Raw genomic sequence first — 64,230 nt, 5'->3', positions numbered from 1 at the left:
GAGGCTATATTCTTTATACTAATACGTTATGTAATTAAGCATTGTCTATTGATATTACCCTTATTTGTAGCTATATGTGAGATTTGACTTCCTGGACTCATATATGGTGTGTATCTGGTTTTGTTCTTAAAACCGGATGCTTCAGAAGACGAGAGGCTCGACGGTGAGCAGCTCATGCGACGGAGGAAGTCCTGGAAAGGGATCGACGCGTACTACAGGTGACGGAGAGGGCGCTGACGTTCTTTTCTTGGGTCGCGAAGGGGTGGAGCGATAGGACGCAGCGGTGGCAGAGCTTCTGCTTGCAATCATGGCGGACGGCTACGGCGGCAACCGGCGTTCTGGCACGACCTAATGATGAAAAGGACAAACGGAGAGCCGATTAGCATGGAGGCATCAAAGAGGAGCTAAAACAACCAACGGTGAGGCGAGAGGAGTTCTGGAGGAGGCTGGCCACGGTGGAGCTGTCCACGACGGCTATGGCGAGCCGCCGCTGCGGGAACAGCGTGCACGGGCTAATTCCGGTAGCGAGGGCGGCGCGAGCGGGTCGGATGGGTGCGCAAGGAGCAGGCGATTCGACTAGCAAGAGGAATTAGACGATGATGGTTTGGTGGCGACGAATTGGCCGGCGAACTGAGGAGCTCGGCGGTGAGCAGAGGAAGGAGAAAGAGGGAGACGGTCGGTGGCTTCGCGCTTTAACGGCGGGGACGCGGCTTCCAGGTACTCCAGCTCCTACTTGCGAACGCCACTGAAGCAGCTGCGCGTCAGCACGCGCGAGGGCGGCGAAAATGGTCGGCGGTGAGCAAGCTGACTGCGTACTGCCGGCAAGCGAGCGTGGCAGGCCCGTTGAAACATGCGGCTCACGTGCTTCGTCCGCCACGCTGGCACTACCACGTCGCCTGGAGGCCGCGCCGGATGGGAAATGGACCTACGGTGAATAACTTGACAAGTCCATGGGTCTATTTTCCACGTTTGTAAATTTGTGGACCGGATTGGCACAGGCCAATAAGTTAAAGGGCCGTCATTGTATTTCACTCTGTATGTAAACTACTGATGAAGAGTTTATGTTGTTTGTATGTGAGGGACCGAAAACGGCGAGGGGGGGGGGGGGGGGTTAATGAGAACCTCAAATTTCTTTCGAAATATTTAGCCGGTGTTCCAAAATCACCACCTAACACGCAAAGCAAAATACCGTAATGTCCTCGACTCAGATGAGTGGGTGGATGTTCCCTAAGAACACAGCAGGACACCACAAAACAAATGGACCGCGTAACACTCACACCGAATCGAGAAACAGAAAATAAGATACTCAACTTCTATTGAGAAAAATTAAGTTCCCGAATCCAAAATACCCAAGCCAACTGGTATCAGAGTATCTAGACAGGTTCCTTGATCGGTAGAAAGCCAACACAAAAGATGGAACACAAATCGGAGATCAAACGACCAAACTGCAGACCAAACAGCCGGGCTAAAAAAGGGGCCGGAAATTCAAGAAGCTTGGACCAGAAATTCAACCAGAAAAACTAACAAAGAGAGGGACAGAGAGAAAAGACCGAGCGAGCGGGCGGTGCACCGCCTGGAGGCCCGTCCGGTGTACACTTGTGCCTCCAGTGCCCACGGGGCCGAGCCGGCCAGGGAGCGCAGCGACGGACGGGGCGCCAGGGGCCCAAAGGCGTCGCGAAGCGCTGCTCCGGTGGGCACGACCCGAACCGGAGTCGCACAGAAGCGAAACAGACGGAGAGGAGACAGGAGCGACTCCACCGGTCTTGCACGGTAGAGAGCGGCAGAAGAAAATCGTCGAACCAGCTCTGGAGCCCGACACCGTAGGCGGAGGGGCAGCTCTCCGACCCACGCAGGACGCCCAGAAGCCACGAGCGAGGAAGAAGGGAAACGTATGGCACTGCACGGACTCGAGCGCTGGGAGCACGAGTGCGAGGGCAGGGCACCGGACACCGTGACGGTGCACCGCTCGGCACCGAGGCGGTGAACACCGGAAGGTGCGTTGACCGCAGCCTACGAACAGAGAGCCCGACGGGATTCGAGCAGAAAAGTAGCGAACCAAGAATCAACCAAAACCGATCCAAATCTCCATGAATCGTTCCCAAAACATAGAGGATCACAACGGAGTTGGAAAGCTACTCCTTGGAGATCATCGCTCAATTTGAATACAAACTCCAGGAAGACCTGATTTTGCCCAAGAACACAGTTTTTCCCCAAAAAATGAAATCGTCTTGAAACTTGATGCACGAGTGGAATTAATGAAATTCACTTGGACAGATTGTTCATCACTCGTCCAAGCATCGATTGAGTCAAACGAACTTCACAGAAAAACTCGAATTGAGCAAAGACTAAGAAAGGGGAAAACAAGAACGAAAAGCACAACGCACTGAAGAACAAAATCATGAGCACAAATTTAGAACCCCGGAGGACACAAGGAGTATTCGGGCCTCCATTCCCAACTTAAGATCTCAGTTTACACGGATTAAAGATTTTTTTTTGTGGATCTAATGAGCAAACCCTAGAGGGAGGGGGAAAACTAGAGAGTGAAAAACAAAAAGCTCAAGAGGTGAGGCTGAGTGGAGGCAGCCCCATCTTATTTATAGACCTATTACACAATTTCACTAGTGCCCCTGGATATTTTTGGGCGAAACCCACCTAGCCTAAGGGCATTATGGTCCAACCCAATTTCTGTCGATCGGACGGTCACGCTTTCTGCATAGATTTGCTTCGTCTTGACACAACCTATGTGATTCCACCACTTACCCCCATCCTGATTCCCGCCGGAACCGCAACCGGTTTTTGAGAACAAACACGCGAAACCATCCACCCGGTGGTTTTGAGGCTCAACCCACCAAACTGCCCGCGAGTAGCGTACTCCATATACGTCCCCCGCTCATCGACACGTGTCATTGCCGTCCTCGACCGCCTTCTTGACTCGGTCAACACGGTCCACCTCCATCTACATTTTGCGCTTGTCGATGTCCCTAGATGTCAGCCACTGCGACTGGTCACCCGGCCTCCTGGTCCCTCAGTCTAAGCCTCACGTCCGACCTTCACCGCTCTCAGTCCATCAGCACGGCACATCCCTACTTGACCTTTACCTCGCCGTCGACCACCGTCTCCGAGCTCTACACCTTGCACACCACAAGCCAAGAGACATGTTGCACAACCCAACTCACGCCACGGTTAGTTCACAAACTCAACCCGAAGCGCCAGTCACATTGACAATCACTTATCACAAATCCGAACCACAAGGGCACATATCAATCTTGTGTTCGTAGTATGTAATTTGGATGAATTTATATAGACTGATAGAGAGTTTTTGCTGAGCACAGCATTGTAGGTGGAATCCTGCTAGTTGGAGGCCTTTTACAGCGTGCTGTGGCCTGAAAACAAGGAGTGAAAGTGAAGCGACTGCGTCTGGCAGAGAGACGAATATGACGGCCAGTTGCATGCTAGATGACGAGGAGCACAATAGACCAAACAAGTATGAGCTAGAGGAAGCAACATCGTCCGCTTCGGCAGGTGAACAAGTCTGATAGATGGATCATTCAGGCAAATCGTGCTATATATATGTTCGTGTCATGGATCACCGGCAAAGCACGTCGCCGGTGAACTTGGGATAGATTGCGCACGCAAGAAGAAGATGAGCCCGATTGTTGTTTTGGTGCTGCTAAAAAACTTGGCAGCGCTTTCTGTTACATTTGATGCTTCTTTCAAGTTCAAGGAAAGCAAAGCAATGGCACTAGCTTGCCCACAATGCACGGCACGAAAGCATGGCGACTGACGATCTTGCCGAGCATAACCTCGGGTACTCCCCGCATGAACAGGCAGGCATTCAGACCATGCGTCGAGTTGTCATACAGACCCAGACTGTAGCTAAACAGGCCATGCACCACTACTAGCTGAAATGGAAAGAACGTCGGCAATAACAACCTGAAAAGAAACAAGAGAATTGCTCCGGTGGTCCTTTCAAAACATTCTGCACAACATCAACATGTATGTGGTTAACTGGTTATATCACGTTGGGGGTGGTGAGTTTCATCTTAGTTCAACTACAGTTAACTCTTCCTCGGACCCTTACTCAGATTGATCAAACAGCAGCAGTTTTGGCTCAGGGCGAAATATGGACTCATGTCGCAGCATTTCGGTCACATCATGCATGGTCGGCCGGTCTTCTAGATCAATCTGGATGCACAAGAGTGCAACATGAATGAATCTCCTTATTTCCGTGTCTTCATATGTGTGATAGATAGTAGGATCAATAATCTCATGCCAATTTCCATCCATCCAAAGCCTACAAGCCTAACAGGGCCACAGCAAACGTTACCTTTTAATCAAAATTTGCATTTTCTGGATTGCTTATACAAGTAGAACGTACAGGTGTTGTGCATTTATTTGGAATGACAATACTTACTCGTGAGGGTAAATGTCGTGGGGGTAAATGTTCTCCCTGACCGATGGCACGGACGCACTTTTCCCCACTTATAGTTTCTAGCATTGTAACACCAAAGCTGTACACATCAGACTTCACGGAGCAAATGCCTGTGGTGTAAAACAGTGGATCGAGGTAACCACTGAAAATGAGATAAAGGGTGCAATTAGTGTACTAAGTATATTGCATTGAAATGGAAAAGTATGGAAAACTGCTCTTATATCCTTACAATGTTCCACATATGATTCCTTCATCTTCAGTCACACCTGATGGCAATATTCTAGATATATCAAAATTGCGGATTTTAGGGTTCATGTCATAATCCAGGAGGATGTTATATGGTTTTATGTCCAAATGTATCACTGTAAATTCAGAGTATTCATGAAGGTAAATAAGCCCTTGAGCTATCCCATAGATTATACGTCGGCGTTCAGGCCAATCTAGCACTCTCATTCTCCCTACGGTATCTGCAAAATATATAGTCAGTGACTAATGTAAATCATTTTTGGAGAATAATTCATGGAAACTCGATAATCTCAATATTGATGAATGATAGAGATATGTACCGAAGATAAAGTAATCTAAACTTTTGTTTGGCATGTAGTCGTAGATGAGAATAATTTCTTCTTCGTTGTTGCCTTTGATACAGCAGCTCATTTCTGGTTTGCGTTTGAAACAGCATCCCCGCGGACGAAGTATATTTCGATGCAGAAGGCTTGTAGTAACTTCAATTTCATTTTTAGCTTCCGTCAAACCATCTCTAGAATACCTTTTCACTTGAATCTCGACTCCATCGGATAACTGGCCCTAAAATAGCAGCAATCCAATTACATTATGTATCATCTGTTATTGGATTCAGTGGAATATATATACATATGTAAGTTTATTGTAATAATTGATTACCTTGTAGTAAGATGCAAAGCCATCTAAACCAATACGGTCTGAAAAATTAAGTGTCGAAACTTTGATACGGGAGAAGGTATACAACTGTAAGCTTTTTTCTTTCTTCACCAAATGATACATCTGCTGAGAGTCTGAGCGATATTCTTGCTTCTTCCATGTTATCGCATTTTGTAGTGCCAGCAATGTCTTTCGCCATGGCTTTCCCTTGTCTGTACACAGAGAAGGGATGGAGTAAGGGAGACTTTTTTTTAGATAAAGGATATAAAATCCAGCCTCTATATCCACTTGGGATACATGCAGCCAAAAGTCATATGAGCTCTTAGACTCAAAGCCTCAAAACAGAGGAGCATAAAACAACAAGAAAGAGAGATTAATAACTAATAAAAGCTACAAAGGCTAAGTTTCAGAACTTCTTTGTCCTTGCTATCAACTTGTCTTGACCTTGCGTAGGAGCAACTCTCCACCTTATATGTCTTGGCTACATTCATCTAGTGAAGATAGCACACATCTTGCTCCAACATAGACGGTCAACAAGGAAAAGCTACATCAAACACCTTAATTTTTTTTCATCTGAGATGTCCCCTCCATCTAGCGTCCAAAACTCTTGGACCTCATGCCAGTCTAGCGGGTAGGGATATCGGAGAAGACACCACGCCGAGTCCCGTCGGCGGATGCCGGTCACCCGCAACGGGCTGATGTACAAGGTGCAGAATGCAGCGGGCTGAGGGAGGTGCAAAACGGCAGGAACATAACGACGCCTCCAGCGAGGGAGTGACGCCATCCGCCGCCAATGGCCTGCATCCCACCGCGGCCTTCTCAGCGCCGATACTGCGCATCCCGCTACTTCTTCCTCGCCGTCGCCAACACAGCCCTCTCGTAGTCGCCATCCGCCGCCGCCGCCGCCGCCGCAGCACGGCTGTGGTCGCCCAACGTCTCGACTCCGTAAGGCCCTGGGTCCGGCGACCCTGGGTGCCCGCCCAGGCTCCGACGCTGGCGTAAGCTGATGCATTTGTCGTGTCGCACTTTGCCGAAGCTCAAAAAAATACGTAGTCTCATGAGCGGCTTTGTTTCGCCCAGGCTTCCTTCGGACGCTGGGTCCGGTACTGATCCGTGGCTGCACCGGAATAGAGCTCGCCACCCGGTTTGCCGAAGGCCAGCGGCCATGCGTGCGCGAACCATACCGCCACCCATGTCCATCGGGCACAACTACCACCACCACGCATAGATCTGGCCGGAGTAGAGATGGATCATCACACCAGTGCACCGGAGACGGAAACATAACAACAACTGACTAACTGAGTCCGCCTGCAGAGCCCAGCCGCTGCTGTCGCCATGAGCATGCTCGGTGGCCCGAAGCCCAGTAGTACCACACGGATCCGGCCGCCACCAACGAGGAGAAGCCAGATCCGGGCGCCGAACCAATGGATCCGGACACCCCGCAGCCAATGGGGCAGCAATCACCGGAAACCTAGATCACTGGAGTAATGCAAGAGTCCAGAATCTCTAAAACTCTAATTGTGACGTTTCCAAGGTCCTTCCGTACCATCGAAGGAGTAAATCACATGTATAAAGATACAATAAATGGTAATGTCCTACAGTATATATGTTGGAACCAAAGAACAGGTTTGGGGCTAGATTTCTGATTTCATTAGACTTACCACAAACATGGCAGGTTGGGATACATATAGAGTAGCAAACTTGGTCCTTTAGAAAGGATTACAGCATATTCTAAGTAGATGCTAAAGCAAGATGATAAGATAAGATGCTGACATAAGCACCAACTACCCCTAAGATAGATAAACATAAGACATGCTTTCATTCTCCCCCTAAGTCTTGCGTGGCACCTTCTGTGGAATTTGAACCATCCCAATTCGAGCGCGCAACTCCTGGAACTTGACCTGCCCAAGGGACTTGGTGAGAAAGTCAGCGAGCTGGTCCTGGGTGTTGATGTAGCCGGCCTTGATGCTCCCCTCATCCAAGCAGCTCTTGATGAAGTGGTACTTGATGCGAATATGCTTGCTACGCTCACGGAAGATGGAGTTCTTCGCCAAGGCCAAGGCGGACTTGCTGTCCACCCTGAGCTCCACTACTTCTGTGTCTCTGCCTAGGAGATCGTCCAGCAGATGAGCCAACCAGAGAGCCTAAGTCGAAGCGGTAGTGGTAGCGATGTACTCCGCCTCGCAACTGGACAGAGCCACCACCTGCTGCTTGACCGACTGCCAGCTGATCAGACACTTGCCAAGGAAGAACAGCGTCCCGCTGGTGCTCTTGCTCGTGTCGATGTCGCCGTACCCGATGAACTGCACCGCGCCGAGACACCTCGGGTAATGCAAGCCGTAGTCGGAGGTGCCCGCGACGTAGCGGAGGATCCTCTTGACGGCCTACTGATGCTCCGTCATCGGTCGTGCATCGCCAGTCCAGAGGCGGGCTGATCACCGAAGATGTTGTCCACGGTGCGGTAGCGCAGAGGCTCGTCGTCGTGGTAGGCATCGACGCGGTCCTCGTCGTTGGACAACGGAGTGGCAAACTCCACCGTGCGCTGCTCGTCACGGACCAAAGCTGCTGGTGCCGATCTCGGAGGTGTGGGCGCCGATGCAGGAGATTGGGGAGCCGGTGTAGGAGAGCGGGGCGTAGACGGTGGTGCAGATGGTGGACTCGCTGGTGGTGTAGGCGGTGGAGGACTCGCCGGAGCTGATGGCGAGCCGGGTGCTGAGGTAGACGAGCTCGGTGAAGATGAGCTGCTAGCTCCCACAGCTCCCTCGAAGTGGACGTAGTCGACGACGAAGTCTAAGAGTCAAAGTCGAGCCGTCCTCCACCGCCTTGTCCCAGGTTCAGCCTCACCCTTCGTCGAACACGACGTCACGGGAGATGCGGACGCGCTGTGTCATAGGGTCGAGGATGCGGTAGGCCTTGACGCCCTCCGCGTAGCCGATGAAGACACCTGATGTGCTCCGGTCGTCGAGCTTGCCGACGTGGTTGAGCTACTTGATGAACGCGAGGCAGCCGAAGACACGGAGGTGGCCGACCGTCTGTTTGCGCCCGTGCCAGGCCTCATACAACGTCTTGCCGTCAAGGGCCTTGGTCGGCGAGCGGTTGAGGAGATGGACAACGGTCATCACCGGCTCCCCTAGTAGATTGCTGGCATCCCTCTCTGCTTGAGGAGGGCGCAGGCAGTGGCCACCACCGTCTGGTTGTGGCGCTTGACGACGCCGTTCTGCTGCGGGGTGTACGGGGCGGAGAAGTGGCGTAGGATCCTCTCGTCGGCGCAGTACGCCGCGAACTCAGCCGCTGTGAACTCGCCACCGTTGTCCGTGCGCAGCACCCGAAGCTTGCAGCCGCACTCCTTCTCCGCAGCAGCTTGATGGCTCTTCATGGCGTCCGCCGTGGCTGCCTTGGTGTCGAGCAGGATTGCCCACATGTAGCGGGACACGTCGACGAGGAGGAAGAAGCGCCGGCCTCCAGGTGTAGCCGGTGTCACAGGGCTGCAGAGGTCGCCATGCACGAGCTCCAGCTTCTCCTTGGCGTGGAAGCTCGCCTGGCGGGGGAAAGGGAGGCACCGCTGCTTAGTGAGGATGCAGGTGTCGCAGAACTGCTCCACGTGCTTGACTCGCGGCATGCCCTGCACCATCTCCTTGTTGCCGAGCTGCTTCAGGGCCTCGAAGTTGAGGTGCCCAAAGCGTTCGTGCCACCGCCAGGCGTCGTCGTTGCAGCGAGTTGCAAGACAGAGGGGCTGCGCCATCTGCACATGAAGGACGTAGAGGCGGTTGCTCCCCCTGTTCACCTTGGCGAGAAGGCGGCGAGGACGATCCCAGATGCGCAGGACCCGTGCTCAATCTCCACGTGCGAGCCGTTCTCGTCTAGTTGTCCCAAGCTGATGATGGAGTTCCTAGCACAGGGATGTAGTAGACGCCGGTGAGCAGCCGATGCTCGCCGGTCTTGGCGGTGAAGACGACAGAACCGACGCCCTTGATCTCCACAGCGGAGGCGTCCCCGAACTTGACGGAGCCTCGCACGCCGGGGTCCAAGTCGGAGTACTCCCACCGCCTGGTCATGTGGTGGGTGGCGCCGGTGTCGAGGTACCAACCGTCGATCTTGTCGCCGCCGGACCTGTTGCCGAGGAAGACGTGGGCCCATAGCTCGTCAAGGTGGAGAGGCGCGGCGGCGGCCAGCGCGGGAGAGGAGTGCAACTCGATGCTCCCATGTACGAGGAACAGAGCCGGCTCGTCACCCTCCTGCGCTTGCGCGACGTGTGCCTGACCGCCGCGCTACCGCCACGCTTCGCCTGCCGGCAATCCTTGGCCCAGTGGCCGGTCCTGCCGCAGTTCTTGCAGGCGTCATTGCGGGTAGCCTTGCGCTCGCCGTCGGCGCCATCAGGAGCGTCACCACGTGCCTTGTCCTGCTTGCGCAGCTAGCACTTGCAGCTGCTCGACGAACCCGATGCCTCCCCCTTCTTCCGCTCCCGCTGGCGGGCGAGCCACTGCTCCTCGGTGAAGAGAAGCTTACCACCGACGGTGACCGGCTCTGAGGGAGGTAGTTGCTCACAGTTGTCGATGGCCTTGAGGCGACCCGTCACCGCCTCGATCGATGGCTCGGAGAAGTCCAGTAGCATCTCGATCGCTATGGCGACCTGGGACTACATCTTGGGGACGATGCGGAGGAACTTCTCGACGGCTCTCTCCTCGTCGATGTCGTCGTCGCCATACCGCACCAACTACTGCATCAGGGTGGTGAGGTGGAGAGCGAAGTCATCGACGTCCTCGCCCGGCTTGAAAGCCAGGTTCTCCCAGTCCTGACGCAGCTTCTACAGCGTGGATCTGCGGGCGCGGTCGCTGCCGATGCGTGCCGCGGCGATGGAGTCCCAGGCGTCCTTGGCGCTCTTCCTTGTCCGCGAGGGAGGACTACATCTCCAGCGCAATAGCAGCAAGAAGCACCTCCAGCGCCCGCCGATCCTCGGAGAAGTTGGCGTCGCCATACCGTACCTTGTCCCACATGTGCCGCGCCTGCATCTTCACCTTCATCACCATGGACCACTCGGCGTAGTTGGTCTTGGTAAGCATGGGCCATCCGCCGCCGGCGCCGGCGTCCTTGAAGATGGCCTGGACGACGGGAGGTGAGCCGGGCCGGCCATGCCGACCACGGCGCCGGTCTGGAGAAGGGAAGGTGCGCCGCCTATGAGGGCTCCGTGCGCCAGCGTCCCGACCGCCCTGCTCACGTCCGTCGCGACCACGTCCGCCGGTGTTGCGCGCATCGAAGTCCCGCAGAGCCTGCTCCAGCTCCGCGCGCTCACGCTGGCGCTGCACCTCCAGGTCGCGGTCGATAAGTGCGTCACGCGCGCCCGTGTCCCGGTCGAGGTCGAGGACGTCGTGACCGCGTCCACGTGGGGCGCCGTCAAGGCCGCGTCCGCCTGGGGCGCCGAAGTCGCGCCCGCGTCCGCCCCGGTTGTTGAAGACGCGTTCGGGTCCGCCCCGCGGTCATGCGTCTCGCGCAGCCTCGCGGTCGAGCACCAAGCCTCTGCGTCGCGCCTGCCAGGTCCGCCCAGGTCACGTCCGCTTCGGTCGTCCGCTCGTGCGGCCCGTGCGCCAGCGTACGGGTCGATCCTTACACCTGCGGCTCGCACGTCCGCATCTCTTCCGTCGAAGCCGCGCTGGTCCACGCCCTGTAGCTCCCGCCTATCCTCGCCGCCCAAGCCCCATGCGTCCTCGCCGCGCATGGCAGCAGCAGCTGCTGACGCTGCCTCCGCGGCCGCCTCAGCAGCGCGCATCGCTGTGAGCTCCGCCACCTGAGCAGCCACCTGGGCTCGCACCGCTGCCTCCTCTTGCTGATCTGCCGCGACCTGGGCTGTTGCGTGCTCGCCCGCCGCCCATGAATGCTCAGCAACCTCGCCTACGCCAGCCGACCGGCCACGCCCGGTGTAGACTGCAGTGGATTGGGAGCGAGGGGGTAAGACATGGCGACGGATTGGCATGGGTAGGGGTAGGGGTAGAACCCAGATGAACTTAGGCTCTAGATACCATTTGTTGGAACCAAAGCACAGGTTTGGGGCTAAATTTCTGATTTCATTAGCCTTACCATAAACAAGGCAGGTTGGGGATACATATGGAGTAGCATACTTGATCCTTTTTAGAAAGGATTACAACATATCTTTAAAAACTAAAACTGCGTCGCGGTCTTTGCAAAAGAGCCCTCCATGTCATCTATCGCTTGATATCCGTCGGATCTCCCGATAGAGAACCGCAAACCGTCGGATCTGCTCATGAGACGTTTCTGTTTAGATCCTTCGAGAAAATTTCAATCGCAAATCTTTCCAACACAGCCCTTTTCCAATTTCTTTCCAGTCCTCCTCTTCCCCGTGCCCCCGAGGCCCCTGCCGCCGGCCGTCGCCCTCCGAACGCACACCACCACCCAGTCCACGCCAGCGGCGTCGCCCCGCGCCGAGGAGGCTATCAGCTCCTCCTCTTCCTCGAGGCCATGCCTATGCGCCTAGCAGGGCGCCTTCCTCTTCCTCGACGCGGACGCGCCAGACGGCATCTCGGACCTGTCCCTCGGCCAGTTGGCCTCCACCTCCACATCTCCGCTGGCGCCTCCCACTTCCGCTACAGCCACCTGCGCTTGCTCTCCTCGGCCCTCTGCGTCCCGTGCATCGCTAAGGAGCTCCCCTGATCTCCAACCAATCCCCACCGCCGCCGACGCGAGTGCCGCCAGCGCAGACCACACCGGGCCATTCCCAGGCCGTCGCCAAAGACCTCGCATTCTCTCCTACCCACCAGTGCGCACTCCAAATCCTGCACCAGCCTGCCACCACTGGATGCAGACCATCTGTTCGTCATCAGGCATCAAATTTAACAACAGGACCAAGCTGTCAGAGAATGACAATGTAAGGCTCCACACCTCAACTCGCGTGTAATTAAGAATGCAATAGGTACTCCGTATTATTAACATTGCTCATATAAGTATTGCTTCTAAAAATCAGTTCAATCTTATCCGCTGTATATATAAATGATAAAATCATAGTAGTGCTCAGTTTGTGCTAATTCTATAGGATATATGCTTGATTACAAATTTATAACATGATTGCAGGCAAAGCTACTGATCGCTCAATTGGAGTTCCTCAACAAGGAAGGAAAGCTACCTGAGCTATGAGCATTGTCAAAGATTTTCCTCAGTACATTTGTGCAACAGAAAAGGTAGGTCTGGATACAAGGTTGTTTCAGAAATAGATATGGCTTTTCATTTTTTTAGCAGTTGGAAAAATGTAGGTCTGGATACTTGCATATTGGTCATGATTTTCCAGTTCTAAGATTACTAATTTACTGAAGATTGGCCTGTCCCATGATGATATGAAATAGTTGTGAGATAGCTGTAGGCTTAATTTCAGAACGAGTATTTGATTGTCATACACCTAAAGCAATACCTATTATGGTCACATATGAGCAATTTAGTATACAGTACAACTGCTTTCTTGCTTACATACAGCACAACCAATCTTTGAGATAATGCACAACTAACCCAAATTGCCCGATAGTAAGATACAAAAATGTAATGACAATTGGAAAAATGTGTCTGGCAAAATTAGCTCTATAAGATACTTTTAGTTTTAGCTTCCTATTCATCGTTTTAAGGGTAAAATTTCGTATTAACACAGGTGCACTGTCTGTTTCAGCTACGAGATACCCGCTGGCTTAATTTGAAAACAGCAAACATTTTATTATAGTGTAGCTGAAGCAATATCATGGTGACATATAGGCATTTGAAACACAAAGTTATATTTATCTGCCAGAGACAATCCTTACTTGACAGTAGAATTACATTCTTTCTTATACATCCTAACCAAACTTATAGTTTGTAAAAGTTGTTATTTGAATTTACAATACAAATTTCTGTGTTTCTTCTATTTTGATACCCAGCCTTCATACATATTTTTTGTTTCACCTTCAGGTCAAATGGCTTGACAAACAAAAGGTAATATAACTCCTTTTGCTACTTCAGAAGACTTTATGGAGCAATAAAGAATTTAGAATGAAGTCACTTCCATGTTAAGAAACAGATAGATCTGCTGACCGATTATCGACCACCAGGGATATTCTCACTTAAGTTTTGCAGTCTCTCCCTTTGGACTCTACCACCGAAAATAAAAGGTTGCTGATATACAGACAAATTGGTGTTAATTTCACAGTTACATGTTCTCCTAAAATCTTGACATAATAACGTATGGTATTCTGTGTCCAGGTATTCGAATTCAGAGTTTTAGGAAATAGCAGATTGCAATGAACATTTTGCCTCCTTATTAAATGGCAAACTGAGGCCACCATCCCATTTGAGGAAGCCAGTAGCAATCCAACAATTTCTGGAAGCAGCGACTGCGATGCTCACTTTCTTTTGCCATTCCTATAGGTTAATCAATTAATGCTAAACATGGGTATACACCACATTTACCCATAACTGCATATTTTTCTGTCAATGTTTCTTCATTATGCAAACAATACACACCACGCTAAAGTATTTCTGGCAATGTACCCAATAGGTTTCACTGCTACCATTATTACATATTAACTGACAAATGTACTAATGGATCATCTCTTGACTGTTAAGTAGTGCTTCCCCTCACTGCCATCCTTTGATGTCACACAGACAATTTTTTTGTCTTTAGCTATGTAATAATGGCTCGTGAGTTCATAAAGTTGTTGACCTTTAAAAATTGATAAGAATTTAATTTCCTTCCGTATTTATACTTTCGTATTCAATAAACTGATGGTATTTGATAATTAATGTATGCAGGGTACTCTAAAGTCACATCTACGTAAGAAAATTCCGTACACAAGGAAGATTAGTATTGACAGAGCCAAGCTTGGATACACTCTCATTAAACAAAGCGTGGCAACACCTTCACTACCTGCAACGTCTTAAAAAATATCCAGCACCTAAACACGGTAAGCTCTAATGCTCCACAAAAAACATTCTCATATAGCAAGCTTCCTGAATAGCGCGGTCACAAAGCTTTTCATTCGCAGGTAAATAGGCGCCAAATTGCTGTTAATCAAGCTCTGATGATACCTGCTGAAAGTTAATTTTTTTTCCACATTATGCAATGACATCAGCTGTACAAATAGAAGAGATTCGGAAGACTTCAACGATGATCAAGAGGTGATTCAGATAAACTCCTTTTTTCCTTTATGCCACAAGCAACGAATTTCAAAATATAATAACCATAATTAAAACACATGACAGATTTGAAGAGAACTAAGGCATCCCACGCACAGATGAAAGGCAAATAACAAAAGTACTCAAAATTACTGTTTTATGAGTACCCTCAAGTCTTCAAGGCGCTATGGCAGCCATCTCTTTTTCTATTTTTTTCTCCTTTACAGTTGCTAGGAGTATTAGTGTATTACAACATCAACAATCATTTCGCAAATACCCCTACATAGATAGCATGACGTAAGCTATTACAACAATTTATGATTGCTCTACAAATTCTCAATTTTTGTACCATTCAGCTTTAGTGTAATTTCTGTTAAGTGTATGGTTAAGGCTCTATCTATAGGCCCATCTATAGGCCCACTCTATATTTAGCCATGAGGCTCTCTATATATTGTCCCCTTTACCTCTGGAGAGATTGTACTCGGTTATCCCAAAGGTACGTAACAATTTCGACTATGACAGAACTTTATATATGCGTGCGACCATATACCTTATGTGACAAAAGGGTGGATGAAGTGGCGGCAAGCATCTGGTGTCCTATGTGACAAAAGGGTACCACAGAAGCTAAAAGGCAAGTTTTATAGGACGGCGATTAGACCTGCTATATTGTATGGTGCAGAATGTTGGCCTACGAAAAGACGACATGTTCAACAAATAAGTGTCGCGGAAATGCGTATGTTGCGTTGGATTTGTGGTCATACAAGAAGAGATCGAGTTCGGAACGATGATATACGTAATAGATTAGGGGTAGCACCAATTGAAGAAAAGCTTGTCCAACACCGGTTGAGATGGTTTGGACATGTCCAACGGAGACCTCCAGAGGCACCGGTGCATAGTGGAATCATAAACCAGGATAGTAACGTGAAGAGAGGCAGAGGAAAACCGAAGTTGACTTGGATAGAGGCAATAAAAGGAGACTTGAAAGGATGGAATATACCCAAAGACTTAGCCTTAGACAGGAGTGCTTGAAAGACAGCTATTCACGTGCCTGAACCTTGATTGCTTCTGCTGGGTTTCAACTCTAGCCTACCCCAACTTGTTTGGGACTTAAAGGCTTTGTTGTTGTTGTTGTTGTTGTTGACCATATACCTTATGTACAATAACATCGAGAATTATGACTATTCATATCTAGCTGGAGGGCCATTTGGCGCGGCAACGCCGTGCAGTGTTCTAGTGTAAATATAGATACACTGTCTTACATTTGAGTTAGAACCTACATTTGCACTGCACTCCCTGTCAGGTATTCAGAGATACCGGGTGCATTCCAGAAATAAGCAACGGCTTAACAAGGCAAGTCCGCATCCGTCGCATAAGAATAAACAAAAGAGCACAAACATCTGAACTAGAAACTTCACTCCCTCTGTGAGGAACTGAAACTGCACACTCGGCACAAACTAAAACCAGATGACAAGTAAATTTGGAGAAAACACAGAGCTAAAGGGAGAAGCAAGAATTTACAAAAGAATGGCTCGTTGAGCACTCTATTACCTCAAAAATAAAGAGCAAATGCATCACAACCAGAAAAAATTGTAGGCCGCTACTGCTGACTGAAGCAGGTGGGTGCCGGTTCTTTTGTTAACTCACTTGCGCGCAAAAAATAACAAGCAACCACTGTAATCATAATAAGTATCCTTGCCAACTTGAGTTGATGGATAACTCTACATAATTGCACAGTTGCACTTTGATTCGACCTTTGGGGGCTCCATGCTGCCTGATGTCCTTGAAAATTCAGGAACTGGCCGAACAAGTACAGGATCTTTAGCAACCACTTCCATCTTGTCAGTTTCTGTGACTGTTTCACCTTCTGATCTTTTCCTATGTCTTGGCGTTCGTCTGTGGGGTGGTTTCAGTGAAAAGGCAACCAAAACAGATGAGGGCTAGTCCCCTGATACCCACAAATCCGATCCTTCCTCCCAGGACCCACAGCTCAAATCCTATCCACTCCAACCCCCCCCCCCCCCCCCCCCCCCCCCCCCCCCCCCCCCAGGGCCCACAGCTTAAATCCGATGCAAAAATAGATTGCCCATTGCACGTGTAGTCCTCTACTGTGCTCTCAATTTCATCAGACATGGACTAATTTTGCATCCCAAATCCCAGCTTGTGTGCAGCGGAGGGGGGAATAAGGAGGAAGGAGCTGAGGGAGGAACCAAGAAGGGAGCACTCACCGTGGAGCCAACAGCCAAAAGGAGGGGTGTAGGGGTGAGGTAGTGCATCGCTGGGAACCGACAGACACCTAGTTACCGTTTATACCTCAAGACGATGCACTCCTCTGCTCAGCACTTTAGTGTGCCCAAGCGAGCACCTAATACTGTCTTTTGTAACCTTGATCAACCAAGTTCAAGCACATGTGCAGTGTATTGTGTGTATGCAATCTCGGCCCATTCGTCTTATCTTTCCCTTGTATGTTATCTAAACCGAATATGGATACACATGCAGTTGTAGATTATATTCCTCTCTCCTAAATCTATATTCCTCTCTCCTAAATCTAGTACTAAGTATGCATTGAAATTATATTCCTCTCTCCTAAATCTAGTACTAAGTATGCATTGAAGATTCATGTGTTGTGAACTTGTGATACACCCATTTGAACGAAACCTCAAGAGCATATTAGATTGTATTATGCTACTCCACTCTTAATAACATAAAGAAACTACTTTCTTGGTATTACGACCTTCAACAAATGAGGGGGGTATTTGGTTTGACCTAGATTTACACAAGCTTAGACAGCCATACTTTTCTAGTTCTAAGTAGATGCTAAAGCAAGATGATAAGATAAGATGCTGACATACGCAAACTACTCCTAAGATAGATAAACACAAGACTTATGCTTTCAATATACATATCCATTGTCGCAGTATTGCTAATATTGTTCTGTCTCAGAAACAAGACATTTTATTCTAAAGTATACTAATATTAAATCATGGAGAAGTACGTGTTTTTTTCCATATATCTCATTCCTTGTTTTTCTTTTTTCCCATGTTTTTTTTTTCCATCTCTACTCCGTTGCGTTCTGTTTTTCTGTTACCCAATGTTTGTTTCATTTCAGTTTTCTCTTTTGTTTTTCTGTTTTGGTTGTCTTTTTTTCCGTGTCTTTTCCCTTTTCAGTTTTTTTTTTTCTTTTGTGTTTTTTCTTCTTTCAGTTTTATTTACCCCTTTCGTGTTCCGTGTTTGGCTTCGTTCGTTATTTCTAAAGGAGCAAATGGAATTAGCCTATTTTTGGGTAGCAAATTTCACTACTAAGCTAATGTTGTGTTTTTTATGCATTTTTATGCATAAGTTATCTAATTTAAGCGTTAGCTCACTTAGCTGACGGTTCAACCTACCTGACTAATAACCAAACAAATCAAACCGCTAAGCAATAAATAAAACGGTTTTTTACCTATACATGTGTCTATGCCATTTCCACCCAGAATTGCAATGTGGAGAATAGGGAGAGTTAATTGCCTCGTACAAGGTGAGTGGAAGACAGGCACATGTGAACTAAAGGAGCGTGTTCAAGTTCTATTTGTCTAGTCATGCCCTCAGGCCCCTCGTGTCCCGTATATGACCCGGACTCACAATCTATCCTCGTATGAGTTGCAACAATATGTGTCTAAAGACTAGTACGGAGTCCGACTCTAAGATGCGTCAAACGATGGTACGAAGTTCGATTCTAAGATGTATTCGAACAGATGACATGATCATTGAATAAATCTTCGAGACAGAGATCGTCCAGGTGATTATGCAACAAGCAGTACATCCCGTTGCAGCGCATGGACACATTTGCTAGTAAATAGTAATGTCCTATATACATATCCTTCGTCACAGAATTGCTAATATTGTCCTGTCTCAGAAACAAGATGAATTTTGCTGGAATCTCCACCAAGATATGGTAGATTTTTCGGTGAAATTTCATTATCCGGCAACGATGTGGATGGATGCACCTAATATTAATAAAAGGTTATGGAAATTAGGGGAGTAATTTTGACTAAAGTTAAGTTAGCCAAACGGAACTGGAAGAGAAGCAAAAATTGTTGCTTTTGTCGTGAACATGAGACAAGCATTTGTTTTCTTTTAATGCTCCTTTTCCTTGTGCTATTTGGGCTATAATTCAGGCGCCTTTATCCCTTTCCCAGCCCCATAGTGTATCGTACCTATTTGTTACGTACATGGCTACGGGATATTAGCAGAAATTTGAATCCGTTAGTTCTGCTGGGTGGCAGCTATTCAGGTCGGTTTGGCTTTGTACGAATGATTTAGAGAAATGCTTTTCTTCTCTTTTGCATGCCATAGATTCGAACTCGGTCTATACTCTACCTACAGAAACCTACGTCATAGGATCTGTGAACCTGTTTTCATATCGTGGAGGATTGTTACCTACTAAGTTGTCCAATGTAGTGGAATCATTGAGATTACCATCTTGGCGTCCAGAAATATTCCGAGAGTGTTGCTCATCATCACTAGAGTACTCTGATATCTCTTGCCCTTGTTCCTTTCTTTGTTTCTCTGTCATAATGTTTTGGGAATGCACTGAACTCAGTAAGGGTAAATCATTATCAAAAACTGTATTTCACATCTAATAGTGTCATCACGCATGAAACTGAAGGGTGCATAGATATTTTTTGGTCCACTAAAAACACAAGGAATCAAAATATAGGCAACAAAAGTAGCATTAGCTACAACAGCAAACAAAAGTAGGAATTTCAGCAGTACTAGTGCAACAATATACAGGCATAGGGAACAGATATGGTAGTGAAGCTCATGCAACATTATACACAAACAATGATATGAGAGCCGGAACATCAGGGAACAGATGGACAACCAGATTAAGTATTCAAAAATTTCCCCTTTATCTTCCGTCTTCCCCCATTGCTTGTGTCTATGCATTTCAGCTTTCTACCATAATGTTACATTTAATGCAATTATACATGAATAGAAGTCTAATTACCAGTTACAAACAATTTAGATTCCGGATCCAAAAGGAGATCAATTTAGATTCAAGTGTGTGATGTAAGATGAAACAAACTTACACACGGCGGTAAGTTACTAAATATCCACAGTTTTTGCCGAGAGTCTTGTTTAAGTTGCAAACCTCCATTGCAATCTTTAGTATCCTTAAGGCGCCGTTCGGTTTGGCATTCCCGGCCATTCAAGGCCAGGATTAGTTCCTCTTCAGTACAAATTATCGAACTGTTCCGGGTCCGGAATAGTTCCGGCCCATTCCTGGCTTCTAACGAACGAAGCCTAATGGGGAAGCGATATTGAATAAAAAAACTACCAATCATTGGTTTGTTGTTTTACATGATCACCAACCACCACCAAGTTACATCATAATGGTCAGCTATTACAAACTCTAGGCAATAACTCGCAGTGAGATTATATTGTGATACAGTATCCTCTAAACAGGAATATAGAATCTGACCCGGTAATCTGTTAACAGTGCAAGAGGCACATGGACTGAAATCTTCAAGGTCTTGTTTTGCTGGGTTCTCTTTTTTCCTTTGTCTGTGTGTCTGCTTCTCAACTGTTGTATTCAATGAGTCTGCTAAATTAGGAAAAATGAGTGGTCATGGTGCCTGTACATGGGACAAGTAGCCTGCTCTTTAGGGGTAAAAGCACTACCAAATGGAGATGACAGAAAGCATACAAGAGGGGCCAATGCTGACTCTTGCATGTGAGGAGGTACCTACGACTATTCACGGAGTTACCAGACTATTCCCTGTTCCAAATAATAGTTCACTTTGGCTTTATGCTAAGTCAACCTTCTCCAAGTTTGACCAAGCTTTTATAGAAAAATATATCAACATCTACAAGAATAAATAAGTGCACTATCAAAATATGTAACTACCACTACTACATAAACATAATATTGGGCGCCTCACTCTCAAGGATCCTTCAGAACCATCCTAGATTGTGTTATCTCTAACAACTCAAGTTAAATGTCATGGGAGACGAACCTTATGGTTTTGAATCATGAGAGATAAGGATCTATCCCCAATGGTTCTAAATAAAACCCTTGAGAGATGGAACCTTCCATACTTCAAAATAAGAACAAGAAATAGGTGCATTATCTCTCACAACCAAATACGAACCACAGAGACAATATATTATCTTATTAAAAATACAAATTATGCAGTTTTTAATTTCTTTTGGCTCTAAAATTCCAAACCTGCTTTAGATAAGGTTGGGAACCGATAACAAGCATCCATGCTAGCGGTTTATAACAAGCATCCATGCCTCATAACAATAGTGTGATCAGGTTTAGAATAGTCGTACTATTAAGAGGGGAACTATAAAGTCTAATCGGTTATATAAGTGCCACTAGGTGTCAAATTGCTTTGCATATGCATTAGACCTAGTGACGTGGTGAGATGCAAGTGAAAACCCCTTGAAAATGTTTGGAAAATGCTAACTCACATGCACATGTGGTGTACACTTGAAGGAGTTAGCACATTTGAAAATGGGGTTGAAATGGAGCTAAGTGATGTTATGGTGGGAAAAGTGTACCAGCGCCGTAACAAGAAGAGTGGCTGAGCAAGTCATGCGGAGGCATGCACCAGAGTGCGGTCACCAGGGTCCAGGTGTGGGAGCCAGTTTGACTTCAGCCGATTCAGTAGGAGTCAATTATCAGGATTGCTATTTTGGTGGGAGTTTGTTAAGTCGAGTTTGTTAGCCCTTAGATTTAGGAGAGATTTGTTATTGAGTTGGTATAAGTGTCAAACATTCTGAAGTAAAAGATTTTTAGCCTGGGATTGAGTTTATCTCCCCTTGGGCCCCCGGGCGTTACTGTTCACGTCTTCCTGTTGTCGCCGAGTTCTCAGCCAGGCGCCGCCAGTTCGTCGCCGGGGTTTCAAGCCCAGGCCTCCCCTCTCGCACTCCTACGCCCTCAGATCCTTAAGCTCCAACAAGTGAGGTGTCTCTGCACTCACCGGATTCATCCGGTGATGGCAGTAGAGGCACCGGACTATAATGGTGCGCAGAGGAGACTTAACAGTGGCTAGGGTTAGCCACCGGATTGATCCAATGGTTAGCCCCTGGGGTCAACGGATCATGCGCTAGTACTGTTCTAGAGGGGCATTTTCAGTATACTCACCGGATTGATCCAGTGCTCGGTACAGGATCAATCCATTGGCCAAAAATCGTCTCTGGAACCTTACTGGTGGCGACCGGATTGATCCAGTGGTTCACAGTTGGGCGGTCATCGGACTATAAGCTACACTAGTCGTTAGGGGGTTCTCGGCTGGTTTGACTGTGACCTGAGCGTGCGAAGTCACTGGATTGATCCGATGGTACTGACTCGTTGGCTCCAGATTATAAGCTGCGTACAGAACGGTTGTGGACTCTGTCAGGCACCGGACCAATCCGGTGCCTACGCAAGGGCCCACTCAGCCAGCCCAACCGACTAGTTCTTAGAGGGGGCTTATAGAAGTTGGCCGGCTCTTTGAGATCTCTCTTGGCATTCTGAGCAATCCAACACACTTTTGAGCTTCCAAGAACACCTCCTACTCATCTCTTGACTTGTGCTTGATCTAAAGTGAGATTGGGAGAGATCTAGTGCATTTGCTTTTGTGATTTGCATCTAGTGGCACTAGTTCTTCGATTGGGCTGCGGTTACTTGTTACTCTTAGTGGTTGCCGCTACCTAGACGGCTTGGAGCAGCTATGGTTGTTAAGTGGAGTGTTGGTGCTAGTGATTTGTGAAAGGTTCTTGATCCCACCTTGCAGGGTGCGAAGAAATACTCTAGTGGATCACTCGTGGCTAGTTGGAATGCTCTTGGGATTGATTCTTACGACACCGAAGTTGTGGGTCTAGCTTATCACGCTAGTGAGTGCGCAAATCATTCACCTTGAGACTCGCCACAATGGGGATTAAGTTGCCGGCAAGCAATCGAACCTCGGGAGAAAAATTGATTGTCTCTTGCCCGGTTCGGTGATCTCTACACACTTGCATTTAGTTTCATATTCATTGTCTATGTGTTAGTTGCTTGTGTAGCTTGTTAATTCTAGCCTAGAGTAGCTAGTAGCTTTGTGTGGTGAAGTGATTAGAATAGAAACCAATTGTTACTAGAATTGTGTAGGGGGCTTGCTTGTTTGAACTAGAGCTAGTGCTTGTAGTTGCTATTAGGATTATTTTGTGATCTAACCTTTTACTCTAGCGAATTGTGCTTTGTAGAAGAAATTTTTATAGCTATGCACCCCCTCTAACCATCTAGATCTTTACAGAGGGCGGTGGCGAGAGGCAGGGACGAGGGCGTTAACGGAGACAAGCACATTTGGTGCTCAAACTCATGCTCCACGGCCCCGCTGGATGTCGCCGAGATCTGACGACCAAGAAGAGGGCTGCGGAACCAGGGCCGGGCGGCAATCTACAGGCGCATAGTCACGGGGCGAGCGCGCACAGGTGATAGGCGGGTGTCGGCAACCTTCGTGGATTTACACTCTTCTCTCTCTCATATATAAAAGATGTGCAGCTCTCCTGCACGTTCTAAAAAAAGTTTAAAAAATGATAGAAATAGGCGGAAAGCTAGGTACCTGGCATCCCATTGTTGCACTGGGGCAATGTGCAACAACAACAACAACAACAACAAAGCCTTTAAGTCCAAAACAAGTTGGGGTAGGCTAGAGTTAAAACCCAGCAGAAGCAATCAAGATTCAGGCACGTGAATAGTTATTTTTCAAGCACTCCTATCTAAGGCTAAGTCTTTGGGTATATTCCATCCTTTCAAGTCTCCTTTTATTGCCTCTACCCAAGTCAACTTCGGTCTTCCTCTGCCTCTCTTCACGTTACTATCCTGGTTTAGGATTCCACTACGCACCGGTGTCTCTGGAGGTCTCCATTGGATATGTCCAAACCATCTCAACCGGTGTTGAACAAGCTTTTCTTCAATTGGTGCTACCCCTAATCTATCACGTATATCATCGTTCCAAACTCAATCCCTTCTTGTATGACCGCAAATCCAACGCAACATACGCATTTCCGCGACACTTATCTGTTGAACATGTCGTCTTTTCGTAGGCCAACATTCTGCACCATACAACATAACAGGTCTAATCGCCGTCCTATAAAACTTGCCTTTTAGCTTCTGTGGTACCCTTTTATCATATAGGATACCAAACGCTTGGCGCCACTTCATCCACCCTGCTTTGATTCTATGGCTAACATCTTCATCAATATCCCCGTCTCTTTGTAGCATTGATCCTAAATATCGAAAGGTATCCTTTCTAGGCACTACTTGACCTTCCAAACTAATAGGAAGGTCAATGTGCAACTACCGTCAATTATTTGTGCAGGCAAGGATGATGATGGAAACTGTGAGTGGGAAGGAAGACTAATGGTATTGTGGTCCTGGAACCCAGAGGTTGAAGTTACACTAACAAAGTTGTCCGATAAAGTGGAAGTGCCATATGGATTACGATCCTTGACGTCAGACATATTCCAAGACAGTTGCTCAGTAGGGTACTCTGATATATCTTGACCATGTTCCTGGGTTTGCTTCTCTGTCTGTTTTGTGAATGCGCGAATTCATTAAGCGGAATTTATAATGAAAAGCTGTATTTCTCATCTGATATATGTATAGTGTCATCAAGATGAAACTGAATAATGCATAGGTATTTTGGTTCACAAATAATATAGGGAATCAAAACATATACACAACAAAAGTAGCGTTAGCTGTTGAAAGCAAACAAAAAACAGGACATCTCAGAGATACTAGTGCAAAAATTATTCGCACGTAGGGAAATATTAAAGATATGGTAGATCTCTTGAAGGAGGCAGAGGATATAAAAACGTCAATGTACAGGATGACAACTAAGGAAGCAAGCCTAGTTCAACTGGTTGGGTAAGAGGTGTGGTCATGCACCCAACCACCCAGGTTCAAGTCCTCTCTAACACTGAATTTGGGTGCCTATTTCTATTTTTAATGAACAACCACCTAGTTCCTCCTAGGTTGGAATTCGGTTTTTTTTTTTTTACAGGATGACAACTAGATGCAATACGAGCTTCTATTTCTGATTTAGATTCAGAATCCAAAAAACAAAACCAATTTACCTGATTATATTTTTATGTAATATATTAGCCTATTGATGCTGTAGTGTCGGCTCACGTACATAAAAGTATAAGAAGGCATTATGCGTAAGTATGGGCTATTAGGAGACTTTAACATGGGTTTTTATAACTTAGATAGACTTTGGACATGAGTATTTACTATTTATTTTTTAAGCATTCCCAGAATCTTAGAAAGTATGGGGTTATGCCTCAACCAAAAGACGGAGAGTCTCACCTGATATTCTACTTGACAAAGTGGAAGATGCACGGGGATTGAAATCTTCCGGATCTTCTTCTGTAGGGGTCTTTTCTTTCCCTTGTCGATGGGGCTGCATCTCTATTGTTGTGTCCAATGAATCCTCTAAATCAAGGAAAAAAGCAGTCATTCGAAATCTGTCCTTGCAATGAATACTCATAATGACATGTAGGTTCTAAACAAGCATTAAATGTGATCCTTCTATTAGGTTGGTAGGGCTGATACCCTTATGAATGCCTTCGACAGATTGATGCAATTGTAAGGGAATTCGACCCTCACAGGATAAGTCCACCTCACGCTATAAATATAAAAGCTCATGGCCGATTTCACCCAAAAATGTTTTTATGCAAATCTGGTCCCACACCCAAAGGACTAGCATGCCTGAATTGCTCGGACCACTCCAGGATGGAATTGCAGTGAAGCAGGGGGAAACCAGCTTACCAAACAATTTGTTCACAGAGCAGGTAGACAATCTAAATTTGAGCAACTTCACATAAGCACCCCCACCCCCACCCCCCCCACCCAACACACACCCACCCCCCATGCATTCCTACATCCACCCATCATATCTGACAACTATGGTATTGGTATGACCAGCTGGTGCACATGCCCCTCCACACAGGCCATGAACAAATCTGAGTTTGTGGTTGTACGTCAAGTGGATGAAGTCATCATATTCTTGCGTATAGCAGCATTTTGGAAAACAAGCAACTGGCCTCACTACATGTCAATGGCATGCATATCTAAATGTTTAAAGCCAGCCAGTGGGGGTACCTGCTGACTAATGAACTGTATATGGTAAAGAGTCCTTATTAATTAAATAAAATAACGAGCATTACCAGCTGAGCACTCAACATTCTCAGAACTATATCCAAACACATCTGCAGTAGAAGCTTTATTCTCCATAGCTATCTGGTCAATTCAAGGTAAAGGTTAAGTTACAAACAAAAACTCCAGTACTGATTTATCTCTTTTAAAACGTAGGAGAAAGATTTAGAAACTTTGATCATTCAATTCACATTTACACAAAAAAGTATTTATATTTGTGAATAGAAATTAAACCTGTAGACTTGCCATCAAAGTACTGTCATTTAACTAGGAAAACATAGGAGACTTCTGACTAATGAACTTCGCTAGATCCGTAACTGTCTAATTAACACTCACTAAGATTGTTAACTGGTTTTCAAAACTAGCTGAACTAGTTTGTTTAAAAAAAATGTATATGTTACGCTTCCAAAAGTTGTCAAATTAGGTTTAGAAACTATTGGCATCTAATTGTTGAACCACATTTTAGAAACTAGTGCAGGTTTTTAGAATTTCTTCGACTCCATAAAAACTGTTACCCAGTTTTCCAAAATGTTAAGCGATAATCACTAAATAATTATTGATTATTTGAACTTACTGTTTCCAGGTTCTAGTATGAAGTTATGCCTTCTTTCTTTTTGGTGCTAAAAATGCTAATGAAGTCTTCTTTTCATGCCAATGAAACAGAAAAAAAGAAGTTTACCAGCTGAAACGGATTGCTTGTTTCTTGTTGTGGATTTGCCCTGTCTATGATACCCTTTCTTGTTTCTGGGGTCTCAAGAATTTCTTCAGCGCCTGTTTCCCCCATAATACCATCTCGTTCAAGGTCGCTGCTCTGAACCATATGGCTAGCCAAACAGGATTGTTTATTGTTCTCTGTAGAGACAACAATATGTCTGGAAAATGAGAGTGCAAGCCTCGAATCATCAGTCAACACAAACTTGAGATTTGTCATCTTATTTACAATATCAGCAAATGATTTCTTGAAACCACATCCGGTGAGGTCCAATGTATGAAGCCTCCTTAAATTGATTAAAGCTTCTGGTAGCTCAAGAGAAATATGTGACAGATTCAGATTCTCCAAATTTAATAAGTTGCCAAGAAACTCAGGTGACTCTTGAAGCCCAAAGCAACCTTCAAGGTTTAAGACCCGGAGAAAATAAAGATCACCAAAAGATTTTGGCAGCTCCTGTAGACTGATGCAACCTGCTAGGTTCAGAATTTCTAATGTTTTTAAGTTACCGAATAAATGAGGCAATTGCTGAAGCATAGAACAGCTTTCTAGGTTCAGGAACTTGAGAGAATAAAGTTCATGGAAGGATTCTGATAATTGCTCCAGTCTGGAGCAACCAGATAGGTTGAGATCACCTAAATTTTTTAAACTACCGAGTGATTGAGGTAATTTTTCAAGTTCAGCACAACCCGAGAGATCCAACAATTGCAGTGCAGAAAAACCACAAAGGGTTTCAGGTAGTTCACTAACACCAGAACAACGCGAGAGATTTAGGTGTTCTAGTCCCTTGAGATCTCCAAAAGTCCGAAGCAAGTCTCTAAGGTTGGGGCATTCTTGCAGATTCAAATATTTTAGCTTCTGAAATGGTCCAATGGGATCTAGTGGTACACTGACAGAAGTTTTCGAAAGATCCAGCGCCTCAAGATTCTGCAAATGTCTCAGTTCAGATGGTAATGACTGAACTGCTGAGTGAGAAACATCAAGGTATCTCAGGTGCTTCAACTGGCCAACAGAAGAGGGTAACTCAAGAAAGGAACATCCACTAAGGTCCAATACATTCAAGTGCCTCAGTGCGGAGAGGGCTTCTTCAGGAAGTTTTCTTCCTTTACAGCCTTTGAAACTTATGGCCCTTGCCCTGGTGAGGAAACCTTTTGAAATCGTTGAAGCTTCATTGCATTCTAACAATAGGGCATACCGGAACGTTACCTTTTTTTTGCTCTTAACAGGTGCTATTTGATCTTCCAAAATTATGAGCTCATCACACGACAGATATCTGGCAAAGCTATGTACCAAGCTGTGCATTTCGAGCACATTTTTACCATTGGTGAGAACCGTACCATTCGCCTGGATATGCAAAACACTTAATCATGCGCTTGACTTGAAAATAAATATCACACCTAAACATTTTTACCTAGTCTCACTTTGAGATTAGAGTATGGCTACATGTACAAACATCTCAGTACAACATAGTATTCAATGGTTCAAATCACTTGGGTGAAGACCTATAAATAAACACATAAAATTGGTTTAGATACATGCTGGTAATTGAGTTGAAGTTTATGGTTGTGTGCAAAGCATTTCCCAAAAGTTCCAAGAATATTCAAAAAAGGTTAGTCGCATCAGTAGATACTGTATGCATTTGGATATGGTTAATTAAGGCATATAATTATCTTTTAAGTTAATGCTCTTAAGCTTTTATCAATGAAGTTGGATAAAAATCAAGCGGTCCATGAAGACAACAGGAAAAGGGCTCTGCGATCACTAATACTTGAAGCCGCAATTATTTCTGTTCTATCTTTAGAGGATTTCCCTCAAATTTTATTGCATGGTAAGTGGATTTAGGGAGTTTCTTGTTGGTTGGATTATTTCTTACTTTATTTTGTTCAACACACATAAGCGCTATTAGAACACATCATTGCATTAAGTAAAAGTCGGGTTTCAAATATACATCATAGCTAGCCCTTAGCTCTGGCTACACTTGAAACTGCACACAAGAAGGATAACAAAAACAACTGCATATACAGCAGTCAGTGCTACGCTTGACCCTACAGCAAGCAGATGAAAAACATGAAATATCCCTCCTCCCCTCTCATAAGCAGCACTATTCCACATCTAAATGTAGCAGCTTATTCTACACCCAAAATTCAATATTGACAAAACTGATCGCAAACTACTGAACCGAATGTACAGACTACTGAACCACGTGTCCACGTTCATTAGCAGGCTTAGTCGCACTCAGTAGTTGCTATTCAAATTACATTCAGTAATGCATTTGGTGTAGCTACATTTTCTACTAAGTGTGACTACTGACAGCCTGCTAGTGAACCATGTGTCCATGTTCATGATTAATTTTGTCAGGGTGTAGAATAAAGTGCTACACCTAGTGTGTAGAATAGAGTTGCCAAAAATTGGTGGCTATTGATGAATTTTCTTCTAAATTCCAGTTGAACTGCTATGAAGATGGAAATCACAAGGGATAAAACACTTTCTTCAGACGCAATCCATATGAAGGGAGTACATGAAATGTATTTAACCTATGGCCCTTCTGAAAATACAACAACTTATTGGTTGAAAACTAACCCTGTCACACGATGAAGTGCACTTCTACTTTACCTAGAAGACAAATTTCAGATTATCCTAGCACATCCTCTATACACAAAATTCTTCTAGTTATTTTTGTATCATCATAGATTTCCAATGTGAAATTCGAGCAGATACTCTTAATTTGTAACTGTCATGTGGGGCCTAGCGTACAGCAGGCGCCGCCGGGCTCGGGACATCCGTCGCGCCGCGGAGCACGCCGAGCGCATGCAGGAGCAGCCCGAGAGCATGCAGGATCTGGCCACCGAAAGTGGCTAAGTTTAGGAAGTGACAAGATTAGTTTCCCTTTTGCTAAGTTTCCTTGTTACCTCCTTAATCCTAGGAGTGATTGGTTAGCCGGTGGGCTACTTATTCTTGTAACCGGGACTATGAGGAATTAAGCAAGATTGATCCCATCTAATCTTTATCTCTCTCAAGCCGCCGGCCAGGGGGTATAACCCGACCAGCGAAGAACGGCGAGGGGGCATAACCCCGCCAGCTACCACGGACCGTGACTACGAGCTTCGTAGTCGAGGTCCGGCGTCCTTGGGCACGAACGCCCTTGACAGTAACATCATAGTCTTGTAGCCAAGATATCAGTAGGAAAACTCTATTGAACTACTAGATAATTTGAAACGAAAACATGCAAAGCAGGATCAGGTATACTGGGGATTCAGTGATGCTGATATTGAGTTTTTCTACCAGTAAGTGATGTGCTATTCTCTATCAACTGTTACAAATTTGCACTTCTCCCTTTTCCACCATTCTGTATTGTCTTTTTTCCCATTTCTGCCATATAAAGTATGTAATACCATATTGCTTTCCTCCCTAGCTCTTCTCGTTTTACACATGCTTAGTGGATAGTGGGACTGGATTGGATAGACCACATCCATAGAGTTTTTATTCAGAAAATAAAAATGGATCCAGCAGCATTTTGTCTTTATTGAAAAATTTGAATAGTAAAGAACATAGGATGTTGTTGATGCAATGAAAATAGAACAAGGGAAAGAACCCTAATGAACTATCAGGTAAAGATAGGATATCGTTTTGTTGAAAAATACACATTGACTCTCTTTGGTTAAAACTGGGAAAGTGAAGAAGTTTTTCCATTTTGTATGGATGGTTATTTTTAAAGTCATATTATGAAGTGCGATCTTGAGTATAGAGAACTTTTGCATCATACCAAGCATGGATCTGGAGCTTGAAGAAAGAATATTGACAGAAGGCTCTGGATATAATTCTTCCCTTGCACATATGGAGATAAGATCCCATGACTGGATCCAAGCATGTCAAGTGCACTCCATTGCCAAATAAGCTTTTCTGTATCAATATGAAATCCTTTGGGGAAGATGGACAAATATCCAAGACATGATTTCAATCCTGACGGCATTCTATAGTAAATTTGTTCGAGTGGTCGGAACATTTTAACTTTGGGCACTAATCGTTTCTCCAGATGCCATAGTTCTTTGTTGTTTGCATCTTTCAAAACATTTTTACCCTTTGCATGTACCACTGAACTGAGAGAATGAGCAACAATTGGCATGCCTTGACACAGTCTGACAACATGGTCCCTGGTTTCTTGATCTTCGGATGCAACTCCAGAAAATATCGTCCAACAGTCGCTGTCAGATAAAAGGCCTAATTTGTAGGGTGAAACAGTATTAAATAACTTGGCAACCTCTTCACTGCATGTTGTGACTATTACTGAACAAATCACAGTGCTCATCATTTCCTTTAGCTCATCAAGTTGGTTTCTATCCATGCTCCAGAGATCATCTAGCACAACAAGACTTCTTTTATCAGTAAGAATTTCTTGAAGAAGATTCCTTAGGGTCCACTTGTTCTTCTGCGAAGGTCCTTCCCCTTTATTGCCAGCTTGTGAGATTATACCATTGACAATATAACAAAGATCAAAGCTCATATTAAGGCTGATCCATATATGGTGATCAAACTTGCAGTCTTCTCCCCGGTCGTTGAAAATTAACCTTGCTAGAGCTGTTTTGCCAATTCCAGAAAGGCCAACTATGGGAATGATGGAAAATGGGCCAGCATCATTTATTATTATTTTTATGTTTGCCTTGTCATTCTCCCTTCCAATGATTGAATTTAAGTCAGAAGAACCATGCCCATCAGTTGTCACCAGATCTGGCTTACTGTGATGAAGTAACTGGAATATGATGGACTTTTCTGATTCACGGTCCAGCTTTTTCCTCACCATCTTCATTCTGGAGGCCATGGTAGAAGGCAAGAAAGAAGGACCTGATGAGCAACAGAATACCTCCTGCAAATTCCATTTCTGTTAGGGCACATGCTCTCACCATGTCTCGCTAAAATAATATGGCTTATAAATCCAAAGAATATTATTACAGAAGGTTGAGGTTAGCAAAAGTCATTTTTTCCTTGCAATGGCAGCAACCATCCTTGACGTGCGGAGGAGAAGAGGTCTGGAATGGACCAGGAGGAGCATTAGTGATCCACACAAAAAAAAATGTAAATTATAGAACGTGGATGTTCCTCAGTTTCTAACAAACACACTGCTTCAAAACATTTCGCTCAAAAAACAACTCCACACCTACGTGAATTTACTAGCACCTCAGCGATTTTTTATTTTTAACCTTTCTATATTTTGATAACAGCCGAGTTCAAAAAAAAATTCAAATATAACCCCTTTGGCAGTGCCAGCGCAACTGGCGCGGTGAAATATTTTCAAAGATATTTGCCTAGAAGGAATAGCATCTTTAATATTGTATCCAGGTGTGCTGGCTAGCAAGGCAGGGTCTTGACCATCCCTCTGGTTGCCTTCATTGTGACCAAGACGCTGAGACTGTAAATCATCTTCTGGTAGACTGTGTTTTTGCACGAGATTTTTGGTTTGGCCTGCTGCAAAAGGTTGACATGCAAAGCATCTCACCCCAGCCAGGTAAAATATCCTTTGAGGCCTGGTGGGACAGGGCTAGCAGGGCTGCTGGTGGATTGTGAGAGATGATTACAGATGAATGATTGATTGTATTGACACGGGGCTGGTGTACACATTATATAGGCAAGGTCCAGGGGATATGTAAACCTGAGAGAATCCCAGCCTTGCCTAATACATAGGATCTCAATCAGAGGACCCTTGCCTAATACATCAACAGGATACCAATCAGAGGACCCTTGCCTAATACATCAACAGGATCCCAATCAGAGGAACCTTCCCTAATACATCAATACCATCTATGCAGCCTAGGCCCTTAGGCCTGGGGCATGCCTTAGCCACTATTCTGACAAATTGGCAAGAAAAGGCTTCAACTCTATTGTCACTTTAGGAGCTTGGACACTCTGGAATCACAGAAATCACTGTGCTCGATGGAGTTTCACCAAATCTAAATAGAGTTTTAACTCTTGCTTCCGATGAGTTGAGGTTGTGGGGGACTGCAGGTGCCAAGGGTATATCTTACCTGACTAGCCTGCTGCCCGAGTGATTATTTTTGTAGGTCAGGGGTCGTTGTAAACTGTTCTACAGGCGATTAGTTTCTCTTAGAGTCCAAGGCGTGAATGTGCGGTGTTGTATGGGGTTTCTTTCCCACCTTTCTATTCTTCTTAATATAATGATACGCAGTTCTCCTGCGTGTTCGAGAAAAAAAAAATGTCTGTGTAGAGTGGGATTAACTAACATGGAGGCCAAATTCAATGCACACACAAATAAGACATTTGAATATTGCTCTACATGAAGAGCTAATCATTCTGGTTTTTCTAGGAAAAATGATAGAAATATTAAATTAAATGCAAAAAAATAGTTGAAATTATGCAATACGTGTTATTCCACAATCAAACAAAACATCATCAGCTGAAAGGGCATTCAGGTCCTTCGCACTCAGGAGTCAGGACAATCTCCTTACAGAAAATCAGGATTGCCAAACACCTAGATCTCAAGCGCCAGATTCTCTAGAAAGCTAGCTTCCCAGAAAAGCACTATGTTAGATATAATCTGTGTCACCTGCTTATCTAGCTAGAATTAGTAGTATATTGTCTTTTGCTAGCCGCCAACATATGTGTAAGTCGGCTCTTTTTCCTTAGGTAGTAAGAATAGGCAGCTGTCTGTGACAGTTTACATAGAAGTCAATATAATTTAGACTTTGGTTACCACAGCAGTAGGGGGATAGGTCAGGTCAAACTAGCAGCTGCCCAGTATAGTATTCAGAATTTCAGATCTGTTTTTATTAGTAGCTGGGACAATAGAACTGCAGCAATAGCAGTAGTAAGGTCGGTTATACAATCCGACTTCACATGTGTCTATAAATATGACTTCACATGTGTCTATAAATATGTATGACTATATGCAATGAAAGGTAAGGCAGTTTGCTTCAAAACAGAACCTGTGTTATAAACTCCAGCAACTCTACTCACCTCTGCTCATCATAGCTGTTGCACTACTAACACACTGAAAACAGTGCCTTGATAATTAGCTTTATAATCAGGTTGTATCACTGGATTGTCGCATTGGATTCCTATCCAAAGTGATCGTTGCTGGAGTGACAGAAGACTGATAAATGAGACTGCATCATTGAAAAAGGTCCGTGTAGGCTGTCCCTTCTCCCTTGTGCAGTCGATTATTCTCAGAGAATGAGGTGACACAGCACTGAGAAAAAGTAACATTGGACTCCTAATGTCGTGTGCTGATAGGAATCCGATCCCTACCGATGCGAGTCCGTAGGTTGTACGAGTGAGAGAGGGGAGGGCGAGGCTGGAGGCACGCTCGACGGCTTCTGGGCGCCGTGGTCGCGCGCAGAAGAAGAGAAGGCGGCGGCTAGGGCTACTGGGGGTCTCCCGGCTCCCTAAAGGAAGCCGAGCAATTATGTTGGCTCTTTTTTCCTCCCATCACAAAGTGTCTTACATCCGCTTATATAACTCTCCTCCTTGCTAATAATAGGAAATAAATAATAATAAATTGGGCCAAGCCCGTAATTCCCTGCGCCTCTAGCCACTAATGGCCCTCCTCCAGGTGTACTGAACCCCGGTCATAACATGTGCTCTGTGCTTGTAGCTTTTATCCATGCGAAACATGTGGTGTAGGATGATAAGGTTGTAACATTAGATTCCTCAGAGCTCATCACATTTATATAAACCATGAGGAGAGTTTGATCAGCAAGAGCAAAATTGCATACTGTGTTGGATCAAGCTAGGGGTGGGGCCTCGATTTTCTCACCTTAATAGTATTAGCCCTTGCTTAGAAAGGAGACATGAACATGGAACTCTCATGGTCTACTCTTCTAACTTTGCAAGCAGTTATCATGTGTGAGCGAAGGGCATACAACAATTGAGAAATCATACATGTGCGCTCCACTTTGTTAAGATCAACTCGATAGTTCCTCCTACCATACCACTCCTTGCCGGGGTTGTACCTCTATCGGACCTATACACTACCGTTCTGACAGCATTCATCGCTGCTGCTGTGCAGCAATGACAGCCGAACAGACCCAATTGTGGAAACACGCTGATGTGTGCGAAATTGTGTTATGTAAGCGAAGCAGTCAATCTGCGTTTCTACTTCAATTATAGCGAAAAAAATGTTAACAGGGGAACAGACGCCAAATTAAAGCAACTGAACAATTTTTTTTTATATAAAGTTGTGTATATATTTCGAAAATCCCATGAAACTGTGAGATGCTATAGTTACCTCTGACCTTCCGCTGCTCCCTCCAGATCCGCTTCTTCCGCAGCCCTCAAATTCATCCAGAATATCTTCGATGTAATAGGCTATCTGCTTTATCTTCCTCATCTTATTCTCTTTGGACATCAGGGCCTTCCTCATCTCCATGTACTCTCCGCTGACCCCTTCGAAGAGTTGCTTCTCCGTACTTTCCAGAACAACGTGCCACCGGGAGAGAGCTTTCCTCACATGGATCATGTCCTCCACGACAGCCGACGGCAGCTCGTCCGGACCGATAGCGGCAAGCCGGCGTAGGAGCCGATCGACGACCGCGCTCGCTGCGGCCATGACTTACCGACTTTTGCTCGGCTCAAAGCCTAAAGGGAAGGGAAAGGGACGCATCGACCCAACTGACTTTTTTACTACATGCATTTTATTGATTTATTTAGGCACCATGCATCATTGTTGATTTAGTCAACAACAGGAGCAGCTGTATTAAGGGCTAAATTGGTAGAGCTAAACAACTTCGTATAACTTTATCTGTGGTGTAGATTTACTTTGAAAGCTGAAACTATTTTTTTTGATCGTTTAGTAAAATAGCTTTTCCTTCTAGCGAAAAAGAGAAAAATGTCCAAAACACTCTTTTTCTTTTTTCTTCCTTTTTTTTCTTTCTTTTTTCTCTTTATTTATTTTTTTTCTCCTACCTTCTCGCATCGCACGGTCGCACAGCATCGCCCGCCGCCGCCCTTCCTCCCCAGCCGTGCGTCGGTCCTGCCTGCCCGGAGCTCCGCGCTCGCCGCCTCGCCGCTCCTGCGGCCCCGAGAGTACTATTCAAAATACGGAGTACTTTATTTAACGTGGTCTACCCGTCTAGGTACGGCCTGTGCAGGTACAACCTCCCCCGGAGAACTTCAAACCCACGTGGTGGGTGAACTTCAAACCCGCGTCGTTTCCGTTCCGGCAAACGATTCGACCGCCGGCAAACGATCCGACCGCTACAGCATTTTTTATTTAACCGTACTGCAGAGTCCATCTTGCACCCGCATTAGCCTAAGCCAGTTATTAGTCTAAGTCGACTTCCTCGGTAGTGCTAATTTTCAGTATATAGCTCATAACATAACAGTCCTGTAAGGCACTCTCATGTAATCTTGGAATATGTGTATGAGCCTAGTTCTTCATCGAGCGTTATCTTTTTTCTTTATTCTATTTTTAAAAAAATACGACAAAAATATTTAGAGCTAGCTATACATGGCCATGCACGGCCCATAGCCCAATAGCATGGCACGAAGCTCGCTATTTTGGCCTGACACGAGCCCGGCACGTCCCGGTATTTCACGGGCCTAGGTCGGCCCGGCCCAATGCACAGAGCCGTGCTTGGGTGCTGATAGGCACACATCTATGGATCACGTGTGACGAGTAGTTGTGTCCCGATCTTCTCGAATGATCCGCGAACTTGATAACTTGTTGCTGCGTGACATGGTAAAGAGGTAATGCACCACGAAGGCTGCCCACACGACGAACTACCGAGACAATCACCCTTCCACATACCGACGAAACAGTCCACGCAATCACGCCGTATAGATGTGAAGGCACAAACTGGGTGAACCGCAGCGTTCTACAACTTCCTCAGGAATCGAAAAAATAAGTTTGCAAGCCTCTCAAGACTCACGCTGGAACAAGAACTCAAAGAGTTTGTATTTCTGAATTTGCAATCTTGAAGTTACTGTTTACATCACCCATTACAGGGATATATAATACTAGTTGAGTTTCAGTTTGGAAGAAATAAATGAGAACATGTAGTGAAAAGTTGTAACACTACTTTTATTAATAGCCAGGCCTAGTGGGACGCATGGATGGTTGGCATTCTTCTGCATGCATGCTGGAACGTGTGTGGATAGCAACCCGGTTGCTGGCTGCATGCATTCCTAACTTCCGAAATATTTGCTTGCACTCCAACGACTGTTATTCATGGTAGCTGAATGTTCTTTTCTCTCTCTCTTGCATGTCCTGGTTCCTTGCTTATATTTGGCGGGCAGAATCCATCATTATCCCACACTTGTTCATGCACTCCATCATTTCTAAGAACATTGAAACAAGTACTCAAAAGCATAGGCCCATTCAACATAATCTGATTATTAAGTATAGGTTAGCGTTTACCTGAGAATGAATTTCCTTCTCCAATTGTTTTGCTCTACTCCTTGTAATCGGACCAGCTATATCAAATGTAGTTTCATTTGGAGATGAGTGAATGCTAGGAATGTCCTCGTTAGCCTCCCCCTCTTGAGAAGGAGTCGTCCTCGACTCAGGCTCACCAACAAATGGAAAGTCTTTGACATTGAATGTTGTACTCACATTGGAATATTCAGGTGGCAGCTCAATTTTGTAAACATTATCATTTATCTTGTGTAAAACCTTGAACAGACTATCACCCCTAGGAGATAACTTACTCTTGCGCTGTTGGGGAAACCGAGGTCTCCGGGCTAGAATGTAACCTTCTTCTTACCTTTGTTCGCTTGCTTTGCATATTGTGCTGATTTCTTCTCGATATTCCTTCTTGTCTCATCATGTAGCTTCTTAAGAAAATCCGATATCTTTGCTGCATCCAAGTTAACTTGTTCCTATAATGGTAAAGGCAAAAGATCCATGGGAGTATGCAGCTTAAAACCATAAATAATTTTAAATGGACAAAAATTTATTGTGGAATGGACTGCCTGGTTATAAGCAAATTCAACATGTGGAAGGCAGTCTTCCTACAGCTTCAAATTCTTTTTCAGCACGGCACGCAGCATGGTGGATAGGGTACGGTTGACAACTTCAGTTTGTCCATCCGTTTGTGGATGACAAGTGGTGGAAAGTAACAACTTCGTGCCAAGTTTAGCCCATAAGGTCTTCCAAAAATAGCTTAGAAATTTTGTATCTCGGTCTAAAATAATAGTCTTTGGCACTCCATGTAGACGAACGATCTCCCTGAAAAATAAATCAACAACGTGTGAAGCATCATCGCTCTTATGATATGGAATAAAATGTGCCATTTTAAAGAAGCGATCAACAACAACAAAGATAGAATCCCTCCCCCTCTGAGACCTAGGTAACCCCAGAATAAAATCTATGGATATATCTTCCCAAGGTACAGTTGGGATTGATAATGGAGTATAAAGACCATGGGGATTAAGGCGGGACTTAGCTTTCAAGCAGATTATGCAGCGCTCAACATGTCGCTGGACATCACGTCGCATATGTGGCCAAAAGAAATGATCAGAGAGCATGTCCAATGTCTTTTTGATGCAAAAATGACCAGCTAAGCCACCAGCATATGCTTCCTACAAAAGAACTTGACGACTCGAACAGGCTGGAATACATAGTTTGTTAGTCCAAAATAAGAAACCATCATGCACATAATACTTGTCCTAGCCTTTTCTAGCAATGCAACGAGAGAAAGGTTCTTTAAAATCAAAGTCATCAGCATAAAATGTTTTAATGGATTCCAAACCAAGCACTTTTGTATCTAATTGTGTAACCAAGCCACATCTTCGTGATAAAGCATCAGCAACAATGTTATCTTCCCACGCTTATGTTTTACAACATAGGGAAATGTTTCAATGAACTCAATCCATTTAGCATGTCGACAGTTCAGCTTGCCTTAACTTTTGAGATATTTTAAAGCTTCATAATCAGAGTGGATGACAAATTCTTTAGGTAACAAATAATGTTGCCAAACTGCCAAAACTTGAACTAAGGCATAAAGCTCTTTGTCATAGATAGAGTAATTCAGATGTGGACCATTTAACTTTTTAGAAAAGTAGGTTTATGTTCCTGAAGTAGCACACCTCCAATGCCAATACCACTTGCATCACATTCGATCTCAAAGGTCTTACCAAAGTCTGGTAGTTGTAGTAGCGGTGCTTCACAAAGCTTTCTTTTCAACTCTTCGAAGGCTTGGTCCTGTTCATCTCCCCACTTGAATGGAACATCCTTCTTTGTAAAATTGTTAAGGGGTGCAGCGATTGCACTGAAATCTTTAACAAAGCGCCGGTAGAAACCTGCAAGACCATGGAAACTTCGAACTTGGCTCACATTTTTAGGAGTAGGCCAATCCTTTATCGCTTGAATCTTCTCTTCATCAACCTTGATGCCATCTGCAGTCACAACAAAACCAAGGAAAACAACATGATCTGTGCAAAAGGTGCACTTAGAAATATTTCCATACAATTTCTCTACTCTCAAAATAGCAAGGACTGCACGGATATGATCAAGATGCTCATCAAATGATTTACTATAGATCAAGATATCATCAAAATATACAACCACGAATTTGCCAATGAAAGCTCTTAAAACATGATTCATTAAACGCATAAAAGTTGAAAGAGCATTCGTCAAACCAAAGGGCATCACAAGCCATTCATATAAGCCAAATTTGGTCTTAAATGTTGTCTTCCATTCATCACCAATTTTCATGCGAATTTGGTGATAGCCGCTGCGTAAATCAATCTTGGTGAAAATAGTTGAGTCACTGAATTCATCTAACATGTCATCAAGCCATGGAATGGGATGGCAATATCTAACAGTTATAGCATTGATAGCACGATAATCAACACACATGCGCCAAGAGCCATCTTTCTTTGAGACTAAAAGAACGGGAACAGCACATGGTGATAAGGATTCATGAACATACCCTTTGTCCAAAAGCTCTTTTACCTGTCGCTGAATTTCCTTTATCTCTTCGGGATTGGTGTGGTAGGCTGGACGATTTGGAAGAGAAGCACCTAGTACCAAATCAATTTGATGCTCAATTCCACGGAGTGGTGGAAGTCTAGCTGGCACCTCATCGGGAAAAACATCTTCGAAGTCCTGTAAGAGATCAAGAACAACACTAGGCAGCGATGAAGGTAAATCGGTAGTTGAAAGTAGGACCTCCTTGTGCAAGAGCACAAAGAATGGGGCTGTGGTGTTCTTCACTTCTCTCAAATCACTCCTGCTCACAAATAAGCACTCATTTTGGCATAGCTATTTTGAAGTGGAATGAGGCTTTATGTGGCTGGATGGGTTAGGAGTCTCTCCCTTACTAGTGTTGGGGGCCTCACTCAATTTTCTTTTCTCAGATTCTTCTCTTTTCATGCGAGCCACATCTGAAGCATAGATCTCTTCTGGAGATAATGGAACAAGAACCACCTTCTTGTCTTTGTGAATGAAAGTACATTTGTTAGACCGTCCAACGTGCACCGAATCCACATCAAATTGCCATGGACGACCCAGCAGTAAATGGCATGCTTGCATGGGTACAATATCACAATCAACCTCTCCATGATAATCACCAATGGAGAATGACAAGCAGACCATAGTTAAAACCTTCACTATCCTAGAATTATTCAGCCATTGCATGTGATACGGATGTGGATGGCGACGTGTCTGCAAACCAAGCTTCTTAACAAGCAAAGCACTAACAATATTGTTGCAGCTCCCACCATCAATGATGAAGCGGCACACCTGTCCTTTCACTTTGCATCGTGATTGAAACAAATTGTGGTGCTGGCCTTGCTTAGCAGCAACAAATTGTGTTGAAAGAACCCGCTGAACCACCAAAGAAGGAGCTGGTGTATTCAGAGTAGAAGGCGCCAAATCAGGAAAATCAGCAAGCAACTTATCAAAATTAGCACAAGTAATCTCGGCTGGATGCTGAAGAACATCATCTTGGGATAAGTCATCTTGAGCAAAATCTGGAAGAGATTGAATGGCTAAACAATTCAGACCTAGCTCAAAAGTACCATCCTCTGCTGAATACTCACAAGTGTCAAGAGAAAGGTCTACTAGTGCTTGGGTAATAGGCTCATCCTCCTCTTCACTTTGAGAATCATAAGAACCATCTGCAAGTGCAATAATAGTGCGTCTATTGGGACATTCAACTTGCTTATGTCCATGACCACCACACTTAAAACACTCAATCTTGCTAGTCTTCCGTTGGGCTGCTGTAACAGAGGAGCTGGACTGATTGGAATTTATAGCTTTGTCTCTTGAATCAAAATGTTTGGTAGACATTGAAATTGAACGAGAAGTTGCACGAGATGAAGGTGTGTGCACCCCTGACCCGTGCTGCTGTGAATGGCGCCATGGAGTAGAACTATGAGGAGCTAAAAATGAAGCACGGTTCTTATAAGATTCAGCAAGCTGTCATTCTGCCCTTTTTGCAAAATGTAGCAATTCCTCCATAGTGTTGTAATTATTCATGTCCACCTTGTCTGCGATTGGTTTATTAAGACCAACCAGAAATCGAGCCATCATTGATTCCTCATCTTTAGTGATACCGGTACAAAGTAGACACATTTCCATTTCCTGAAAATATTCATCCACACTACGATGACCTTGGACAAGACATTTCAGCCTCAAATGTAGCTCATGAGAATAATGGGCAGGAACAAATCTCCGCCTCATTTCTTGTTTCATGTCATCCCAAGTAATACGATCATGTCCAACACAGCGGAAATCAGCACACACTTGATTCCACCAAGTGATTGCATAACCTGTGAACTCAATTGCAGCAAGCTTTGCTTTCTTGATAGGAGGACTGTGGCAGAATCGCCCAAAATAGCGTACTTACAGAGGCGCTCATCTTCCACCAGACACTAAGCGCCCCAAAAGCAACTACAGTGAGCGGTGTTCGTCGGGCACACCCCGAGGGAGAACACGAAAGATCCACATTTTTCCCAAGGATCCAATAATGAGAATGAGTTACAACACAAGTCCATCTCATACATTAGAGTTTCTTAAAAAGTACATTATTACAATACCAAATATAGAGTGCGGAATGATAAACAACGGAATATTAAAAGATAACATCTAGCGATAAGATAACGAGGATTCCGTCTGAGCCCACCAGAAAGATCCTCCATACAAGGTACTCCTCAAGCATCACCTGCAACAGGGGTAAATAAACCCTGAGTACACAATGTACTCGCAAGACTTATTCGACCAGTGGGAATACTTTCCCGACTCCAAGGAATATGCTAGGCTTTATGGTTGCTGGTTCTCTTTTAGCAAAAGCAATATTAATAGTGAGTCCTTATTGATACATTATTATCATCAGCCATATTAAGTTTTCATCTAGTCAATCTATATAAGCACCTATTCTACTTTCAAGCAAGAGTTGAGCAATCGATACTGTTCCTTCTCCTTTTTCACTTCCAGTTCTTACTACGGTGCTAAACCACAGACAAGCCGTACCGGATAACCCGACGATTCATGAATCAATGTGCCTAGCTGGGTGCCCCGAAGACACATGCCCCGCTTGTACCCTAGGCACAAGCAGGACTAACCCATCACTCTCCTGTCCCGGGTGTCCCGGTCCTCGTCCAAACTTGGACTCCAAGCCCCCGCCCCTGAGTCCCAGACTCAGTGCGGTGCAAGGACCTCCACCACCTCCTCTTCCCATCAGTCGGTCCAGAAAGAGCCAGATCCACGACAAGAGAGCAGCAAGTCTTTCCTGCGCCCATACCCAAGTATGTGCTCGGGACAATAATCTGTGACTTGCCTAGAGTCATATGCAACGACCGGTCCTTAATCGACACAGACAGGGAAAAAAGTGTAACCAGGCTATACCCTGTTGGCCGCAGGACACAACCCCTCACACCCACCAGTACCAAATCCACATCCCTGCCCGGTCACCATTTTCCTTTCCATTATTTCATCATGATATCATAGTTTAATCACCTATTTGCGAGTAACGGCAGGTTACTCACACTATCGACACCCTGAGCATAGTAGCTACTCGACCTGTACTAGTAGGACTCATGGTGGATATATTTATGCATGTAGTTTCCATAAAATGTCTGTAACATAAATGCATATCATATAAATATATTCAGTGATAATTCAAAAATAGGGGTTATGCACCGGGCCTTGCCTTGGGCAGGTGCTGGGCCAGCAAGGTCAGTACCAATAGGCTCCTAGGCTCCCTCCTATGCGAAGAGCTCCTCCTCATACTCCTCGATCACCTCGTCATACTTCGGCTCACAGACGGGTATGAAGTCTACCTGTTCGTGATCTACATGAAATGATGATGCAATGATTAACACTACAGCAATAGCCTCTCTAAATGCAAAAGTACATTTATTAACTACTAAGTGAGATCTACCCACTAAAGACTAAGCTACGTACTAGCACCACTGACAAGTATGAACGTGACATACGTTCTTACGGTGACTACGGATATTCCTACCCTTAATGCCAATTTACGATACATACAATAAAGCAAGGATAATAACTACGCTATTAAGCAACTCGCTCTACGTCTACCAATTTTTATAGCAAGTATATAAAGGCCTAAGGAACCTACTGTAAAATTTCTAAAGCTAAAACTATTACCGATTTGCCACAAGAATTCCTGCAATTATTGATTGATATAATGCTAAGCTTTCTACTTAAATCTTATGAGCCTACCATCCTAACAGCTAATGGTGAACTAACTATACTAACAGGTAGATGATATTTTTGCGAACCTAACAAACTTTGTTTCACTATTTTTGGACAACCATGCAATTTACTATGATTTATCGAAGTTGGATTCCTAATAGAAAATAAATAAACATTTCTATTCTCAGGAAAATAAGAAAACCGAATTCTCTTACGTCGGCCCACAACTCGCGGCTCGGCCCAGTGCGCCATCCCACCCGTGCGCGACAGCAGGCCACCGCGCGGCCCACGCAGAGGCGCGGCCTAGCCGGCCAACGGCCCGCGACGGGGGAAAGGCCGGTGCGCGATGGCAAATATGCACGAACACCCCCGACGTACTCGGTATTTGCTACGAGCTCTATGGTACTATTTCACTAGTCTATAGTTTTATGGTTACGTCCTCCCCTTCCTTCTTCTTAACGATGGTGAAGTCCCTCAACACCAGTGCGCGCACCGGCGCGACGACGCGGGCACTGAGCGACCACGCCGGCCTCACCCGAACCTCTACTGCCTACCTAAGGGGTCGATAGGTACCTTGACGACACGTAGAAGCTACTGGAGGCAACACGGCGAGCAGAGGCGTAGTCACGAACTCCCTCCCCGGCGGTGGCCCTTGACCTACAAAGGCGGGCACGTTCCCGTAAGCAACAACAAAGACCAAGCCAGCACATGAACCAGCGAGCACCAGGGAGTGCTCACGGATACCTTCGCATTGACGGTGCAGTCAGAGGTGGTCAGAGCAGAGCTAGCCACGTGCGCGCGTGGCGGTGCGGCGATGCCCGACGGTGGCATGACTGCGCCAGAGACTAGTACACGGCGGCAGGGCTTAAACTAAGGTGAGCACGGTGACACCTGACTGGAGGAGAGGCTAGAAGCAGGATGGATTGGACCGAGATGCTTTGGTGGCGGTGGTAGCCGACGGCGCAGGCGCTCTTGGTCTTAAGGAGCTGAGGTCGCAGCTTTTCAAAATTTGGGCCTATGGCGGAGCTATAGTCGGCGATGTGGGGTCGGTAGGGTAGTAGGCTATCTGGCGGAGTTGATCACGTGGTCAATTTGATTATGGTACTGTAGTTGCGGTGAATTGTGGAAAATCGTCACGACGGGCATGGGACAGCGAAGGCAGGGGAGGTCATGGCGTGTCTTGGCTCAGACCTGCGGTGGTTGTCAATGCAATTACTGGCGTGCACAACCATGGGGGAGCAGTAGGGCATGGCTCCAGGTGCCAGTCAGCATGGCATAGCAGCAAGCCGACGAGGCAATGGCATGGAGACGCAGCAGGCAGCGTTCGACAAGGGACACAGCGCGATTGTGACACCGAGGTGACAGCGGGTAGGCTGTCATCCAACGCACGAGCAGCCAAAGCGATGTCAACGGGCGTAGAACCGGCGTGGTGACAGGCGGCGTGTAGCATGGGCCCAGCGTGCTCCCAACCAAGGCAGCGCAGAGCAGGACATGCGCGTCGTGTCCCGGCGGCAAGGAGACGTGGCCTGTGCCTCGGCGCGTAGGGCGAGCCAGCCGTGGCGGCAGGCGAGTAGCAGCGGGGCTGTGGCTGCAGGCGAGCAGCAGTGAGGGCAGATGGCCAGGACGCGCAGGCCGTGCATGTGCACGGCGTAGTGGGGTGCAGTGGGGCGTGGCCATGGGTGCTGGCAAGCCAGCAGTGGGTGGTGATCGTGCCCAGGGATAAGCCAGGTGTCGTGCACGTTTTTTAAAGTAGTGAGAAACCTTTTACGCAATGCTCCAATCGCTAAACTAATTGCTCGATGCGCAAGAAGGTTCATCAAGCTATCGACCGCAGTCATTACATCACGCTACTTCTTAAGCCAATCGCTCCACAAAGCTTGCCGAAGGTGGCTTCGTCGACCTCTCCTAAAACTTACGCGAACGACGCCATTTTGAACGAGCTCACGTCGAAACCCCCAGTTCGACCTATGAACACACTATCTAACCATCCTTGCCCTCGACTAGCTAACTATCGCCGTTCACAAAACGTCCTTTAGCCTTTTTAGTTTCCAGAACAATGCGAGTACACAGTATTATATGAAACGTAACCACGGACTCATGTTTTGTATGAATGTTTCAAGTACCGAACATTGAGTTATACTTTATGTCATACACATATGCACATAATTCAGATGCTTACGAAATGTTTAAGCAAAACATTACAATGTAACACTGGGGTGTTACAAGGATAAGTATAGAAATCAAAGATCTGATCAACCTTGGTCTCCCACTCAAAATAATCATCAGCACTTTCCTTTCCATTAAATTTTGGAATAGACACTTTCACTTTGCTTAAACCATCATCATCACGATGACGACAATGGTCACGATAACCATGATGGACACCATGCCAATGATCATCCATGTCGGACAACATATCATCATCACCATCATAATCTCCACCTCCAACTAGATCGCACCGAGCACGACCAAAACCATGGCCAAACCCACCACGTCCATGTCCATGACCAGCGGCACGACGTGGTGCCTCGTTATCCTCATTGTCATCATCCTCATTTGGTGGTGGTTCTCTATGAGGCATGTTCAATTGGAGAGTTTGTAGTTGTTGCATCAAATCATTCATTTGTGTACGCAGCTCCTAGAATTCCTCCACCGAAACAGCAGCACCATCTCCATGTCCTACCATATTAGTAGAGGGGAAAAATAGGACAATATATATGTGGAATATATGTGGAATCACTCCCTCACCACTTGCTGAATAAGTTCTTTCTCTTCCTGGAAAGGGCAAGAACCGGGGCTACAATCTATAGTGGAAGAGTGATTGTACCAGAGACTATGGTGCAACAGCTCACGGTGCTTTTTAGTGGAGCACAAATGAGAGGCTGTAGGTTTTCTATTTGTCTATGTGTGGACTGTAGGTATATAAAAAACTATCCTACCAAAATAAAAATGACCCTAACGAGTAAATGGAGGCTCTGGTACCAGATGATAGGCACACGTCTATAGATCACGTGTGACGAGTAGTTGTGTCCCGATCTTCTCGAAGGATCCGCAAACTTGATAACTTGTTGCTGTGTGACCTGGTGAAGAGGCAATGCACCGCAAAGGCTGCCCACGCGATGAACTACCGAGACAATCACCCTTCCACGTACCGATGAAACAGCCCACGCAATCACGCCGTATAGATGTGAAGGCACAAACTGGGTGAACCACAGTTTGGCGTTCTACAACTCCCTCAGGAATCGAAAGAATAAGTTTGCAAGCCTCTCAAGACTCATGCTGGAACAAGAACTCAAAGAGTTTGTATTTCTGAATTTGCAATCTCAAAGTTATTGTTCACATCACCCATTACAAGGATATATAATACTAGTTGAGTTTTAGTTTGGAAGAAATAAATGAGAACATGTAGTGGAAAGTTGTAACACTACTTTTATTAATAGCCAGGCCTAGTGGGATGCATGGATGGTTGGCATTCTTCTGCATGCATGCTAGAACGTGTGTGGATAGCAACCCGGTTGCTGGCTGCATGCATTCCTAACTTCCAAAATATTTGCTTGCACTCCAACGACTGTTATTCATGGTAGCTAAATGTTCTTTTCTCTCTCTCTTGCATGTCCAGGTTCCTTGCTTATATTTGGCGGGCAGAATCCATCATCATCCCACGCTTGTTCATGCACTCCATCATTCCTAAGAACATTGAAACAAGTACTAAAAAACATAGGCCCATTCAACATAATCTGATTATTAAGCATAAGGTTAGCGTTCACCTGAGAATGAATTTCCTTCTCCAATTGTTTTGCTCTACTCCTTGTAATCGGACCAGCTATATCAAATGTAGTTTCATTTGGAGATGAGTGAATGCTAGGAATGTCCTCATTAGGCACTCCCTAGGCATGTTGGGTTGCATGACACGGCCTGCTATTCAATGGTTGGCCCGGTGCTGGCCCGGTGGATATCATGGGATCTAAGCACGTGTTTAGTTCTGGGTTCAACGGGGATGGGTTGAACCCAACCCAGATTTTTGGGATGGGATGAACCCATCTAATGTTTGGTTCTAGAGGTTGGGTTCAACCCACTTTGTGTTTGGTTGTACGGTTTTTGTGCGAGTGGGTTCAGTCGCTGACTAGTGGGGCCCACGTGGCAGTCACTCAACTTCTTATTCTACCTCCCGATGCTCCCTCCCGTTGGCTGCTGCTCGCCGAGGTCATGCGCTGCTCCCGCTGGCACTCGCTCGTCGAGGTCACGCGCTGCTCCTGCTCAGCGAGGCCACGCGTTGCTCCCATCGTCTCGCCTCCAGTCACCACCGTCGCCGCCATTAACAGGAGCTCGACCACTACCTCGATGTCCCTCATCCGAGCATCTCTGCCGCCTCCATTAAGTTCTATAACATCACAAGAATACGACGAATCCGCCCCTCAACTTCTCCAGCTGAAACCGCAAAGGTCGAGCTTATGACTTAAAACAAAGCACTGCCGGGAGATAACCCGTTAGCTTGCTATTTTCAATTCAATAAAGTTTGTTTAGTTTCTATCTTCTTATCATCATAAGTAGTAGTAGTAGTAATAATAAATAAAAAATAGTTTACCTTTTAAATCATGCTTTTCCCTTCAAATAAAATAGAGCGAACCCAATGAAGATTGAGCTTGATTGTTGCACCGGCCGATGGACACACATCGGTCGGGTTTGTAGTATCACCTTGCATTAGTCTTTGTTGCAGATATCAAAATCATGAATCAAGACTTTTAAGCAAGCATCAAGAGTGACATCAAGAAGAAGGAATTCAAGTAAAGAACAAGGTATAAAAGTGCAATTCAAGAGTGAAACTAATCGGGCATAGAATTCTTGGAAGCAAATGTGATGGTCCATTCAAAGTCATCATCATGAGCCGTCACGCTTCAAAACAATAAAGGTAACATCTCTAAGGTATGTGGTTAATGTTTAAATCATTACCTTTGACCCGATAAGCATGAATATTTGATATGATTGAACTTGTTTAGTTTTGCTAACACAATGATCAAGCTTAGCTTTTTAATCATGTCTTCTTTCTGTTCATAATCATAGCCAACTCTTTTAAGTTCTTGCTACCTTGAGCAGTAGAAGTGTGCCCAAAATGATTGTGCATATGTTCTTCTATCTTGTCTTGACTGAATCCAACATAGGAAGAGTAGAGTTTGAGATGTTAAAATTGAATGATCATGATTTGTTTTTACATTCTCATCTCTAAAACAAATGCTTAAACATGAACCTTTTCTTATGCAACATGTTGTCATGTTGAGTTTGGATAAATTTTGTGACCATGTGAACTAGTGGCACTTCAAAGATTTGAACTATCTCCTTCATAAATACCCCTTTTTGCCTTTTTGTGAAGAGAGACATGGAGCTAAAAAAAGTTGGGCACATGAAGGTCCAAGTAAAATAAAAAAATATGGGCACATGAAGGTCCAAGTATATTAAAAGTATATTATATAAAAATAATAATAGCTCCATGATCTCAAATGTTATCTTGTGGGGGTCATTAGCTTGAGAAGTGTCACAACTTTCACTAGGAACATTGTTTAACTTAACAATATACATGACATAGGTATGTTTCTCCTTCACCTTGATTTCCCTTTTGGTATGATAAATGTTTTAGGTGCTTTTGTTTCATTTCCAATCATGCTATGCGCCTCTGTTTGCTTTTCAATAAGAGGAATAAAGTTTTGGTTCACTAGTACATTTGTACTAGTAGAACCCTGTTGCTTGCATTCTTTGTGTCTTTGAATAAGCACAAATGCTGAAGGAATAGGTGTGGGGGTTGGGCAACCCAACCCCAACTTAAGCAACTTCTTCTCCGATGAAAAACACTGAGGCTACACATAGAAGCACTTCATACATCAGCATCAACTCACTGGACTTCATCTCAATATAAGACGTAGGTTTGTATCTTGGTACCCCTCTCCTACATTTATCTCCTTGAAAATGAATGCATAAAAGCCAATTTATTCATGTTATTAAAACTTGAACTTTAAAACATGACCCCAAGATTTGATCATGACTTATCTTGCGAGATTGGCTTGCATAATCTTTATTCCCTGTCTTTCACTTAATGCTTGTGGGAACCTTACTTAGGATAACATTACCTAAGTTGTTGTGAAGTGTGATATAGTGATGACAAGTGTTTTGGAGACTTTTGTTTTGAACAAAATTTAAAACCATGGCTTCATAACTCCTCTATGGTATAAATGTTCTACTAGAGCCATAGGCAATATCTTGACAAACCCATACTTTCTTGCTGCTTAGATTTTGTTTTGAGTTTTGTCAAATTGTGTGACCCTAGTGAGTGATGCACCATGCTTACATGATCAAGATCACATACACTCCACCCATATATGCTTTACTCTTAAACTGAGAGTAAGCAAAAACATATTTTCCACACTTATCCTATGCTCTTACACTGAGAGCTAGCATAGACATTCCTTTTCACCTCTCCACAAACATGCCTTTCCACCTTTCCACAAAATAAAGACTCCATGTATCCAGGACTCTCTCCATTCTCCATACAAGTCTAAAAAATAGACATGGGCTATATGTTATGAGAAAAAAATAGAGAGAGAAAGTTGAAAAAAGAGAGTTGGAAAAGATGATGAAAAAAAGAGTTGAGTGAAAAAAGTGTCGAGCAAAAAAAAGAGGATGAGCATCAAAGATAGCCCATGATCTCAATCATCTAGATTTGGAGAGAGAATCTTTAAGGAGTCAACCTTCCACTCATATCCACACACTTGCACTCTTGATCATGTTTGTATGTTGTTTTCCTCTATGGATCCATGCTTTGACTTTACAATATAAACATTCTAGGTATGCCTTTTAAATTCTCCTACCCAAAACTCCACATAAGCTATAGTTTTAGGACCTTTAGGCAAAGAAAGATCCTTGTGAGGATAGATACACAAATACCACTAAGTGATTTGAGAGAACCATATGAGGAGTAACATAAGCTATGTTTTGTTTTGAAAAATATTGTCAAAAACTCGAATCTCATTTGAGAAGAAGTGATCTATGTCTTCAAGTTAGAACTGCTCCATTTCTCAACCACCCAAGGTAATGTTCTAGCCACTTCAAAACCCATAGGTATGAGTATGTGACTTGGAATATCTTTTATGCTTGCATCACATCCTAAGAAAGTTGTGTATCAAATCCACCTAAATCTTAGCTCGGTCCTCTTTCTTGTTCGAATCCTTTACTCGGGACGAGCAAAGGTTCGGTGTGGGGGAGCTTGTTGACGATCACTAACACCCGTTTTGACCATCAATATTTCACCTAGCGTGACAAACATCTCCAACCACCCACACCCACTCATGACATGTGGGCCAAGCTTCTAGAAGAAGGGAGGCCCCACCTATCATAGGGGGGCAGGTTGGCACCCCTAGGTGGCTTAGGGGTGTCCCCCTCTCTCCACCTCCATTGGCATGCCTCCATGCAAAGAAGCACATGCTCAATTATTCTCCACCCTTGATTATATGATGGTTTGATGTAATGGAGGAGGATGTAGAGCACATAGATTGATAATGTGGCGATGGAGTAGCCCCTACTCCACCTCAAGCTACAAATAGGACCCCTCTCCCTCATTTGTAAATGCACCATCTCATTCCATCACTCCAAGTGAGAGTAGTAGCTAGACGAAGCTCTGTAGCTCTACTACTTAGAAGTAGAAGATAGGGAGAGAGTGAGGAGAAGCTTGGGGAGGAGCCGGGTGTTGGGCCCCAATTTAGGGTCCTCTATGCATCATGTATCAGTCCCTGGATCAATAGCTGATACCTACAATTCAAACAAGATTGATATAAAAAACCATACTTTTATTGCTAATGGGAAAAACACATTACATGGTTTGGGTTACATAGCTTGGCCACTGGCCTTATATTGTATATCAGAGTTCTATGATAGCAGTCCTATGTCATCGTGGCTCCATTCCTACAGGCAGCTTGGAGTGCGGACGTAACCCTAGACTTATTACTTAAGTGCATTCCTATGTCCCAATCATTGTAGTCCTAGTGTAGCTCCTTCGTGTAGTCGTACGGCTCCATCTTCGAGTATACCCCAGTTGTCCTATCCTTGCATAGTCCTCAATAGCTCTATACTTGTATGTTGTCCTATCTTCGCGTAGCTCCAGTAGTTCTATCCAGGTATGTGCTCCTATAGCTTTACTTCTAAAACGTAGAATGGAGGGGGTTGAGTACATAAAGTACTCAACAAGCCCTAAACTTTGGGTGGAGGTGATGTGGAAGGGGAAGGCTATATGTGGAGGTGGTTATGGTGGTTGAGGTAAAAGTGGTAGGTTGTAGTAATTATAATTATAGGTTGGACCCTAGTAGAGCATTACCATTCTCACCAATTTTTGAGGTTATTCACAATTTACCAAATTAGTAGAGTACGTCTTACCAGATTATGAAGTCTAATCATAGTATCCCATCCTAACATCTACCCATTCTAAGGATGTGGCTATTCGAATAGATTCAATAAACTCTACAGAGGGGTACAAATTTCCCTACATGATAGGCGTAATCAATACCAGGGCCAGTGGTGCGACAGGCCTAACAAGATCCCATACCCACTTGAGTGCTACCCTAGATTTCCATATAACTCTACGGCAGCTTCTCAGGGTTAGAAAACACACTAACCTCGGATGATACCTAATCATCCCAACATGATGACACCTAATCATCATAATAAACAATAACATGGCTCGAACACTGGCCAAAACAATAATCATGGGCTCAAAAGCGGCCAAAATCTCAAAAGTTTAACATGGAAGATCACATAGCATCCACGCCAACCAAACCACAGAAGAAAACCTATCCCATGTCTTCTCCTAATATTCCACTACCAACACCAGCCTCCTAATAGAAATCATACTTCAATCTAACAGGGTGTGAGATCAAGTCTACCCATATAGACACGTGGTTGTACGTAATATCTCACTAGGTGAGAGAGACTACAAACCGGTCCTTATGTGACCGAGGCGAGTATCTCCCATAGGAACCCTCTCTAGGTGTTCCTACCAAGGTAATTTACCTCCATAAATTACCCCCACTCGCCCCCTGTCGGGGTTTAGTCCAGTTTTTAGTTCTGTAGTTATTATCATCAAGTTCATCAAGGTAACCATTACCTTATCACATCATCATGATCAATCTCATAATCCATTATAATTTCATAATCGAGGATTTAAGTAATATAGATTGAGTTTATTATTTAGTGGAGATGGAAGGTGGAAGGTTTATGGCGGAGGCTAGCAATATATGGTGGTGGTGGAAGGGAGGTGGTTAAGGAATGGCATGTAAAAGTGGAGGGAAGGGATAGGTGGGTATTAGGACTTGCCTCCATTCGCTGACAGTCATATCCTTATCCGATTCCTGTGTCTCCTATTCCTGTCTTCTGGATTCCATCGGGTTGTCTCCACGTCTTCTATCCTACGCGGTCTAGCGCCGACAAACAAGGAAATACAAACATGGAAAATAACAAACAAGGCATGTAAAACAAGCATAACATCTAAAGTGAAGGCGACGGTCCTAGATGGGTTGGTCCTATTGGGTGATGGGTTGTTATCTAAGGTTATCATTACTATGTCAATTTGAAGTAAGGTTTGGATGAAGGGATTTCATCCATAGGGTAGGTTTCTACGGGTTAGGTTAAGGTGGGTGGTTGGTCTGATGAAAAATCAGACCACATTGTTAGGCTTCACTCTTATGTGAACCTAAAAGAGGAAGGATGACTCGGTCAGGTTTCTATAGGTCCACTAGGTTAGCGACACATACACACATGCATATGTATGTGCCTAGGGTTAATTAGGTGGGCTGGGTTATGGCTAGGGTTAGCGGCATATATGCTCATGCATATGTATATGCCCACGATTAAGTAGAACTGAGTAACTAGGTTGTTAGGGTTAGCCATACATAGGCGTATACCCGGGTATCGAGCATATCTACGTATGTATAGATGTCTACTCATTTTAGGTGATTGGGTGTGGATATATTCGAGTGTGTCATGGGGCATACACATACATGAATATATGGGGTCTACTACTACTATGGTGATGGCTACTACTATAGTAAGTATTTAAATTAATTATAGGAAAGGAAAGACAATCAAACTAGAATTTAAACGGGCATAAAAAATTAGGAAAAATGATGCAAATATGTAGGGTTTTATTTTAGAAGATTTATGATGAAAGAATTACGGAATTCAGGATTAAAACAAGAAAGATATAAATTATCTAAGTTTAACGGCTAATCGCGAATGTAAAGAAACATGAAAATTATTTATACAATTTTAGCTAATGATAAATGAGTGGTAAATATCTAGGTATGATCTAGGGTGACTCTAGTTTATTTAGAAAATTTCTGGTATTTTTTCCTTAATTAAAAAGCTTACCTTTCAATATTATGTGTACGTTTTCCCGGGTGCACATAGCATGTTTGCTGCGGCTGACGCATGGGACAGGGCAGGTGGGCGTTGTCTGTTGCTGCTGCTCTTATGCACCGATCGGTGAACCATGCGCTCTCTGTCTTTAGCCTATGTGAGCCGAGTCTATGGACAGGGGAAGAGGAAGACAGAGCCACTGACGCGTGGGGTCCACGGTGCGAGGTGGCGCGCCCTGGTTGGCCCTAGCGATGTGGCTAGGAGCTGGGCATTGGGTGCCGTCGGCGATATAGTTGTCCATGCAGCCCGAGGCACGACAGCATGACACGAAGCCCGCTTTTTTAGCCCGACACGAGCACGGCACGGCTCGGTAACATGCGGGCCTAGGCTAGCCTGGCCCGAGGGAGCAGGCCGTGCCTGGGCCACTGTTGAGGCCCATGGGCTGGCCCAGCACGGCCCGACCTGCGTCAGCCGGCCCTGTAGCGTCCCGACATCCCCCTCCCCCTCCTCACTCCTACTCCCCTCCCCGCGGCCCAGTCCCCCATGGCTTGCTAAAGGCCTATCGGCCATTGCCCCTAACCCTAACTCCCCCTCCCGACACCGACAGATGGCCACGCCTCGCTCCTCTCACCTTCGCCTCACTCCCTCTCTTCCACATGGCCATGCCGCATCACCTCTCTCCCTCGCCCCCTCTCCGCGGCTTGCTAGCGGGATGCGCCACTGCGGGCTCCTCTCCTCCGTGAGGACGCGCCTCGAGAGCGAGCGTGGCATGTCGCATGCCCGAGTTCCATCCCGCCACTATCTCGAGCTCAGCCCGCTGAATCCCCTACGCTTGCCTACTCTATTCGCCAGATCTGGCATCGAGGGCCTTGAGGGAGAGCGCTCCGGCGGCCGATGCCACCTCCTCGCCCCCCGCACCAACGGCCGTGGGCCGCATGCTCCTCCTCCCGTCCTCCGTGGTCAAAGCCTTAAGCGGCCGATCTGAGGCCGCCGCCGACCGTGCCTGGTGCCTCTGCATCGCCTCGTCATCGCACCTCTGCATCGCCTCCTTGGCCTCCTCCACGCGGTCACGTGCCTTGACGCCATCACCGCCTCTGCATCCTCCTCCATGTCGTCGCCTTGAGCGCCACCACGGCCATAGGACAGCGCCTCCGCCTCGACCTCGTCCTCCGTGACTCCGTCCTCTCTCCCGTCCCCTGCAGATGCGGGCCTCGGGCCGGCCTGTCCTGCTAAAAAGGTCGTGCTTTCTGGCCTGGCCCGGCACGGAAAGTGGCCCGACGGGCTGTGCCTAGGCCATCGGACAGGCACGGTGGACTGGGGCGGCACGGCCCGGCGGCCCATCGTGCTCTACCGTGACGTGCCCTACCAGGCCGTGCCTGGCATGGGCCCGGGACAGGCCGAGCCAGGTGGCCTGAATGGACATATATAGTCGGCGAGGCACATCTGATCAGACACAGCAAGAGAGAGGGAGAGAAAGAGGGAGAGGGAGAGGAAGAGAGAGAAGCAAGGCGGTGGGAGACGAGCATTTTTTGTTTTTCAACCTTTTTTTTGAAAGATTTTCACAAATACGTCCCTGACAGTATCCTTTCAAAAAATAGACCCTGACCTCGACGCCGTGACAATTGACGCTGAGCTTAAATGTCTCGGCGCCAAAGCAATTGGCGCTGAGGTCCAGGGTCATTTTCTGCGTGTCATTGACATGGCTGCTTGCGTGGCGTGGACGTGGCAATTAGCTCGGCATCGTGGATCTTGGCGCCGAGCTTGGCGCCAATTACTACGGCGCCGAGCTATGGAAATTGACAAATTTTAATTTTTACCATGACTTGGATATTGAGAAATGTGGCTAACTCTAGATTTTTTTACAGTGACTTGTTGTTTGATCACTTAAAATAGTCTAGAAATACTTAAGATAAAAAATGATCTAGGGTTTATGTTCATGAACTAGCCTAAAAATACTTCTAAGTGTTGGATCAATAATTAACTCCTTTTTTTGTGATGCTGTTTTGACCAGGGGGTAAAACTATAGTTTCTTTTCTAGATATGAAGTTTAACCTTTAATAGAAGTCGTAGTTTTAGTTGAGTACAGTAAACTTTACTTTTTAACCTAAACCTAAATCAGTCTTTAACATGGCCAAAATGTGATGATGTTTTGACCCCTCTTAAATCTTTCTAATTCCCTTATCGCCGGTAGTGAATTGACATGTTTGTGATATTTTATCTTCCAAATTTGTATAACAACTCAATTTGATACCGTACTACGAGTTTGAATACTCTCTGAGGAGATGACAACAAAATAAGTCTCGTCAAGTTTGGACTTAGCCACAGTAAAAAATCAAACTTGGCCACGGTCATAGATTCAAGACTTAGCCATATTTCCACTTACTTACAGGTCATGATGTGCTTACAAGTGAGGTATATTGCGTCCGTGCTAGCATACCTACACATGCACGTACGGTTTGTTACATGCACCGATGCATCTCCGGTTAGCAATGCAATAGACGTACAGAGCCGAGCCCTGCATCGCCCCGCCGTACTATAGGAGCCGAGCTCTGTACTGTGTCGCCCGGACGTACTGTGGTTCCATTTGGCCAGGCAAATTTTTTATCTTAAGTATTTCTATATTGTTTTAAGTGATCAAACAACAAGTCACTGTAAAAACTCTAGTGTTAGCCACATTAATCAATATCCAAGTCATGATAAAAATTAAAATTTGTCAATTTCCATAGCTTGACGCCGTAGCAATTAGCATTAATATATCCATAAGAATATTACAAATTCATTTATCATTCATTCTTACCTGACATCCATACATTATAAGACACAAGTCACTAATAGTTTCCAAAGTGGTAGGGGTATTACTGCTCCAGTGTTATGAAACACCATATGTTCAGCAAATGGTCGAGCTCCCTTCTTTAGCCTCCCAAGTTTGCAAAGATGGATCAGCGGCACAGACTCAGCGGTATACACCGCACACAACAGCCTGCAAGCCTCACCTTCACCTTGTATAGCAGTCCCCTGCAATGACACATGATAAGATGGACAGGAGAACCGGATCAAAAGTTCAGAACCAACTAAATATGCTTGGTGAACAATATCATTTGTTCTAGGAAAAATATAAATTATTGCACCAATAAATGGAGACAAGTAATTCCACTGTCTAGTAATCAGGTACTTCACAGCTTATAGTCCAATCTATCTAAAAAAAAAGCTTACAATCCAATCTTTATCAGGAGCAGTATATAGAGAATTAAAAATGAAGAATTCCTGGGAGCATGAAAGAAGCACCTACCAGGAGCAGGTGAGCCTTGCCAGCGCCAGTGGCACAATTACCATGGTCACTGCTTCCATGTAGAATCAAATGTTAGCATTATTTAAGGAAGAAAACCAATCCAACTAAGCCTTGTTTGCTTGTCTTATAATCCTCACTTTTCAGCTTATTTTTTCAGCCGAAATAGTGTTTTCTCTCACAACAAATCAGCCGGAACAGTATTTCGGCTTGTTTTTTCAGCGAAGCGAACGGGGCCTAAATAGGTGACGCTCATAGCCAGGTTTGGCAATCTGTTCACACCAAAGAAATGTAGTATGATAAATACTTGTCAGAAAAAAACATGACATAAACAATAAAACACCAAATGAAAAGTATGTATTAGGAAAATTTAAATACAAACACAGATAACTTGAAACGGATTGATTAAAAAACATTGCAATTGCAATTCTAGATAATTATTGGATACTCTGCTAGTTGGACTGGATTCTTGGTTCTTAGACTTGGATACTTGTGTTCAACTACAACTACAATATTATCTACAGAAATACTTAAGTACGGAATATTGGGGAGTTTTTTCCCTCATAAAGAAGCATCGTGCGGAAGTTGGTAAAGAGTAAGAAACAAGGAGAATTTTGCTAAAAATAGTTTAGGTCCGAAGGTAGAATGCTGCACATATAATTGAATCGAAAATTCCTGCTGTTAGCTAATGGTAAATAATGCGTGCATATATATGTAAAACACCATCATGCATCATCTATATGTGTAGTGAGATCATGAATTTCTAGTACAAAATAAGATCCTACGTGGCAATTAATCCAACGAAAACAACAGCAAGATCAAATAAGATCCTAAAAGAAATGTCAGAGCACATTGCATCCCAACCAGTTCAGCACCTAGTTTTTACTGAACATACTGTCAATTATTTGAAATTTACAGTTTGAGCACCAAATCAACGTTAATAAAATTAATCCACCAAGTATATTCATCCCTTCCGGATATAAGTGAAGGTGGTCACTTACCAGAAATAATTGAAGATGTATGACACCTCAATTCCAGAATTAACATTGTAGAAACTAAGAGAACACATGTATGCTGCTGCCGCTGTCACTCCTAATGAAGAAACTAAGAGAACACAGGACACCCCTCAGACCTCTAGATCTGCAAGGATCAATTCGACACCTAGTTTATTTAACTCGTCACAAGTTGCAAGTGACTCTACTGCATATAGAAGTGGAGAAAAAAAGACACAACGGAGGAAGACAGAGAGAGAACTTTCACCGTGCAGAGGGCTCAGCAGGGACGGATCTGCAAAGACGACGCCGCCTCCTCGCTGGGCTGCGACCTCCATGCACCACCATCGGCCGTGGGGACCATGACCTTCGCACGCTGCCCTCGACCGTCGAGGCCGCGACCTCCGCGCATCGACCTTGTCCGCTGGTGCTGTAACCTCCACGCGCCGCCTATGGCCTAGGGCGGCGACTCCCCAGCCATCTCCGCCTCGCTGGCATGGAGAGGTCCCCAACTAGGACGCACGAGAGGTGCGGCGGGAGCGGCGCCGGCGGCGGGAGGCGTCGGGCGAGAGAGAAGAATGGAAGAGAGAAAAATGAAAGGAAGTGAGAAAGGAAAAGGACCCACCTGTAAGGCCAGCTCGACGCCAAGATTTACGACGTCAAACTCGACGTCAAGATCTACGGCGCCAAGCTTGGCGCCAAGATCCACGATGCCGAGCTGACTGTCATGTCACCCCGGCTCTACTTTGATGCCGACGTGACCCCCCAACCTAGGAGCCAAACCCTTTGACGCCGAGACGTGTAATCTCGGCGCCACCAACGATGACGCCGAGCTAAGGATCCATATTTTAAAAGCATACCTTCACCAGGATATTAGTGAAAAACTTTTCAAAAAAAGGGCCAAAAAAAAATAAAAAATTCGGGTGGAAGACTAGAGGGCGGCGTTAAGACCGGGGAGCACCAGCGACGGCCCCGGCGGCATGCGGCCGTCCTCTTCCAAAAGAGGCAGCAAGGGGAGGGGAAGAGCAGAGCGCTCGGCGCGGAACGGAGAGAAGAAAGAGAAGCAGGGAAGTTGAAGAGCAAGAGGGATGGGGGAAGGAGAGCAGCGCAACCTCGACTCCGGCCAACGGAGGCGAGCGAGGTGGCGCTCGGCCTTGGGCGGAGCTGCAGGGCAGGGCAGCAGCGGCGGACGACCTCGGCTTCATCGCGAGGTGCTCAGCGGCGACTCCGACATCGTCGACCTCTCCCTCGCGTGCTCGAGCTCGTGTTCTCTGGTGGCAAGGATGGCGAGCTCGGCGCCGTTTTATAGGCGAGGTGAGGCGGTGGAGCACAGTAGGTCAGCGAGGAACAGTAGGGCGGTTGCCCACAGTGCAGATATTTTGAGCAGCCATGCCGGGGAGGACCGACGCGCGCCTCGCCTCACTCGGACTCGACGTGGAGTCGGCGCGGCGAAGCCGCGGTGCTGCAGCTCGGCGTGCTCTGGTTTTGGGCCGATGGGGCTGCTGCCGTGCTGGGCTTGGCCGAGGCTGGTGCTGGGCTGTGCCCGTTCGGCAACAGGGGAGTGTACACGGTAGACATTTTTGTATTTTTGATGTATTCCCAGAAAATCAAGCAATGCAATAAAATACTTTTGTATTCGTGCTGTATTTCTATATATTTCAAAGCAAAGAAATTAACTACTAAGGGAATGGAAGGGAAATAAACCATGTATATTTATATAGGCATTATTTCCTTTTGTAAATAATAGATAGATGAAGTATTGCTAATTAAAGAATGTAATACAAGTACTCATGATGTATTCCTAAATATTTATATATTCTTGTATAACTATAATAGAAATTAAAAGTAATGATTTCATATGTATAGAAATTAACTAAATGTAAACTTAAGAAGGAAATATTAGGAAGAACAATTAAACCTATAATTTATTAATGCGATGGCTATTATAATTCCTAGAGAGTAAAATATTATTTATATCTATGATATATTATCTACCTCTATAATATAAAGAAAAGGTTTTAAATAATTCAAGAATGCAATTGGTAATTAAGGGAAGTTATTTTGGTGCCGCAAAAAAATATTGAAGGCAAACATACGAGCACTCAAGCAAGCAGGCATTCCAACAATCAAGCATTCAGGCAACCACGCAAGCATTCCTAACACACAGCATTGAAATTTAAATGCGAAGCGATCCTCTAATCCTAAATTATTCCTATTGCTATATTTAAATCCTACAAGGTAAAAATGCATATGGTGGATTTTTATGCAAGGGTTTTGGAAAACATTTTTAAAACGGTTTTGCAGAAAATAATTAGTCAAGGTTTTAATTTGTTGTAAATTTTAAAAAGTTTAATGTTTAGTGGATTTTAACATGATAAAAAACACGGGTGTTACACCGAGGCTGTCGGCATCCTCTCCCACTTGTGCTTCAGCGGATGAAGCTCTTCTTCGAGTGAAGTCCGACATCTTCTCTGTGGTAACTTTGCTCTTTTGCATTACTTAAGTATTATTTATATTATTGTGTTTACTGGTTACACCGCTTGGTTAGGGTGCTCTGATCTGTTAGCTAGGATTAGAGTAGTGAGTTTATAGATTAAGCGTGGTGCTTAGGCTATAGCTTACCTGTGTTTGCGGCTAGGCCTCCGCATAGATTATGGTAGGTAGCATGTGGTGACAGCCCTGTCCATCATTTGTATTCTACCACGATAGGTCTAGTTATTAAATCGTAGGGCTCGTGGCAAACCTTGTCTAGTTATCTCTCCTAGATTGCTAGGCGGGCTGTGCCGCAAAGTAAACAACCATGATATAGTCTTATTTAGTCTTGCCTTAGCTCATAGAAACCACAGATATCCTCTCTACTTATTACTTTTATCTTTGGACAAACTTAGTTCTTACTCTAGTTCACTTCACGTTTCTCGTGGAAATTTGATACCTTGGAATACTCCTGGGTGAAAGCTATATTGACATCCGTGTATTTACGGATTTATCTGTTTGCCATATCTAGTGTCAACAATGGTTAGGGTCTAAATCGACATCATCAACTAATGGATTCAGCTCCTCTACAGCACCTACTGCTGCCGATTCAAACACCCCTACTGCTACCTAGCAAGTCATTTCCTCCTTATAAATGCCAAACAAATCAAGCATCTGAATTTCATCAACTAAGTTGACATCCTCATTCAATGTTTTATCAAAGAAAGAAACTATGGCTGACTGGTTAGGAGCACAATCCAGTTGATTTGAAAGACTGCATCAAGGAGTCTAATGTTAATGACCCAAACTCAACCTCTGAAAGCTCTAGTTTAGTTTTGGTGAATTGATGAAACCCTAAGTGCTAACCTAGTTTATCAAGCGATCATGAGATGGGTAGCACACTCCAAGTGGTGAAGCAAATGAAGATCATAGCATGATGATGATGATACCATGATGATGATCAAGTGCTTGGACTTGGAAAGAAGAAAGAGAAAAACAAAAAGCTCAAGGCAAAGGTATAAACCATCAGAGCTATTTTGTTTTGGTGATCAAGACACTTAGAGAGTGTGATCACATTTAGGATTGATAGCCGTACTATTAAGAGGGGTGAAACTCGTATCAAAATACGGTTATCAAAGTGCCACTAGATACTCTAACACATTGCATATGCATTTAGGATCTAGTGGAATGCTAACACCCTTGAAAATGTTTGTGAAAATATGCTAACACATGTGCACAAGGTGATACACTTGGTGGTTAGCACATTTGAGCAAAGGTGAAGAAGTTAGAAGTGAAAAAGGAGTTAGTCTCGCTGGCCACAAGGTGACCGGACGCTGGTCTCTAAGGAACCGGCGCATCCGGTCAGTTGTAACAGCGAAGACGCTGGCATCAGTCAAATGACCGAACGCTGGGTCTCGGACTAACCGGACGCTGTCCAGCTGATGTGGCAACACAATGGTCAGGGTAACTAACCAAACGCTGGCTGTGTCCGGTCAAGCATGACCGGACGCATCCGGTTGAAGAAAATCGTCTCTGGATGCTTACTAGAAACGACCGGATGCTGGGGCTCAGCATCTGGTCACATTGAGCTGCTGTGTCCGGTCAACAGATGACCGTTGAAATCTGATGAATAGTATTTGAAGCAGGGGACACGTGGCATGAATCACGTGACCGGACGCTGAGGGCCAGCGTTCAATCAATCAGACCAGAGCGTCCGGTCACCCCGCGTTGTGCCCAGTGAAGGGGTACAACGACTCTATTTCATGGGGGCTTCTATTTAAGCCCCATGGCCGGTTGAAGCTCACACCTTTGGCCATTTTTCATTGACATAGCAACCTTATGAGCTTAGCCAAAGCCCTCCCACTCATCTCCATCATTGATTCATCATCTTTGTGAGATTGGGAGAGATCCAAGTGCATTGCTTGAGTGATTGCATCTAGAGGCACTTGGTGTTTGTGTTTAGCTACGGGATTCGCTTGTTACTCATGGTGGCTGCCACCACCTAGACGGCTTGGAGCAGCGAGGATCGTCGAGCGGAGAACGGTGATTGTCTCCGGCTCCGATCGTGGTGATTGTGAGGGGTTCTTGATCTTTCCCTAGTGGAGAGCCAAAAGGTACTCTAGTGGATTGCTCGTGGCTTGTGTGATCCTCATCTTGTGTTGGTTGTGCGGCACCCTATTGAGAGTTTGGCGTGTGAAGCCAATTAGCGCGTGAACCTCCAAGTGAGTAAATCGCCACAACGAGGACTAGCTTGCCAGCAAGCAAGTGAACCTCGGTAAAAAATCATTGTGTTCATCATTGATTCTGAGGTGATTGGTTTTCATTGTTATTCATCCTTGTGATTGATTGGTTCCTCCATCTACACGGCGGTATAACCTTCTTGATCACTTTCTTTACATTACCGCAAACTAGTTGTCAAGCTCTTTAGTGTAGCTAGTTGTGAGAGCTTGCTTACTTGGTTGGTGTGGCTCTTTAGTTAGTTTTTGAGAGCACACTAACATAGGGTAGTGTCATAGCTATTGTGTGAATAGATACTATCTAAACTAGAACACTTGCTTCGCCTCATAATTGTCTAACCATTTTGTTAAGTGTTGTTGTAGAAATTTTTATTAGGCTATTCACCCCCCCTCTAGCCATTAGGACCTTTCAAGTGGTATCAGAGCCGAGGTCACCGTGATTTGAGGTTTAACAACATTTGGTGTAAAAATGGCTCAAATCAACAACACCAAGAAGCCACCCCAATTTGATGGCACAAATTATCCTTATTGGAAGTCAAAGATGACCACACACATCAAGTCAATCAATAGAAATGTGTGGAAGGTGGTAGAAACCAAAATTGAGATTGGTGATCCAGAGAATCCCACCGCGGCCGAAGAAGTGCTTCTCCAAAACAATGACATTGCTCTAAGTGCTATTCATGATGCAATTGATGAGATAACATTTGAGCAAATCAAGAATATTGAGATAGCACATGAGGCTTGGAAGAAGTTGGAAGAATCATTTGAGGGCACTCAAGCCATGAAGGGTGCAAAGGCTTACATTCTCAAGGAGAAGTTTGCAATCTTCAAGATGAAGGAGGATGAGAGTGTGTCAGAGATGTTTCATAGGCTTCAAGTGCTTGTCAATTATCTCAAAGCACTTGGAGAAGAGATGAAGGACAATGATTTCTCCCACAAGTTCTTGAGATACTTGCCTTCAAGATTTGGCACATTGGTCACTATTCTAGTAAGGAGTGGTTTGGATACCATGACACCAAACCAAGTGTTGGGAGATATAATGACTGATGATACATATAGAGATGATGATGAGAAGGAAAAAAAGAAGGAGAAGAAAGATGAGAAGAAGGATGAGAAGAAGAAGAGCGTGGCATTCAAAGCCACATCATCCAAGGGCAAGGCAAAGCAAGAAACATCAAGTGAAGAAGATGATTCATGGGATGATGATGATGATGATGATGAGAAGATGGCTCTCTTTGTCAAGAGATTTGGCAAGTTCATGGTGAAGAAGGGCTACCATGCTAGAAGAAAGAAGTCTTTATCCAAGAACAAAGAAGAGTCAAGAAGGTGCTTCAAGTGTGGAAGCAAAGATCATCTTGTTGCTCAATGCCCATACAATAGCGACAATGATGATGACAAGAAGAAGAACAAGAAGCACAAGAAGGAAAAGAAAGAGAAGGGCAAGATGACCTTCAAGAAGAAGGGTGGTTCATATGTGGTCACTTAGGATAGTGATGCTTCCTCAAGTGATGATGATGATGATAGTGATGATAACAAGACCACCAAGAAGAAGGTTCTTGCAAGCATTGCTATAAATGAGAAGCCTTCTCTCTTCAAATCTTCATCATGCTTCATGGCTAAGGCCACTAAGGTACAAACTTATGATGATGAAAGTGATGAAGAACATGATGATGATAATGAAAATGAAAATGATAGTGATAGTGATGATGATGAACCTACTAAGGATGAATTATTTAACATGCTAGAAGATGCTAGAGAACACTTTGATATCAAGAGAAGGGAATGCAAAAGCTTGCGTAAGGAACTAAAAGCCCTTAAGCAAGCCTTTGATGAGCTCAATGCATCTCATGAGAGGCTAGAGGAAGCCAATGAGAAGCTTGGCAAAGCTTA

The 64,230-nt window shown here is 45.0% G+C and overlaps 1 protein-coding gene and 1 long non-coding RNA gene across 12 annotated transcripts; one reads left to right on the top strand and one right to left on the bottom strand.

Moving 5' to 3' along the window:
- Positions 1-3,547: 3,547 nt before the first annotated feature.
- On the bottom strand, positions 3,548-35,214 carry LOC136541818 (uncharacterized). 7 transcript variants are annotated; one of them, XM_066533934.1, is made up of 12 exons: positions 34,586-35,214; positions 30,113-31,210; positions 26,320-27,693; positions 25,652-25,724; positions 24,792-24,917; positions 19,935-20,057; positions 18,929-19,018; positions 5,336-5,544; positions 4,999-5,239; positions 4,662-4,899; positions 4,415-4,574; positions 3,548-4,302 (listed from the first exon to the last, which is right to left on the bottom strand). In XM_066533934.1, exons 1-12 carry the CDS (start codon positions 34,904-34,906, stop codon positions 4,078-4,080), a joined length of 4,278 nt encoding a protein of 1,425 aa, XP_066390031.1. In that variant the 5' UTR covers positions 34,907-35,214; the 3' UTR covers positions 3,548-4,077. The 7 variants fall into 7 exon arrangements, with proteins under 7 accessions (XP_066390031.1, XP_066390029.1, XP_066390030.1 ...); XM_066533932.1 differs by having other exon boundaries at positions 18,890-19,018; positions 34,586-35,213; XM_066533933.1 differs by having other exon boundaries at positions 18,890-19,018; positions 19,935-20,054; positions 34,586-35,210.
- LOC136541819 (uncharacterized) lies at positions 12,072-14,806 on the top strand. 5 transcript variants are annotated; one of them, XR_010780494.1, is made up of 6 exons: positions 12,072-12,209; positions 12,413-12,519; positions 13,271-13,294; positions 14,111-14,262; positions 14,344-14,476; positions 14,561-14,806. It is a non-coding gene; the product is annotated as an uncharacterized lncRNA (long non-coding RNA). The 5 variants fall into 5 exon arrangements; XR_010780493.1 differs by having other exon boundaries at positions 13,271-13,470; XR_010780491.1 differs by having other exon boundaries at positions 13,271-13,470; positions 13,562-14,262.
- Positions 35,215-64,230: the final 29,016 nt, after the last annotated feature.

The sequence above is a fragment of the Miscanthus floridulus genome, chromosome 3 (assembly GCF_019320115.1).
Source record: "Miscanthus floridulus cultivar M001 chromosome 3, ASM1932011v1, whole genome shotgun sequence".
Lineage (NCBI taxonomy): Eukaryota > Viridiplantae > Streptophyta > Magnoliopsida > Poales > Poaceae > Miscanthus > Miscanthus floridulus.
Note: the sequence above shows the minus strand (reverse complement) of the source record. Positions and strands in the feature narration are given on the sequence as shown.

What these genes read in the sequence shown, in the direction of transcription:
- LOC136541818 (XM_066533932.1), bottom strand. Translation starts at nt 34,906, where the DNA reads ATGGCCGCAGCGAGCGCGGTCGTCGATCGGCTCCTACGCCGGCTTGCC. An exon ending in GAATGTTGAGTGCTCAGCTG is followed by an intron (nt 24,918 to 25,651) that starts GTAATGCTCGTT and finishes TCCTTGATTTAG; the next exon opens with AGGATTCATTGGACACAACA. An exon ending in GCTTTGCATCTTACTACAAG is followed by an intron (nt 5,240 to 5,335) that starts GTAATCAATTAT and finishes CTGCTATTTTAG; the next exon opens with GGCCAGTTATCCGATGGAGT.